General features: G+C 39.5%; 1 long non-coding RNA gene across 5 annotated transcripts; it reads right to left on the bottom strand.

Moving 5' to 3' along the window:
• Window positions 1-31387: 31387 nt before the first annotated feature.
• LOC115605650 lies at window positions 31388-49198 on the bottom strand. 5 transcript variants are annotated; one of them, XR_003990678.1, is made up of 8 exons: window positions 48442-49198; window positions 47946-48038; window positions 46539-46634; window positions 37915-40117; window positions 35804-35912; window positions 35585-35670; window positions 34617-34814; window positions 31388-32041 (listed from the first exon to the last, which is right to left on the bottom strand). It is a non-coding gene; the product is annotated as an uncharacterized LOC115605650 (long non-coding RNA). The 5 variants fall into 5 exon arrangements; XR_003990679.1 differs by having other exon boundaries at window positions 34617-34799; XR_003990677.1 differs by having other exon boundaries at window positions 34617-34726.
• Between the last annotated feature and the right edge of the window lie 22891 nt (window positions 49199-72089).

The following is a 72089-nucleotide window of genomic DNA, read 5'->3' as shown; positions in this document are numbered from 1 at the left end:
GCAGGCCCAGGAGGAGTCAAGCCACAAGGGACGGTTCTGTTCACACAGCTCTAGGTCAGGGTCAGCCAGAACTCAGCTCCTGTCCCACTCAGCTTCCCACGCTTGCTCCATCTCCAGTCTGCTTGGACTATTTCCTCACTCTCAGCTTTTCTGTTCTTGTTTCTCTTGTTTCTTCCTTTATGCAAACAAAAAAGTCTCCAGAGAACAGCCAAACGGGTCATGACTAGTACATCTCTGTACCTTTGTTTTGGATGGTAGAATCTGTCTGTACATGGAGTAGTGAAGTATCAGAGTGTTACAAGAAGCAGCTTCAGTGAATTTTCCCTCATCGGATCCCAAAGCCTTTAATATGAATGACCATCTATGCAATCCCGATTTACTAGTCATAGCAGGTCCAAGAATTACTGCAGCAAAAATGCTGTTTCCTAAATACAGGTACACTGCAAAAATCTTCAACTTCAATTTGTATTATAATGTGATACCAGCACATTATAATTTTTAATTAAAAATTGTATCCCTTCATAACGTCTGCAGCTCTTTCACATGGCTGTCATCCAAAAACAAGGCAATGATGTGAGCTAATCTCCATAGAGAATGGGACATTGCATCCTGCCCTTGGTACACAGGCAGGGGTTTTTTTCAGTCATTGCAGGAAATCATTCCCCAGACAGGTACAGATCAGGAGATCCTTTCTCATTGACCACCAGAAACTCCCTAGGAAAACAGCAAAATATAACAAAGAAATGAATCTAGTTCTTATTCTGGAGCAAGTCCAGTTGTTTTTTTCTCTTCCTCCGTCAAGGGAAAGAAATGCTTTTGTTTTGTGCTTCGTTTCCTACTTGTATGTATCGGAGACAAATGCTAGGGATAATTGTAAAAGCAAAAGGAGACTTCTTTTTTCCTTAAAGCAGAAATATCCAGTATTAACCACATTTTAACTCATAGCAGTGTTGTGAAAAATGACGTGCTTGTATGTCTGAGGAATTTTTAAGGGATTATTTGTTGAGGATGGGACAAAAATATCACCCAGAGTCACTGGTGTCCTCTGCCGTATTACTATGGCATTTTTTACCCCTGACATATATCCTAAGTTTTACTTTCCTTAGTTTAATTGTCTCCTACAAATCTTTGGTATTTGTTTTCTTTTTTCATCCATTGGTATTAAGGTGTTCCTTTTTTATTCCAGATAAAATCAAACTATTAGCAACTAGAAAACAATCTTATTCCTTACCTGGAGAGTCCTTATCTTGAGCAGGTATAGGTAATCATGCATCGTTCTTAGGGGTCCACTAAAGCTTTCTGCTTTATTAACTATCCCTGCAGGGATGATAATTGCTGTTACGCCTGAAGGTATCAAGCACAAAGCGGAGGCACAGCCCCTCCAGCAGCGAACAAGGCAGCACTGGCAGGCTCAGAGAACAGTTCTGTGCAGTCCCCTGGGCTGGGAGAGAAGAGGGAGCTGCCTCCCAGCTCTTTAAAACACTGGAGACCAAAATAGACCCATGAAATACATTGCTGGAAGGACCACAGTTAGATGATCTTCTGTTGTACCCCACTACAGAAATAGGGAAATGAGACTCTTCAAAATTAAATTCATAAGAACAGGAAGGAATTGGTTATATTCTGATTTTACACTGGCTTAAATCAGGAGCTGCTCTAATAATCCCATCGCTATGGGTCTGAGCGTCAGCTGACATAAAAGGCAGCTCAGGCTGATGCGATATGTGCCACCAGGTTTGCTTTTACTTGTTTAATTATTTTTCCACCAATGATGCTTAAATATCAATCACGACAGGTACCAACAGAAGACTTCAAAAGCCTTTCCCAGCTGTTTTAGGCTGCATTCCCCAAAGCTTGCCTCTCATAATTCAGTTTTAGCTTCAGGCACTTTAAGTTAATAGACTCATTTGAGCAAAAGGCTTATTTGAAATCCAAATTGGAAAAAAAGTGAGCATAATTGTGCTAGTGCCAAGCTATAAACACATTTATACAGTGCAGTAAATCACTACCGCTGCCTTTCCTTGGAGAGACTGGGCAGGTCAATTAAGCCGAGGGTACAGGACATAATGATGGAACCTGTTCAGCTTAGTATGGGACTGGTAGCAAAGACTGCAGCCGTACTACCCTGCTGAGCCTCATTTTGACATTCCCCAGACTGGCCAAAATTTAGACCATTTGCTTTCAGCTTATCATGCATTGACTACTGGAAGAGAACAGAAATTTGGGTGTGGGGAGGAAATTTTATGGAAAAAAATGGTGGGAGTCAAATAAAGGATTAAAGGAGTGTGTTAGGTTATTGGTTTGCTGTCCAAAAAAGTTTGTAAAGTTTTTTTGTTGGAAGAGTCATTCACATACAGGCTGGGCTATGAACTCTGCAGCTTTTCCCTGTGGTCACCTGCTTAAATTTAAGCCTGTGAGCGGTCATGTCTATGGAAATGTTTGTGGGTTGGCTGTCTTCTCTGGACTGGGGTTAAAGTTATGAACTTTATGAACCCAAACTGATCTTGATGAACATGCAGTCAGTGGAAGGTAGGAAGAAAGGCAATTATTAAAAAAAAAAAAAAAAAAGATTTGTGGTTATGTAAAATCTGTCGTTGACTATTAAATGTAAAATTACCATTGAAGGAATAGGTGCTCAAATGATAGAAAATGTAGTGTAGTTGGAAGCTGACAGCTGGTGAAGCTCTTATAAAAACTCTCTAAAATACATTAGAATGTGCACAAAAATAATGTTGAATGAGAGAAAAGAGGAAGAAAAAAAGCCTTGTGTCCCATTTAAAAGGGGAGAATTCAGACTTTGAGGGAACTAATAAGGGGAATCTGAGATGTTCTTGTGAAGGTTTTCCTTTCCATATCCAAAGAATTCAAGCACATTTGTTGTTGCCTTAGCTCCTAATGCAACATGGACCTGCGTATATCTTACTTGTGCGACTCTGCTGATAACTATTTAAAGAGGAGGAAGAGATTTCCGAATAAAGTTAAATGCCAAAAAGCAGCCGCTGGGCCACCAGCAGTGCCTGCCCAGGTCCTAAGCCACAGCACTAATTATCCATCTGCCTCGTCAGGTGCCAAACAGGTTCTCCATCCTACAGCAGGACATAGGAGAAGGCTGCCCTTTCCTCTTCTCACACATCTTACTCTGTGGGTGGGTTTTTTGGAATGCTTTTTAAACTTTGTACTGGCTATTTTTCTGTTTGTACCTTCACTCATTACTCATTTCACTGCTCGTTTACTCACCAGGACAAAAATTGATTAAGTTGAGACAGGCAGTAAAGCCGTGTCTGTGACTAGAAACCAAACTAATTCGCCTCTTGAGGTTAGCAACTCACTGCACCATCATAAACTAGAGATATATTTACCCTTAAATCTTGGCTTTTGAAAAGCAAGGAGAGAAACACGTAAGCCCAGAGCACCAAACATAAAACTGAAAATCCACAAATATCTCATACTAGTAGGGCAATATTCTCACAGTGTGGTCCCTGGCGGGGAACAGCCCATATCCCTGAAGATGCATTTGTAAACAGCTCATTACTTGGCAGTCCTTTACAGAGGGAAATGCTGTCACCTGAAAAAATAAAGGAGATACCTTGCCATGGGCTGTGGAAACTTTTCACAAAGGCCAACTGATATCAGTATCATCTAGCAGCAGGGGGGAAAAGCATATAGGCTCAGAGGCAGGAAGAGCAGTGGCCTCTGATTGTGACTTACCTCTCAGAGCACCCTGGCCGTATGCTGCAACATACCTTAATCCATTACTTCATCAGTGAGGCAAGCATGTATTTTATCCTCTTCATGGCTTCTGTACAGAATGAATTAGTGAGGTGGATACACTCTAGTAACATATATCCCAGCTCCCATCCGCTGTCTGCCAAAACTGTCTTTATCTGCAGAGCAAAAAGAGCATAGAGTGAAAGATAAAAATCTCATGTGTGAGCTTTTGATAACTACAAAGTGATTCTCTCTGGCTGCCTCTGTGGGTTATGTCAGCCTGTCTGTTCCCCTCAGCATCATACTTACTGTACATGCTACTACTACTAGTTTCTTAACTAGTAGTACAGCTAATACTCTTAGTTTCTTAATGTTTTGACTGCTTCTTACACTACATTAGTTCCATTTGTTTTATAGCGAGGATCTCTAACCAGCTTGATTTGTCCTCTTCATTATTTTGAAAAAATTTTGAAAGGCAACTCAGAAACTTCTCCATCTGCCTTTTTCCAAGCGTGTTTCACTATTACAGTGGCTATTATATTGAGTTACCATCGTCCTCATTTCTACAAGGTATGAGAGATTTCATTCATTGCAAATCTTTATAATAGTCTGAATTTCTTGAATAGATTGGCAGTACATTTAATTACTAATAAGCCTACATTTCAAAGCTGCCAAAGGCTTCACACAACTACCAGTCCGGTGTGGCTGCAGATTTGCTTTTTCAGACTCACGTTCAGTTTTTGCTGAATACCAACTGTACATGCACATGCAGTAAATAACTTCACAATTACTAGTTTTTTTGTTCTTTCATTCTCCTACCATTTTTCCCCTCCCTTTCTTTCCCTTGACTTCAACCTCTGACCCAGAGAGGAATGATTACTTTGCATCAGTACCTACTAGCATTATAAAAGGTATCCTGTTTACCTCAGGGGGAGGTATATTCAGTTGGTGGGGTTCTGATGCTCTCCTTTACTGACATCAAACTATATTCAGTGTAACTAACCTAAGTTTAACATCATTATTCCTTATTCTCAGCACAACAAATGAAATGAAGATCTACTCTGGTGAATACACACTCAGAATAAGATAGACAGTTGATTATTATCTGCATATGAAACAGCTTAGATTGCCATAGCCTCCTTATTTTCTTCTTCTGTGCTATCGAAGAATGGCATTGGTAGATGATACAGAAGCCTCAGTGGAATTGTCAGATGTGAAATGTTTCAAATAATGCCCCAAAACTTTAAACAATTGACTAATTTGTGGCACATGATATGGTATTAAATATTGGTGTTGTAGTTCACCATCAAGTCCACAAGGAGTTAATAGAGAAGTCTGCTTGCTGTTTGTTTTTCTGTTATAGAAAGTTATTGAAGTGCATTAGTTCCTCATCAATTCGCAGTTTATCTGAATGTTCGCCAGTGGCGTTCCCAGTAGCAATATGGGGAGGAGTGAAGTGGTCACAGGGATTTTGGAACAAATCCTTCACATACAAGATAGTAATTGACAATATGTACATTTATTTGCTTTCACTATAATTGCTACATCTGCTTTATTGACAGTAATTAATTAGCCTCATTTAATTAAATGTTCTCTGAGGAAGGTAGTGTTGACATTTTGCAGCTGGTACTTGAGAGGGCAGCTGTGGAATGCAAAGTTCTTGACAGCAGACCTTGTTTCAAGTCCTCCAGCTCCCAATCTGCCCACCAGTGCCCATGGACTGTGTTGGGCCACACAGCTGAAACACGCTGGACCTGAGCCTTCACTCTTCCCAAAACTGCCAAAAAATCTTCGAATGGAGAGCTAACAATCCAACATCTGAGCTGGGTAAATAAACCCCAAACCCAGAAATAGATGCATAGATAGCATACGTTGAGTTTCCTTTTAGTGCTCTCAGTAAGACCTCCTCCTCTATTTATTTACTCATTTAGAATTATTTAAACTTCCTTGGATCAAACTCGGATGTGACGGACAGATCTGTTGTTCTGGATCAACTTAATATTAGCCCCACATGTGACTTGCGCATCATTCCTGTGTGTGGCTGCACGTCTTATTTTACACAGATGGGCAATCATGCGTACAAATGCTCCTATAATTTAACCTAGAGTTGTTGAACTGTTTATACAGGCAATTTTCCATCTATTCCTAACACTCCACATCCTACAGAGGTGTTTTCTCTTGTTCCTTAAATATTATTCTTCATTAATTAAATTTCGGTAAAACAGCAATATCTTTGAGAGCTGGAGATTCTTCATCTCCTAACAGGGTCTTTGTGGTTAGGGGAAAAAAAAGTCTAGTATTCTCCACAGGGCTATGTTGCCTACAAATGTCTTGTCAAAATGGTGTATGTTTACCACCTCTCATCGACACTCTTACTTCAGTTTGGAAATAAAACTTTTCCAACAGCCATTAAAAAAAAAAAACCCAAAACCAAAACCTGCACATTTCTCCCTGAAAGCTGTTTTTAAAAACACTAAAGAAAATTCTTATAATTTCATAGCTTAGACATTCTGCTCCCAGTCTAGCTTTACTGATTTCAGCAGCATTACACCAAGAATGAATGCAACTTGCTCAATTGTTTTCGGTGGCATGATGTCGCATGCATTTACTATATCCTTGGTAACAGCAGGGCTGCCCTGTGGCCGTTTAAGAAGAAAGAAATGGAGTGAATCAGAATAAGCCATTAGTCCCTGCAAAAATAGGGAAGAAGAAAAGAAAGGAAGAAAGGAACAGCCACTGAGTGGGGTCTGGGAAGATTAGGCACTGGTTTGAAAACAACGCTGCAATGAACTGAGACCCAAAAGATTACTTGTCTACTTTCTAGCTGCATCAGTAGTCATTTCTCTGCTAATTACCTTCCCTTTTGTGGAGTGGGTGCCATTAGCAGTATCATAACAGTAGAGCTGCTGTACCCATGACAGTCCAAGGGTGTACATGAGGCAAAGCTTGCATAATGCCTGTGTTTGGGGTACATGCCATGGGATCAGCCACCAGGGAGATTTCAGGAATGAGTCTCAATGCCTGAGTTTATTTTATTTTGCTTGCAAACATCTGAGCTCTCAGATTTGGCAAAAAAAACCAGCACTGCATGTCATTCTCTTTAAGGCTTCACATAAAAATCCTATCAGTGGTTTATAGACAGCTGCATAGTAGTTATCCCAGCTTCAAATGCTTTCCTGCTACTCATCCAGATGGAAAGGTTCTCCAAACAAAAGCCTAGTACAGTGAAGGCATGTGTAAGTTTGCTTCCAGCCACTTCAGTTCGTAGATATTTGTCTTACCTTTTGCTGTTGGTAAATCTGTCCTTGAAGGGACAGAGGATTATCAGAAATGCAAAATAACTTTTCTTCCTGTCCTCTTTCACTTCATCTTTCCTGCAAAGCAAGTTATCAGCAAACACTTATCAACATTTGATTGCTGTAATGCAGGTGATTACAAGAAATAAGAAATCTTTGCTTTTTCTGAATGTTTTCTGTCTCAGCCTGTTCCCAGGGTGCTGCTTCCACTTGAAATAGTTTTTCCATTGCTGTTATCTGAAGACCACAAATTATAAAAAGGGCTGATTATGTAAAAACAAAGTGACGTTGGGCTGTCAAAGCAAAATATGCTCACCACAAATCCCAGCCGGGGCCTGAGCCAGCAGCTGGATTGCAGAGCAGGAGGAACGCCTTTGTGGACATGGAGTGGAAACGCATGCTGCCAAGCGGGGCAGCCCAGCCAGAGTGCAGCTCCCTTTCAATTCCTTATTCACAGGAATAGGCCAGCCTCTTTCCATGAGTTTTGCAATTGCTTTTGTGCATCACTTGCTTCTAGATAGATGGGCACAGATGATAGGGAGCACTATATGGCAGAATATTTGTGGCTTTAATAGGAACAGGCTGGAGCCAAATATTTCCCTGCAAAAGACTTTTGATGTGTAACAGAAGCCATGCTCCTCTGCCTTGCTGAATAAATTGTAGCCCAGGAAAAACCAAAGAGTTTTGCTAAGGGTTTGAATTTTATACGTTAGCTCTGTCTGATAGGTCATATTTACATATACATATATATATTAAAGAACATATGATTAAGTGGATTCTTTTTCTTTCTGCATTCTCTGAATGCAGGCACGCTGCTGATTGATATCCACAAACTTCGTTTTATACCATGTCAGAGGGAGCTGTCTTCACTCCTTCGCCTTATTCCAGTTTAGGACTTCCATGGTTAATTTCAATAGAAACTATTACTCAAAAAAAATTGGTGACACATAACCACGAACAGGATTCAACTCACCTAAGTTTAGGTGTCTAAAAGTTGAGCATCGAGTCTAAGCTACTTGTTTTAGTTTTCTCTATAGTGAATTTGGAAACCCAGATGTTTCTCCAGGGGGGAAAAGTTCCCTCCAGGGCACAGCTGTCACATGGAGAGGCCACCAGAGGCACCTAATTTTCTACCTCTGCTAGTGTAGGACAAATAGTCAATCGTTGACTCCTAATCAGCTGAAGCTGTGTGAGATGCATTTCCCTTCATTATGTTCTTAACTACTGAATCACTACAGCATTTTAATCTGATGATTTGTTGGGTAATTTTGTGAAACTCATCCCCCCATCTTATTATGAAGTGGTATAAAAATGTGTAAAACTGTTCCCTTTTGCAGGATAAGGCTTTAATTTTAATTTTGAACTCATCAGTAACATAAATTGTAATTTCAGAAAGGCTGCTATTATTGTTAAATTAGAAAGTCAAAAGTCAGTTTGGGATAGAAGAGTTTGGTTTTTAGCACTGGTCATTACTAGGATGAAGATGTGGCTTTGGTAAATTGGGAACACACCCAAACTACAAATGCAAGTTTTTGTTAACTTCCAAAAAATCCTCTCCTTGGCATGCAGTTGCTGAGTTTGATTTTCTGTATTTTTTTGCAGAGATCCTGGCAACTTCTACACAAGCTGTGCTAGTTAATACCAATGGTATCTGTAGGATTACTGCCAGAAGAAAAACCCCCAAAAAATCATTTTAGACCCATGCTTCAGAGAAGCCCTGTTCTGAAAGGGACATAGAGAGATCTTTCCCCTGGAGTAAAGCAACTGACATGAAAAAAGCTGAGAAATGCAGTTCAAAGCCAACAGCATACCCTGGGACAAGATAGGACTCTGAAAGGTTTCTGGATCTTGGAAAACTGGGTTCCTAGGAAAGGTGGCAAACCCACTTCCAATGTAAAGAAGAGATCTCCTAAAAATGGGAAGTGAATATGCTTAGGTAAATACAGAATAATATTAGAAGTGCCTCATAGAAAATTCTAAGGAGAACAACAACAACAACAACAAATTTATATGGGCCCTGGTGTGTAAGCATTTACCATGAGGTTATGGTCGAAGTTAAAAGTTAATCAAACATGCCCATTTGACTGCTCAGAAAGACAGGGATTTGCAGAGAGGCCAGCAAAAAGCTTCTCCTGCTCCCTCCACTGTCAGTCGGCTGTTTCCAGCTGGCGGGTGACGCCTGGCTGTATGACAGCTTCAAGCCAGCCAGGGCACAGTCACACAGGCTCGTGCAACCCATGTTCACTGGTGGTTTCAGTGCCCAGGTTGGAGTAGTTGGTGATGTGCCAGGATCACCTTTTTGGACACCCACATCACACACCCCCCATGGCCTGCCTTCTGCTGGACGATCTCATCTGCATCTCTGAATCAGTAAATATCTAGGAAACAGATATGGGATGGTAGAGACCCCCAGCTGTGGTTCTGTGCAGACCACTTGATCTTGCACATTGCTCTGAATATGCAGCCATAAACTTAAATCTGTATCTTCTGCAGTTAAACTATCAAGGCAGATTTTATGCATGATAATTGTAAACCGAACAAAATGGTTATTTTAAAGTGGAATGGAAATCATCGGTATCTCAAAACCTTTTCTGAAAAAGAAATGTCTTCAAAGAGCAGTAGTTGTTTATAATTATGTAAAGAGGAAAACGCTTTCCAAGGGAAATGCCATGTTAGATTGAGGTTTATGCTCTTTCATTGCCTTTTAGTGAAAGAAGAGTACTGTGACATCTGATAGAAAACAACAAGCCGAATTCAGGTCTGGCACCCTTTCATTCACTAGGGCCAGGAGGAAATATGGCACAGGGGCTTAAGCTGAAGAAGAAAATGAAAAGTATGTGGTACCCACAGGGAGATGCACCATGGGGAGTAAACAGCATGCTGATCGAGGTGAAAGAGCTGCCATCCAGCCAGGTCTTAGCCTGTGCTCACGCAAGTGTGTTGCAAAAAGTGCAATGTCAAAAATGCTCACCAGGTAGCCTGCAGGCCTGGAAATACCCGTTTTTCCATAACTCCTGATGGTAGGTCTGATTGGCAACATCTCAGAAAAAGCAGATCTGAAGTCTCAGCTTCTCAGTTCGTAGAGTCATTCTTTCAGTATGGTAGATCATGGATAGATCAAGGTGGGTAGCCCTTTTTGTGAGCACGTGGTTGTGACCAGCTTCGTATAAAAAAAAGTGATCTTTTCACTGCCAGCTCGCTCTAACCTCTGCAAGACATGGAGATAGCTGTCATCTATGTTCCTGGCCAATATCAACCAAGCTTTTATTTTTGAAATAAATACATCAACAGATCATAGGTCCTATCAAGAGTAGGGTAAATGAATTGTTTTTCTGATACTAAGCTCTTATCAGTGAAGTATATCTTAGCTACAATTATATCTTTGATGTATCTATAAATGTAACTAAGATAAAAGTATAGCTATCTTAGTTACAATTTACAGTTATGACTGTAATTCCTTATTATGGAATGAGAAGTGTGTTTTAACCTCATTGTCATAAAAATTTCCAACTTTCTTCAATCTTGTAGCTTCCTTTTTAACATTTTCCCAATTTAAAAAAGTCAGTGAAAGAAAAACAAATAAGCACTTAAGGATTTGACTGGGAACCAGGGAGAAATACTGACATACTGTAAGCATCAGTCCATGTCCCAAAGCACCTATTCACCAGCTAGCAGGAGAGAAGTTTTCTTCCTCTTGAGGGATTTCCAACACATTTGTTGTTGGCCAAGCTGAAACGGGAGAACTCAGGTTATGATTTTGACTAGCATATATCAACCCAAACTTTTCCTAAGCACATATTTGGTGAAATGAACTGAGCTGCTGATATTCTTCTAAATGTAGAGCTAGAAAAATGTGAAATCCATGAAGCCAAAGCAAATGCTGCTGCTTACTTTAAAATGTCTGCTTGGATCAGCACAAATGATAATACCAATTACTTCTTTGCTGCAAATGAGAGGCATATTTATTTACATTCTGAATTTAAACGCTTTTTTCAGAATTAAGGATAGCAGAACTAGTCAGTTGGTAAGTGGCAATCAAGCACAGGTAGGTTGTACTATGGGCTATGATTACTTTATCTTCTTGGCATTTTGTATCTAAGGAGAGGAGGGCACAGAAATCAATTAAAAAGAGTTTTTAAGATGGGCTGAAGAGCTTTAACTTTACCATGTTGCAGAACAGGAGAAAGTCTGTGAAGGTCACTGGAGTTACAGTAGCTTGACACTAGTTTGAGGTATGTCATCTTTAAACCCTTGAAATTAGACAGTTGCTTCAGGACTCCATTTAATAGGAGACCATTTCTTCTTGCTTAGGATAACATTTAATTTGCTTATAGCCCAGCTGGAGGCTGAAAGATGGGCTAAGAATCATAGAATCATAGAATAGTAAGGGTTGGAAAGGACCTTAAGATCATCTAGTTCCAACCCCCTGCCATGGGCAGGGACACCTCGCCCTAAACCATGTCGCCCAAGGCTCTGTCCAACCTGGCCTTGAACACTGCCAGGGATGGACCATCCGCAACCTCCCTGGGCAACCCATTCCAGTGTTTCACCAGCCTCACTATAAAGAACTTCTTCCATGTATCTAATCTAAACTTCCCCTGTTTAAGTTTGAAGCCATTACCCCTTGTCCTACCACTACAGTCCCTAAGGAAGAGTCCCTCCCCAGCATCCTTGTAGACCCCCATCAGATACTGGAAGGCTGCTCTGAGGTCTCCATGCAGCCTTCTCTTCTCCAGGCTGAACAGCCCCAACTTTCTCAGCCTGTCTTCATATGGGAGGTGCTCCAGCCCTCTTATCATCCTCGTGGCCTCCTCTGGACTCGCTCCAACAGCTCCATGTCCTTTTTATGTTGAGGACACGAGAACTGTACACAGTACTCCCAAGTGAGGTCTCACAAGAGCAGAGCAGAGGGGCAGGATCACCTCCTTCGACCTGCTGGCCACGCTTCTTTTGATGCAGCCCAGGATACGGTTGGCTTTCTGGGCTGCAAGTGCACACTGAAGCCGGCTCATGTTAAGCTTCTCATCAACCAACACCCCCAAGTCCTTTTCTGCAGGGCTGCTCTGAATCTTTTCTCTGCCCAGCCTGTAGCAGTGCCTGGGATTGCCCCGACCCAGGTGTAGGAGCTTACACTTGGCTTGGTTAAACTTCATAAGGTTGGCACTGGCCACCTCACAAGTGTGTCCAGGTTCCTCTGGATGGCATCCCTTCCCTCCAGCGTATCAACCGAACCACACAGCTTGGTGTCATCGGCAAACTTGCTGAGGGCGCACTCAATCCCACTATCCATGTCACTGACAAAGATGTTGAACAGGACCAGTCCCAACACCGATCCCTAAAGAATAAAAGATACTAGGGAAAATGATGGGATAAATTTAGAGTCTGTCCCATCAACCCTTGTCTTTAGAGACAGCCTGTCTGTTCCCACTGTGCTTGCACAAAATATTTAGATGTGAATGGAGAGAATTAACCAAAAATCCTCCTAACAAACAAATCCCTAGCTATTCAAATTGGTATTAGTAAATAAGTTTAAAAAAAGCATTTTCTAGGTAAATAGCACATGATCATGAAAAGGTTTCGCAGCTTCCCGTGTTCGTGACTGAGGACCTCCATGAATCTAGTCAATTGTGAGAGATTTCTTAAAAAAAATCCACACAGTTGTAGCTGCAGCTTTGTGTCTTCAAATGCATGAAGAAGTGAAGCTTTGTGGCCCAGGTTCATTCTGCCTCACCTTACCTTGCAGCTAAGCTCACTAAGGTAAGCATCTTCTACCCCTAGACCTTACCTGTACCCGGGGCAAAGAGCCAGAGCCAGGAGGCAGCTCAGCATAACAAAGCTGTGTCTCTCCAGACACCTCTCCCTCTCACTGACAGTTCAAAGGAGACCTAATCTGGGCACTTCTATTAAATGCTTGAAGTTAGATAAGATGTTTGCAGGGCTTGGGAAGTGCAGGCTGTTGTGGAGTGCAATGGGTTCGCTCCTGAGCTAGTGGAGCTGCTAAGACCAAGGTGGTGAAGAAGAACACAGTACAGTGTCATGCAGGGGTACCTTTGTAGGCACTCCACTGCTTTTTCCAAATCTGGCGCAGAGAGAAGCAGATCGGACTTCTCTTCGCCTCCAGTATGGCTGAGTCAGCTTCCTGTTGAACAGAAAATACACATGAGGTTTTGTTTTTCACAAACAGCTTCATGCTGGTAGAAAACTATTTGTGACATCTCTGGTGCTAGAGAAGTGCCAGGCACGATTAATATTGTTAACACAGCATTTGGCTTGCCTCTGATGAACAAGAAAGGTCAGAGGCTCTGGATCTATGTTGAAAGCTACCTGCTGAAGTTATTTGTCTGGCTTGTGTTAGGTGCTTAGATCCTGCTATACAAGTTAAAAGTGCAGAGTACCCCATGTTCAATATTTTAATTTAAATGCTCACAGTATAAGAGAGAAACAATTCATTGATCATCTCATTAGAGGCTTAGCTATTTGCATCTGGAGAGCTTTTCCTCTTTGATCTTTTAAGAAAAATGAGTGGAAGTTTAGGACATGTTTATTTGCTTTTTTAAAGGCTTGGATCCAAGCAAAACACACTTAGATCTGGGAAATAACAATGAGAGGTTGTGAATGTATTAAATACCTTTGACCAGGGCTAGATACCAAAACAGAGGTTTCCAAGGTTAAAGAATTCGAGTGCTGACTCCTGTTTTCCACTTGACTCTCATTACAAACCTCATTTCTCTTGCTACTGTAGTTATTGCTTGGTTTTATTTTTTTTTTCCCCTTGTAGACTTCAAAAAACTATAGCAAGCGCTGTAGCCTGAAAATTTGATGAGTAGAGAAATCTCTGCTCCCTTCTATCTGTGAGCAAGAGAAGAATGCCCATAAAACTAGTTAATCTGTTTAGCTGTTTTACCCAGATCATGGGGTGGGCAGATAATCCAGAGAGGTAGGGGCTCTCTGATACCATCTCTTTGTTAGTAAAAACTATGGCCCTTCTTTGTCTTTCACTCCTCATTTTTCCAGTGGCACCTTGGGGAGACATCATAGTTACATTTCAGTGACCACAGAGTCCTACAAGTCATCTCAGCATCATGTACTGGGCCAGCTTCTCTGTAGGAGCTCTTGCAGAGGATTTAATGGGTGGACATGGTGGAGTTTTTCATCATGGGAAAGGAAAGGTTTTTCCACACAAACTATAGTAACAGCAGCAAAAGTGAGCCATCTTGGAGGTTGGACTAGATGATCTTTAAAGATCCCTTCCAACCCAAACCATTCTGTGATCTTCAGTAAAAACTCTTTTGCTCAGCTATGAAATAAAATGAAACCTGCAGACTGGTTTTTAGGAAGGAGATTCAGAAAATGAGAGAATGCTGTTTTCCAGGAGGCTGGAAATGAGCCTGACCAGGCCAGAGTCAGACCTCTGGAGCTACAGTGTCCAGAAAGTACTAAACTATAGGGAAATATAGCAAATAGGGAAGGAGAAACAAAGCTCAGAAAGATTATAGCCTACAAGAAATGCACAGCATCAGCTGGCAAGCAAGTCAGTGGACCATTGCCAAAGGTACTGAATGAAATAGGTGGTGTTATTTGTTGGGCATTGTTTTCCCAAAGTTAATGGTATCTTTGCCTTGCCATTAGTGTTTTCAAAGCGTTTCATACTTGTAAGTAAGTGATGAACTATTGCCTGAAGGTGCTTGGAAAACATTCTGGGTGGGAAGGGATGTTTGCTGTATGCTGTAACTGAACAGAATGTTGTACGCTGACTTTGAAGAGGGGTCATTTTTTGAACACGGTCTTGTTGCTAGCAGTAGCTCTGGCTGAGTTCTAGGTATTCAGTGACTAGATGTGGTAGCAAGATCCCAACCAGGTGGAGGAGAAAATAGTCAAAATAGTAAATTATTGGCTTCAATTAGAAGGGTTGAATTCCTGAGCTCATCAGCTTCTTTGCTTCAGTTTTCCCAGCATCCAAATCTTAAATGAAGCCTCATTGCCATTGTTAGGAGCAGCATTCAGTTTTTGCCACACTCTCATCAGTGGTCATTGCTATTCTGAGATTGCTATTAGGAAGAGGTACAAGCATGGTAAGGAATGTAAAAGAGGGTTGGAGGGAAAAGATGCTGCTGAATAAATCCATACAGGGGTGAATACAGTGCTGAGACAGACTATCATTCAGCAGGCTGGCTTATCACTAAAAACTGGCATGTTGCAGTTGAACTGAGATTTTCTAAAGAAAACCACATCCACAGACAGCTGACTGATGAGTTCACATTATAAAGGACTGTTCAGGAGTTCATCCACTGAAAGGCCATTTATAGGCTTTACTTTCTCACGGTCCCACTCTGGAAAGAGTTACTCTGCTTGTAAGAGTTACACAGCCCATGCATCTCCTCCCATTGTTCCAAGTTAAGGGAACATCAGCTGTTTTTTCTATTGTGAACAGGAGCCATGATGGAAGGCTAATTGGTTCTGTTTAGTTAAATGTCTTTTTTATGAGGCCAGGCTATTGCATGCACCAATGCTGGACAATGGGACAGCAATCTGAATCTATGATCTCTGTTAGACAATGAGCATTCAGGCCACTTCTGAGGAATTTGGCAAAAAACCTCCTTGTTTCTTTTTCCACACAATAAAAAAAATCCCAAAAGATAATTAGGTAATTCAGAGTGGATAATGATTTTCTGTGGTTTGGAAGGAATTTCTTTTTTACAAAAACTCCTCAGCATCTATGGTACAAACTGATTTTTATGGGAAACTTGCCAGAGAAGCTTTTTAAGGTGTGAAGCAATTATTAACTTGTTAATGCTAGATACACATAAGGATACATAAAGGTTATTTCTAGCAAGCCGTCTGCATTCTTGCCAAAGAGAATTTGTACATCTCTACCACTTGATGAGATGATGGTGCCCAGGTACAGAAACATATATTTCTAAAAGAATGGGTTTCTTTGGTGTTTGGGGGTTTTGTTTTGAGGTAAGTGATTACATGCCAGGTTCTCTAGGAGGCAGGTCTGCCTATCTGATGTGATAAAAGAGAGTCTGATTGACCAGAGGGAAGGTGGCTCAGCAAAGGAAAACCAGTGACACTCTTTGGATACTGATATAGTTTGGTTCAGCTGCATAAAAACCACGTGAGAGAAGATGGGAGGCAGGCAGCGGCGGGGTGATCTAGGCAATGCAAGGGAACTGCAATCTTGGAAGCAGAGTGAAAGGGGAATGGAAGAGGACTGCAAGGAAGCAAGGACATATTCTCATGAAAGGCCAAAAGTAGCACTAGAAAGCAACACGACAAGCCTCAGCTGTAAGCCTCACACCTGAAACTGTGGTAGGTGAGCAGCAGAGTGCCAGCTGGGAATTGCAGTATGAAATCAAGCAAGCAGCATCCTAGAAGCCTCTTTCATCCAACCCCGACCCAACCCCACACAATAATACACCTGCAGAACGATGAAGCTTACCAGCCCACCGTGGCAAGATATTGTGGGTAATCTCTGGCCTTGGAGGTTCTGCAGACAGAAATACACCAGGAAGAAAATGTGAACCAAACTTAGTAAGACTTGAAAGAACTTAGACTGATGGGTAAAGATGTCTACAGGGCCATGGGGAGTCCAGCCTTTTTGTACATGACTGGGCCACTAGCTACTGCTCTGGTATTTCTCTAGCTCTCTATACAAAAATACAGAATGCCGTTACAAACTAGGATGCTTTTTGTGCTATTACACAATGTATAGAGTATGAAACACATCCTAAAAAGCATGCCACAAAATCCACAGATCACCACATCTCACTTTCCATTTGGGAGAGGCAGAGACTGAGGCAAAACAGAACTTCTTAATGGACTTTGAATAGACAACATTTATTTCTTTGCCCGGTTATTGGCTCAAACATTACTCATCTAATCCAAAGTAATTATGGTTAATGAGACTACAGGTAGTCTAAATTACAGAACTTCCATGAAAGCTATTTCACACTACGCCTTTACCCCATGGCAGAATTTGAAGTATTGCCCACTTACAGACAACGTTAACAAAATCAGTGCAGTATTTAAAGATGTATAGGAAAAGAAAGATTTTTTTTCACTTTTGCAGAACAGTTTCAAAGCTGAAATGGTATTGCTTGTGCCACATTAATTAGCATGCTGTCCAGGTTCTTCACAGAAAGCCAACCTAATGAGGTCTGGATATTTCAGCTGAAGAATGGTTGCTGCCATTGGGTTACAGCCGTATGATGGCTTTGAAACCAATTTCATTCACTACATGAGATACTTCAGAAACACACAGAACAAAATAAGCGAACTCCCTTTTCATCTATTCTTCTCATGGTCTTCTCTGAGCAGAAGCAAGTCCATGCACCAGAGCCTGGGTAGTAGAGAGCCCAGGTGGAGCCTCCAAAACAGAGTTTAGACCTTCACTGGAACACAAACTCAGTCTAATCAGTCTCCAGGAAAAGCTCATGGTCTTTTTGCTACTAGTGAAAAATATTTTTTATATTACTTATTTTTAGCTCCAACTTGGCTTTGGCCTTCCCTGTTTTACTTCCCCATTTCACTAGTAAGTACCCAAGCAATAATTTTCTAAATATATAATATTATTTATATATTCTTATGTATGGCCCTTTACTTGTCTGTCCTTGTTTCTGCTTCTTGTATGGTCTCATTGCCATTTCAGACTACTAGGAAGCTCCTTGCTTAGCCAAGAGGAGCTCTGCCATAATTCCCTGTCCTCCTATGCAAGGGTCAGTTTGGTCCTCAGCTTTCAGTAAGTTCTTTTCAAATCAGCCCTCTCCAGCACCTTTACCCCTCATAACAACTCCTCAGATGATCTTAAATAATTAGCTAGCTGTGCTTCCTACAGCTGGTTTCAATAACTTCTTAAAACACCATTTGATTTATCTGATGGGGAGAACAGGAGTCAGTTTTCCTAGATTTCTGCTATTCCCAGGTAACTTTTTCATTTGAATTCCAAATATTCTTGCCTTTCTTTTTCAAACCAAAATATCTGAACTAGTGAAGGCATTTAGAGAAAAAAGTGCTTTATCTGACTTGTAGTAAAAATTAGTATTTTCAGAAAACAGCATGAATTTTGCAAATTAATCTAAAATGGCAAAATTCAAGCAGAACTCTTCTTCATGTCTAGTTGCTGCCACTGAGTGAGCCCAGTAATAACTAGAAGGAAGAAAACCAAAACCAGCAAAATAGCCAAATGTGTCTTTTGTCCCATATTATGCCTGTGGCTTAATTATACAGCTGCATTGTGTGCTTAACTAAAAAGCAGTAAAATACCATTAATGAGTCAGCATCAGCCCCTGAAGAGCAGCTTAGTTTCTGAATCTTTCTGGTAGAAATGCCTTTTATTTCTTATGTTCAGCTTTGTCTCTAGCAGTCCACATCCAGAAGTCCCCATTTTGTTGGTACTGGTTGTTTGGTAAATAGCTACCAAAGGGTAAAGACTGAGGTAATGAGCAAGATCACAATCAAATCCTATCAGTTCAGCAGTATGTATCTACCAAGCAGAGGGGTAACTTGATGAAAGGATGTTAGCACAGAAGTAACAGTGCAAAGATGCCTTGTCTTAACAGGAGATATTAAAATTGAGAATAGTCTAGCATGGCACTGAATTATGTGTATGATGTCCTGGAGCTTCTTGCTATGAGGGATTTCAGGATATTAGATGTTCTCAAGGTAATTATCATTCTACTGCCTCTTCAAAGACTTAGGACTTGGTCAATTTTAACTTTTGGAAGTTGAAAGCAAGCCTTTCCTGAAGGCGGGGTAATTTGTTAAATACTGCTGCAGGAATGCCCTGCACCTTCTAGTAGACCCCTGTTGAGGAAGCATCCAGCAACATTTAAAAATCACATTTTTACTAATGTGTTTATGGAAAATGGTTGAGTAAGATTGAAGGAAAGTTACAAGTATGTGAGCACAAGAGTGCTGCAGGAAGTAGCACCTTATCAAAGATGTTTATATTGCCTACAGTATCAAATGTAACATTCACAGGGAGACCAGACAAGCAAATTGGCAGGATCTGTCAATAGAGTCTAGACTGAAAAAAGAACCCTGAGAAATCAATTTCCACATCGTTAATCTACCACATTTTATGTATTTGTACTTACAAGAGTGCAGCTTTTTACACATCCCAACTTTAAGAAAAATGTAGCTAAATACTGTTGAAAAAAGAAGGAAAGAAATTAATATGGTTTTTTTTTTATCTAACTGCATGCTTTCCCAAATGCAACTTGAAGCCCCATTCAGCAGAATATTTACACATGTGCCTATGTCATTCAGATTGCCCACACTCTTCCTATACTCATGGAAGCTCATCTGATGCTTTCATCTAGGTGTTGAAATGCTCTCCTGAATCAGGGCCATAACTTAGATTTCTTTAAGGTGGAGAATGAAGAGCTAACTCTTCCTCCTGAAAGCCACAAGAGTTCATAAGAAAGGAGATGATGTGGGAAACCTTGTGCCCCTCTTCTCCTGGGTGATGTCAAGAGCATGGCCAACCTACCATGGCAGAAGTCCATCCTTCCATTATAGTTTAAAAGTAAAGTAAAATGGGGAGAGGCAAAAGATACCAGAGAGGAAGATCTGTAACTGACAAACAAGCAAAAGTACAGGATATCGATTGTATTCTCTAATTATTAAGTGCTAAAATCAGTTATCATAGGGCAGCTGTGTCCACATATATATATGTATGCATGTATAAAATTAGACATATAACTATGTGAACTTCAGTACAGGTTTTTCCCTCTTCAGGTATACTCCCTGTAATGTAGTTGAATAACAATAAAGTGTCTTAACGTGTGTAAGACCCTAAATTTGCTAGGAATATTATTCATACCAAAGAAATATGATTGCCTTGTGTTATTGGTGATAAAGTAATAAAAATACCTTTGCAAAAGGTATCATATAAATGTTTTCTGGTCCTAAGTCTGTGTAGTCTCACCTAGTGATTATTTGCAAAAGCCAAGGAGTGAAAAAACAATGTTTCATTAATCTTCAGAAGTGAAAGAATTCCATTTATATGACTAAGAATGCATGTATAATATCAGAAACGTCTTCACTAACACTATTTATTTAAAAATAATCTTTTCTTTCTAGAAGCCGAAAGACCACACCTGTGTTTGATACACTGCTCAAAATGTCAGGATATGCATGTTGTTACAAGTGAGGAGCCCCTTCGTCCTCTGGGGCTTCGCAGTTTCAGATTTCTTTGTCAAAGACATCTCAAACACCACCAATTTAATATAGGAGCACTTTTCTAAGGGCTTGGACACTTAGGATGTCTCATTCTGCCCAGGTAAGACCAAGATTCATTAAATTTATACTGAGTGTTAGAAATGAATATTGAACTCATTAACAGTGTAAAATTCAGTTGCAATTGCATTTTTTCTAATGTGTCTGTTTACCCTTCCTTTTTTTTACCATTGTTTTAAAAAAAAGTGTAAAATTTTACCCATGTAATTTACTTGTCAATTCATAGATTATATTGTTCACAAAAAATCATTGTGCACATTAAATTATGTTTTACAAAAATTTACATGACATTCATATGTATTTGAAACAAGTGTGTGTTAGACAGTGACACATACCTGCAAATATTCTTCATTTTTCCTGCACGCGTCTGATTTGGGATAAAGGGCTGTTCATAAAATCGAGTTTTATATTCTGAGGAAGTGGAATGTGTTTGCTTTTTGTATTAGGAAATTTAAAATTCTTTCTCATTGTAATCTGTAAATCTGACATGCTTGTAAGTCACCCTGTCACACTTTGCCTTGCACATTCCTAATTTCTGTTGATAGTCATATTGACTTCCATTTACACTGCTTCACTCATGCCCATTCATACTGAATCAGGCTTTGTGCTTTGTTGATCACACTGAATGAAAACCATTCTTTGCCTCTCAGACTTTTATATTCATAATAATTTGTATTTCTTTATTCATATTCTCTGCTTCGCACATCCATTGTGTATTACCTCAAGATATTTTCAGCCTGTGTAGCCTTAAAAATGTAAGACCTGATTTAGGAAAACAAGCATCCATGAAACTGATGATACAAAAAATCCACTTTCTGAATTTTCTTCTTTCTTGAAAAGAAAAATGGAAAACTTTAGCAAACTGGAAAAAGTGTGGAAAAATACTATGGTGGGATATTTTTATGCTGCTCATCTACGGCCAGTTGCCGACACCCTTCTAGCAAATAGTTCACCCTCCTAGTATGTATTGACTGAGTTGATCTATTCAAGGTATACTGCATTACTCAGTCTGGTTAAGGATGGCAAAGACTGCCACCCAAGCCTTTGGAGATTTGTAACTGAAAAATTAGTTTAAGTAAGTATGCCAAGATTATATAGTCTGATTGAATTGGGGAGTGAGGGGGCACTTCTTTTAAATAAAGAGATCACTTCTACTTGAAGGAGTGTTTTGACACCTAGGGGCCATGTGTAAGATGTGCTGTAATACAGAGGAGCTGATATTTTTGGCAGTGTAGAGTTGATATAAAAATGTAAAGACAAATTCCCTCTCCCTTCCTGTCTTAATAGCACTCTCCTGGCACTCTCGGGTATTTGCGATAAACTCAGAGCTGAGTTGTACAGTGCATGACAAAAGGCTTCCAAACATGATACTACATTGCCTTTTTATTATTTGGTTTGCTCTTTTCTAGACTTATACTTCAGTTACAATGCAAGAAGAATATACTGAACATATATGCTATATTATTAATTTATAAACTTCAGTGTATTTGGGAAAAGGTTTATATGGTTTGCAACTTTGCATTTTCAGTAAAAGCATGCTACCATCTATTTATCTTGGCTGTATTATAACTATCCATTTGTCTGTACGACATAACTACGTCATGCAGTTGATTTTCTTCTTATATGTAGGTGAGGTTCAGCTCAAATGATCCTCTTTCCATTATTGGTAAAATATCATAAAAATCTGATATAGAACTTCAAGTGGCCACAAAATTATCCTTTTTATGCAAATGGCACGAAAATACTCTTCAACCCCGAATGTAATGCTCTGGTCTCCCTCTGTCATTTTATTCTTTTAATTTTCTTACAGCATATGTCCCAGTAGATATGTCTTGCCTTTCACATCTGAATGAATCTAAAATACAGCACAACCGACTAAAAAAGGGGGTAGTCTTATTAATGGAGGTAATTTGCAAGCACAGTAGAAATCTGCTCAAGTTTACAGGGTAGAAATTTTATGACACTTCTGCGGCAGAAGCAAGGTATTCTTAGTCATGTGGGGGGAAAACGAAGCAAAGCAGAACAAAACATAGCCCTGCTTTGTTTCCTCATTCAGGTAAAGGATGTGCTCACCATGTCTGAAATTCCTTCCTTTCACAGGGCACCAAGATAGATAGGTACTGACAGAAGGAAATCTGCCAGGAGGGAGTGCCCAGCTGATGTCCCAGAATCTCCTCCATTGGCCCCCAGCAACTCTTTGTGGCCAATGTGAATTAGAAGAAAGTAGAGCAACTTTATCATCTACTGGAGGAAGCAGCTGCCCTGTGAACCTTCTGAACCAGACAGGTTAGTACAGCTCCCATAAATCATAATAAGTTATCGGCCACCTTGTTGATCGTGTATTTTTTGTTACTATGTAAGAATATTGTTCCATATTCAGTAGCCACTGAAGGACAGTAGTAGTGAAATACAGCGTCATTTTGCACATGGTAATTTTAAATGCCCTTTAAAGTCTCTTAAAAATAAAATGCTAGCTGTCAAGAGTCATAGGCAGTGGAAACTCAGCAGGTGTTTCAGGGGAAAAGCAGTGAATGCTCCTGGGGTGGCCCCTCACCTCTACTGAGGCACAGAAAACTCCATGGAGCAGAAGAGGAGTAAGTATTTATATGAATAAATAAGTAAATAATTTGCCAGATCCCTAGCAAGTGTAAATTAAGATGGCTTTATCTGTCCCCTGACAATGTAAAAAAAGTCTGAGGATCTCATATGCTACTGTATTATATGCCCTTTCCTTATGGACTTGGAGTAACAGCAGTTTCATAGTCCCATTTGAAGTCCTCTGCTAATTGCTTGCTTAGAAGCTGAAAAGGGTTCGGGGCTTAGTTTGGCTGGGGAAGAAGGAGTCCGGAGGTGGAGGGAGTATGGTTTTATTGTTTCGAGGGTTTTCTTCTCCCAAAGTAAAGGATGCAAACATGAAACTGTCTATTTCACACTTCACAGCCTGCATGTTTCAAAATCTTTTAACCAAGTGTGTACTGTCAAACAATTTCAGAGGCTCCCAGAAGAGACCAATACACCCAGCTGATATGAATAATGTTTGTAAATGTGGGTAATAGCGCTTCCTGAAAAACAGTGTCTGTTTCTGTATATGTCTTTTTATTACCTGCAGCTCTTTCATCAGCCAACATCTGCTCTTTGGTTCAAGCTCTTTCCTTTTTCCCATGCTAATACCTGGTAACACTGAATCTGCCTGTTTGTCACAGTCAGGCTGTAAACAGCACAGAAATACTCAGCATTGCTGGTGTCAAGAATCTTTAATGTAGTCCCAGACTACAGAGTACATTCAAATAAATAGGAGATCAGCCTTCTGTCATATTTCAGCTTGACATTCCTGAGGCAGCACAAATAACCTGGTTGGTAAAGTGTAAAAAGCATTGAAGCAGCAGATGAAAAGTTTGTTTTCTGTAGTTCTGGTTAGTAAAAATAAAATACATTTTAATGATAAATAGTAACACACCTTCATACAGGTATTGCTCTTCAATCATTAAAGCTCAGCTTCCTATTCAAATCATTGCTCTTCCTGAAAATTTTCCTCCTGAAAAAAACTATTTCTTCCAGCAAAACAGAAGAATGCCTTTAAGATATATCGCCAGTCCAAATCCATCAATCCAAATGTGCCTGTGGTACTTTTCAGGCCCCTGCTTCACCAATTGTACACACTTTCCAAACCCTCTCATCGCAAGATCCACCCTATCTTCTGTTTTTCAAAGCTTAGCACTGCACCCGTCCAAGTGGGCCAGATTATTCACGGTAACTGAGATTATTCACTGTCATCTGGACTATCCATCCTCTGGATATCAACAGTGACACCTGTGGGCCCATATGGCATCCAGAGATGTTTTTGAAGTGATACACGATCAAGGTGAGCTCCCAGCATAGTCTTAAGACAGTGCTATTCTTATTGCTCAAGTTCGGATGCCACATGCTTGTTCTGTCAGATCAGAGTACAAACAGGCTGCAGTTTATTCACAGACAGAAATATAATATTCATGTATTTATGATATTAACAAAAGGTATGTATACATATGAAAAATATCTTTGTACCTATATGTATTTTACCATATATTTTATACATAGGTTTATGTATGGTATGTATTTTGAGTAATATACAACAATATATATATTACATACAGAAATAAGCTCCATATACGTGCATATTATACATATTATATACACGACACATACCTCTATGCAAATGTATATACCTACACATATTCATACGTATGAGTGTCACTTTTCTATCATTGTTAATTGGGATTTATAGTGATAATATTGATAGGCCCTTAACAAATAAAACATGACAGGCACTGCAGTTTTGGGCAATTATATTATACCTCAATGGTGCTAGCTGATACTAAGACGAATGACTATAACCACACTAGAACTCCAGTAACCTCTCTGCAGTGTTTCAGTCTGAGTGCCACGTTGCTATTTTGAAATGCTATATAATACATAAAAATAAGGAAGAGAAATGGTTCTGTCCAAACTTACTGGGGATATGGTCATGCAAAAAGGTTCAAATGTTTTCTGAGATGCAAGGTTTTCATTTAATTTTAGTGGTATTAATAGATGACACTGTAGTTTATCTTTTTTTCAGTGTGAGCTACACAATGGAATAGATTGTCTAAAAAGCACATTATTTTGTTTCTTTACAGGCAAAAGGAAATTCAGACAAGATTTGAAAGAGCTCTTTTTATCAGATCAAAACATCTGCAGTGTTAGTACTAATCAGGTACAATTTTTATACAATTCTTTTTTCTGTTTTTGAATATGATGCTTCTGGACCAAGTGTTTGCACACTACTTGCTTGCAGTTTGATACTGCTTTTTAAAAGTACTTGAAAGTGACTTTGCAAAATTTATGTCAATTTGATATGGGGTTATGTTATTTGCAATTTTTGTAATCATTCTGGGAAAAAAGAAAAGTTTGTGTGTTACACAGATGCAGTTCTACAAAAGGAAACGTAAGGCAAAGTCTGGGCAGAATGGGGATGGCTGCAACCTGACTTAGAGTTTAAGCTTCTAAATCCCTCACAAAGTGTGTTAGTCCTCACTTCCATAGATACTTCACGATCCCGTAAATGCCCAGAAATGTACCAGTATGGCAAGGCAGTATAAGGAAGGTTCAATCTTTCCTTTAGGCTGAGGAAATCCAGGGATATCTGCCATCCCTACTGATGCTGATCTTCCCTCCTGTGAGAAGTAGGTTCAGGTGTTACACTCAACTCCTAGAGCTGAAAGCTATGTTGTTGTTTTTTGAAATAGAAATGACTTCCTTTAAGTCCCAGAGTAGGAGCACTTCCTAGCAAGTAATACCTGTGCTATAGACTGATTGCCAAAGACTGTGCCATGTTAAGTTTATAATCAATCAACCGGCTCTGCCTCCCTCCGAGTGCCCCAATTGCTGGGCTGCAGCCCCAGGATCAGTGGCTGCTGTCATATTCCCATTTGGTGATGTATATCCTCTCCCACAGCATCATTTCTGTATGTATGTTAAACCTCGTCATGCCCATGTTGTTCTTGGTCAGGGATGACAGATCACTGCACTTTCTTGGGGAAACAGCTGTATTCTAAAATCCAGCTGTAATCCTATATATAAAATACACTGATGGAATAGTGGATTAGAACTAGGCCAACAAAGATACCAATCAAAATAGTTATTAAATGCCAATTACTTTGTTTGGTACTTAACTATTTCCTTGTAGCTGTTTCCTTTAAAGCCAATTAAAGGCTTGAATTACTAAGCAGCTGTTCTTATCTCCAGTATTTTTATTAAACCTCAGTAATCAGTTTTAACAATAATTCATTATTTAAATGCACGATGTTGAAAACTTCGTTATATTAATTCGTGATGCTTCTTTTGAATACTTTTATTTTGGTACACACAGTTCATGATTTGAAACACACAGAATTTAATTTTAGTTGCTGGTAATAACTTACTTAGAACTTGAAATTCCATTGTCCTGCAATGTAATTATTTTTGGATACTGCAGATGCCAAAGTGTGTCCTTCATTACACAATTCAGGATATCAAGGATGTTTCTTATTTTATAGGAACTATCCAGTCTTTGTTGGCTAAACTGAGAAGGAAACGTACTCTGTCATGAACCCCATGGCACCTCATCTCCCAGTCAACCAGACTGACGACCTGTACAGACAGGCCCAGCCACCACAGTTCCTTCCATGCCAGGCATAAAAAAGAGTGGGTTTAAGCACAGTCTTGCCTGGGTTTGGAGTTAAAATGCAACAGTAAAGCACTGTCAGAACTGTGTTTCGGTCCTCCAGTTTGGAGCCTAATGTCCGTGACAGTCACTCAGGGGCAGTTCAGAAATATGGGAATGCCAAAAATCATCAGTGCTTCTTGCCTGTTATTAATGATAGGCTGTTATTTCAGGAGCTCAGTGAAGACTGCTCATGGTTTTGTTTCGGTTTTACACACACACACAATGTACATTTTTTAATCTATGTTTTTAAGATTAAAATAAGTGCACTGGAATGAATGAATTTGCAAACCTCAACAATTTGTGTAACAATGGAAGACATAATTTTTTATAAAGTTACTGGACATTTACTAAAACTACCTGATTTTTTTATCATTTTAAATAGCAAAGATCTTTTTCCTCATCATTAAAAAATAATAATCTCGATTGAAAGGATGTCCACAATGATTGCAGTAAAGTTCATCATCATAAGAAACAACAGGTGGAAAGCACACTTGCGCCATAAGAAGAAAAATGGGTTTTGGCCTTTGCACCATTTAACAACTTCTTTTGCTATTTTCTATGGTATGTGTTTAAGTTGAATGTTTTATGACTGCACAGGAGATTTTATAGCACAGAACTTCTGCAAAGCCTTGCAGAGTACAAAGATTAAATGAGTTTGATTTAAGAATATAGAATATGAGACAGTGAAAAATAAATAATTTTCTCCTTATTTAATATTTTTCTTTTGCATCTACCCTAATCACTTAATTTTTCTTTTCTCTTCTGTGTCACAGGTCTGCTTCTCTAAGTATCAAGGCAAATCTGTATGAAGTTGGAGACTCATTTTGTGAAAGAGAGCACAATATCTTTTCTTGTCAAATTCTGCTTTTGCTCATGCCACCAGAATCAAGTGCCCTCTTAATGTCCATGGCTTTGGTTTGTCATCTCTCTGTTTTCGGTCCAGTAAGTGCTCTTTTGCCTGACATCTCCTTTGAGCTACTTTAAGCTTTTACTAAATGAATTATTACAAAATAGTGAGGTTTCCAAGGTTACTGTATGGCATGTCAGCTGTGTGGTGGTTCTAGAGAGACTTGTGGATCCAATGATGTGGTATCAGGGTTGTTTTCAACATCACTGGGACTAGAAAAAAGGATTCAGCTTTGAAACTATGGCTGAAACTATGGCTGAAAAGGCTACTTAATGACACATTTACTGAAAAGGGACAACAGATAGAAAAAATACACTTTTCCTTGTGCTGTGAAAAAGGAAACATCCCACACCATCAGTCTCAGAGCCCATGGGATTAGCCAGCTCTGTGTCTAATGAAAAGGCAGGTCTAGGTTGTTTCTTCCTTTGTTACTTTCCCATCGCTTAGGGGTTTTTAATTTTTCAGGAGAGGAATTCCACCTTTTTCAGACGGTAAGAAATGAAATGAAACTCACTGAACCTGTAGAGAGTGGGGCATAGTTTCTGTGGCAGCGATCCCCGTCTGATAGTTCTCAGGACTTGCCTTTGCCTCCCATGACTTATTTACTGTTTTAGCAGTGCAGGAAGCAGAGGCAAGATCAGCAACATGCACAATGTTCTGATCACTCATGATGTAAAGGACAGAAATACAAGTATCAGAAAAGTTTAGTTACGCAAAAAAGGGGGGGGGGGGGGGGAAAAGATTAAATATCATTCAGCTGATAATATTATTGAGTTATTCCATTGTCATGGTTTGAGCCCAGCCAGTAACTCAGAACCACGCAGCCGCTCGCTCACTCCCCCCCTTCTTCCTCCCCCCGCTCCCGGAGAGACGGGGAGGAGAATCGGAAGAGTGTAACTCCCACGGGTTGAGATAAGAGCAGTCCCGCAACTAAGGTATAATACAAACCACTACTGCTACCACCAGTGATAATAATGATTAGTGAAATAACAAGGGGAGAGGATACAATTGCTCACCACCCGCCGACCGATACCCAGCCCGACCCGAGCAGTGATCTGGGCCTTCTGGGTAACTCCCCCCGGTTTATATACTGGGCATGACGTGCCCTGGTATGGAATACCCCTTTGGCCAGTTTGGGTCAGGTGTCCTGTCTCTGCTTCCTCCCGGCTTCCCCTCCTCCCTGGCAAAGCATGAGACTGAGAAAGTCCTTGGTCGGAGTAAACATTACTGAGCAACAACTAAAACCATCAGTGTTATCAGCGTTGTTCCCAGGCTGAAAGTTAAAAAACACAGCACTCCACCAGCTACTAAGAAGGAGAAAAATGACTGCTGTAGCTGAACCTGGGACATCCATAAAGCACTGCTAAATCAGTGACCAGACTACAATGCATGCTGCTCAAATAACCATTTTTGTGGTTTGAAGCATTGTGTTTAGATTTTAAAAATAATGATGGACAGACTTAATTTCCTGCTTTACTCTCTTAATAATGCTTTCATTCTGTACCTAGGCCAAGCACCTACACAGTTACTTTAATGGTAGGTAAGTTTTCTTTAATCTTATAAGGAAGTATATGCACCATAATTATACGTACTATCTGATTAGAAAGACATAAAGCCTATGCTTCTGTCCATGCTGGAGTAACTGATCCTTCTTTCAGAGGACAAATTGCTGTTTGCAGTGCTGCTGCTAGGATTTTGGTTGGTTGGTTTTTCTTCTTGGGGAGAGGAACACAGAAATCATCAAATTCAGTCTGATAAATCCAGCAATCTGAGCTGAACTTATTCAGACTTAATTTCCTCTGAATTAGTGTTGCTTCCGGTACCTTCTAGAGAAAAAAAAAGTATTTACAGATCATAAATTGTGTTTCATTAGTGCTTTCCAACAAGTAGGAGGTATCTGCTACTAATTAGTGAATTGTAGCATAGCCTAAACCAGTAATGATTATTAATTGTAAAGAACACTCCACATAAGCATGTAGCTTTAGATCATTACAAAGCCACCGTCATTAAATAACAATGATGTTGGTTATTACTGAAATTGTAAAGAAATTATATGCTGAAAAGATATGAAAACCACAGAGGTAATTTCAAAGTACCTCTAGCTTTATTTATTTTGTTTTTTTAGAATTGTAGAGGGGGAATTCTGTGGAGAAGGGCATTTACATCACAGAATGCATCAACAGACCATCAAGTGGCAAATAATGAAGGGTATGAACTTGATGATAACTGGCTGTCTGAGCATCACACTTCCACAGCCTTTTAGCCCAGGCATTCATAGTACACCAGCAGAATCTTCAGTTACTAGAGACATACATTCCAAAAGCTATTAGAAACTCTAACGTAGGCAAAGAAATCTTTACTAGTCATGATAGACCATAAGTAAGGGATCAACTTTTGGCATTGTTAGTATAGTTTTGATAACAAGGGAATATAAAATCCTGTCTGGTGCACTAAACCCAGGATGAATTATGAGTCAAATAACCTAGAAACCCATTTCTACTTTTGTTGAGTATTTAGGTGCCTATGAAGGTGTTTTTATAGGTGTGTAGCTACACAGTGGTATCTATCCGAATGTGCCAGGCTCAGGACTCCTTTAAAAATTGTGTGCTTGGTGTAAAATGGTTATCAATCAGGGATGCTTCATTTTCAAAGGAATCTCAAAATTCACAATAAGGCAATGAATGTGGAGTATGAGCTGCTGGAAGTTTCCATCCTCATTGACTCTAAAGGAAAGTTAGATGTATAGCTAAGTCAAGTCCAGCCCTGGATCCTGAGACAGGTCAGGTATGTGACACTGATGGAAGTCTGTTGTCGCTGGCAGCAGTCTGTGATGTGTTTATAAGTTTAAAAATGGGATCTAGGCTTTTACCTATTAGGAATGCATATTCTTTGCTTGAAATTACAACTAACTACTCATCACTGAACGATAAGGTGTTAGGAATATTCTTTAGCTATTTTCTTTACCTAACATTCTCTTAAGCTAATGAAATATGCTCACTATCCCCTCTTTGGGTCTACTTGATTTGGATAAAGTTATAGGAAAAAGGAATACATGATGTGCATTGCTAAAAATAGAAAAAGACTTTCTGTTAACTAACTCCTCTCATAGATTTAAATGCAGACATATTTTACACATTCATAGACATACAAATAGGTACATCTTTCATTCATGGCCCTTTGAAGTTCATTGCCAAAGAGAACCCGTTACCTGCAGATGTTTCATTCTGATTCCTGATGTTTAATCAACCCTCATTGTCTTTGGAGAGAGAGTTGTGATTTTTTTTTTCCCCAGAAAATTGAATTACAATGACTGTTCCAGACTGGACTGAAAAAAGTAATGACAGGAAAAAAATTATATATTGGTATTTAGTATAATCTTTGATATTTCAAGAGCTGGAGAGAGCCTGCAAAGGATTTGAAAGCTGGTTGAGTAAGTCCCTGGTTGAGCTAGTTCCAGCCCTGAATGACTGCCTTCCATCTTCTACCTATTATCTTTGCGGAATATTCACCTTGCTTTTGGCATTGTGTTTATCTGATTCCTTCAGGCAAAATAAGATTACTGACCTCATCACTTGACGCTTTGTTTTATTCTCAATAGACAGCAGTTTGATAAAACTCATACAAAGGATCAGCAATGAAGTTGGCACTGGGGGAATTTTATTTTTTGTTACTTTTTTATTATCCTTTTATTTCTTTGGTGAAACAGTTTTTTTAGTAAGTTATGGGATATGAGTGAAAATTGAAAGCTCGGTGAAACAGTGATGAATCAGTGCAGCTATTTCCTCAGAAAGAGGAGAGGGAAAACGTGCAGCTATTTCCCTTACTGTATACATTAATCTGGTGTTGAAACTTGTGTCTTTGAAAAGGAGAAATACTGATTACTTTATACGTACAGCAGGGTCTTGCTTTTCAAGTTGAGAGTTTACATATTGTCTGGGAAGCAAGACTTATAGGTACAGCATAAAATGATTAATAGAATTAGATGAATTGTGGATGGAAGAGTTGAAACAATTAGACTACAACAATGCTTCTTTATTCTCTTCTCATGCTTACACTACCGAGCTACTCATATACAAGCATACTAAAAACACAGCTTATTTGGAAGTATTGCCATGGTAAATCAAATCCAGATTTCCTGTTTCTGTAAGTGTCCAGATTGGTTGGTTCAGAAAGATGCATGAGGAAGCAAAAGCAACTGTGTGATGATCTTTACCCATGCAATCTCTTCCTTATACCACTTAGCCCAGAATTGCCTTAGATACTCCATAATATCCTTGTGAGTATGTTAAATGAGTTATTACCAGCAGTACCTATGAGTTGGGTTTTGAGCATAGGCCTAAGCCCGTACTTTAACCCAAATGTGCTTCACATTAACACAGTGTGACAAGTTCCAAGTTCAGATATGGGCATCAGGGCTGAGAAACAAACATGCATCCTTGCTAGTCTTTGGTATAGAGTCAAAAAACAGCTTCCAGAATTTTTCTGTCACTTCATCAATCTGTTCTCACAGCAGCATCCATCCTTGACGGTGACAGAGAAATCGGTCAAAGGATTTTGCTAGGGGAGTCCAAATATCACAGGAGGGATTTGCTGGCATGCTGACACATCTCAGTCTGCCTTTGGCTGTCTGGACAGGAATCTCATATGATGGCATCATATGGCCAGCTCACAGAGGAAAAGCAGAAATCAATGTTAATCCCATTGCGTCACCATTTAGTATAACAGCATGACATAAAATCTTGTTAATAAGCCACATGAAGCTACTGAAGCCAGCCAGAACTGTCAGGGTTAAATAACATTGATAAATAGAATGCTAATACCTGCCTTCTCAGGAAATGCTTCATTTGCTATGTTTCCTCAGTAAGATTCCATCACGTTTGCATAGATTCCTATCCTATGTTTGCCCATTTCTCAGACTTCTGTGCCAACACCGTAAACCTAGCTTGCGAAGCTGATGGCAACTAAAAGGGAGGGAGAATTTTTCAGCTGTAATTCTATGCAAACATCTTCAATGTTACTGGCCACATCAGAAACAAGGCCATATGAACCCTCAGATTTGGAGGTTTTTATGGCTGTTCAAAATTGTAGTTGGTCAAGCCTCTTTATTTTTTTTCTTGTATTTAAATATTAGCTTCCACCTTTAGCATTGGCACTCTGACCTCAACCCTGCTGCTTGCTGTTTATTTCCATTTGCTGTGCTCTTTCCTTTCCTCAAATATTATAAACTGGGGCATTCACTGAATGCATTTGAATTAGATTTCAATGCGTAATGATTTAAAGTCAGGAAAATTCTTTTATAAACTAGTAGTCCTTTTTTTTTTCTGAGAAATGTCACATAAATGGGCAGGAACAGTTTTGCTAAATATCAGAGGAATTTCCTGATTCAGGTTAAGGATAAAAGTCTACCTACAATGTATATGAACAAAAAGTACATAAAAGCAAAAGTAGGGGTTATTTTCAGATTATTTTTTTCCACAAAATTGTGGATTACTAAAGTACAATGAATAAGTATCGCTTCCATGATGTAAAACTCATCACTAACACGGAAGACATCCAAAGTGCTGAAAGTGGATACCAGTGGTGCAAGGACTTCAAGACAGCAGTGGTGGAGACTTCAATGATTGAGGAGTGGGAACTGAATGACAAGGTAGGTCAGAAAAAGAAGTGATGTGCCATAGAAAGAGAAAAGACCATGGGTACAAATACATTCCTGGGTGAGCTCATTGTGTTAATCTTGTAACTGATGCGATTTCAGTATAAATTATTCTCTTAACAGAAAAATTCAGATTGGCTTTTGTACGTTTACCACATACAAAGACCTGGTAGATGCAAATGCTTACTGGTGTCCCTGCAGCATCATAACCATGTCCAGGGCTATCTCATTTCTTAGGTTTTAGTACCAACTGCAAGTGAAAGATAAAAAATGCCCATAAGGTTCATGATGAATAGCATGGAGCCAGTTTGAAATCACTGCTAGCTTCTGTAGGCAGTCTTGTGATGCTGTGTTTATTCTCTTCAGAGCAGAACAAAAGATGAGCTCTCTACACTGTATCTTCATTAGTGCACAGATATTTCTATATGTATGTATGTATATATTTTCCTTTTCAGGAACCAGACACAGTGAAATCCTCACTCAGCGCCCCAAAGCAAGTACTTAAAATCTTAAAATCTGCCAAAGTTAATACAGCTTCTCAAATATTCCACCGTACATGTTTATTTAGTAGTTTTTCTATGTCGCTGGCAAAAGGTCACCGTGTTACTGAGCAGACGATGTTTAAAGTGTTTAGGAATAAAAAAACCAAAACCAAACCCAGAAGTCTCAGTATCCCAGTTCTGGTTTTGGCCAGCTCTTCAGAGCTATAGTCCTCTCTTCACACAGAAGGCTTTGGGGGTGCCTGTTGTCAGCCTTGGGAGCCTAACAACCAGCTCAGGCAAAGGCCAAAAAGCTTCCAGCCCAGCAAATGGCTAAACTGTGCTACAAGACAATTACAGGGATTTTCCTCCTCCTGTTCTTATCAATCACATTTCTCACTGATAGATTTCCTGTGATAGCCTGGTAACAGGAAGATAAAAATGGGAGATTTTTTGCTAGAAGTAAGTTATAGTTTAAAAGTAAAATGGGGAAAGGCAAAAGATACCAGAGAGGAAGATCTGTAACTGACAACTGTGGAAGTTAAAGTTCCTAAGAGTTAGGAAAAAACCCAGTTAATTAGTTGGAAAAGGAGGAGTAAAGTTCCAGTTTTATCCACTTAATCAATTTCCACTGGTCTCCCAGGAGATTAAGTATTAAAATTAGGGGAAAAGAAAAAAAGATATCTATCAGCAACTTCATCTAGACAATTTTGACCTGGATGTGGACAGAAAAAAAATCCATGGTAAGGTGGAGACAGTCTTGTAAGAAAATACATACAAAAATTACATTAGATATCTTTTGAAAATGGCAAGCTTAATGCAAGCGTATATTTCTCCTCTAACAGCTCCATAAATTACATTGCAGGGACTGACTCTGCTCCTCTTCTGCTCACCTGGAACATCAGGAGTGGAACAACAATAGTGTACAGCTACTTCCCTCCCTTCCTCTTTTCCTTCCCTCCCTTCCTCCTTTCCTTCCCTCCCTTCCTTTCTCTCTCCCTCCCTCCCTTCACTCCTTCCCTCCCTCCCTCTCTCTATTCTATCCCTTCCTCCCTTGTCAATATAACCATATGTACACACATATACATAAATAAATACATATACATACCAGTTCAGCTGGTGATGATTGAATCGCGGGGAGCAGTGGACTTCAGCCCAAGTGCCATGTTTCAGTAAGGCTGTGATGGAATGACGAATTATCCCTCCTCTCACTTCCCACTGTAGCCAGGGAACAGGAGTTGTCGTCGGTACGACCCATGCCTCCCCACCCTCCGTAACCTCCTAAGAGTCCCTGGAAAGCAAAGACCTGAGGGAAATTCCCAAGATCATGAAGCAGCCCAGAGGATGTGTGGGGAAGGATACGCCACCACCACACCCACAGTTCAAGAAACAAATCAGAAACCAAATACAATTCTGGAAATGGAAAAACATAGGCCTTCTTTTAGCACATTGCAGGACATGACATGCACACCTACCAAGCCTGCTTAAAAATACTGCAGGAAGTCAGATTTTCAGCTATGCAGCACTTTGCCTGAGGGCAATGACAGGGATAAAAACATGGCTCCTTTCCTTCCTTTCTTCCCAAAACAGGCCTGATCTCAAAGAATTGAACTAACTTATGAAGGAAATCCTAGGTTACAAGATAGTCTTTATTTTAAGGGACTATTTCAGCTTAGCCCATTTCTCATCAAAACCATGGCTTTGCAAGAATTTATGTCCAACTTCTGCAACAGAAGTATTTTCATGAAAAGAAACTCATGTTCCTTTAAAAAACCCATTGCCATGCTGTCCTGTGTGTTTTGTAGCATCACTCCTCATTGTTTCTGTCTGCTAAGCCTGGATAAATAATTTATCCAGAAATAAAAATGAGAAATGACCCCTCACCTCTGCTGCCAAATTAGACAGCCCTTCCTGTGATTCTTGGAAATTTACCTTTATGGTTCTTTTAGGGAACCACAGTACTCTTAGGGACATCTTTAATATGGCCATATCATTTTTTCATTGCAACACAGAATCCTTACTAAAACCCAGCAATGCTATTTAGAACATTATGCAAAGGAAGACACATCAAAATACCTTGAACGAAGCCTTGAAACTCACAGTACTGCTCAGTCCTTGTTTTGGTGATATTTTTGAGTCTTTTTTCTGTAACTGGTGTGCTGCTGAAAGAGAAAGGTAAGATACAAAGACAATAGTTAGTAAGATCCTACCAGCACTCACCAGTTCTGACAGTTTACTGTGATTTTGATGTTACATTTTTGGCCTGTCATTCTACCAACAGCCATCGGTCTTTACCTTCTGTGCTTCAGCTTCCTAATACACCATGTCCATGCCACTGTTCTCTTTGAGCAGAGCTGTTCATGTTTAGTGTTGTGGAAACAAAAGTCGGAATCATCCAGTCTGCCTGAAAGAGTGAAAAGCCATGTTTTTAAATAAGGCGAAATCCTGTGCCTGTTACGGTACTGCAGTTAAGGAGAGGAATTCTTTTGAGAGCTATTTTTGCTGTTCCCGTGAATCTGAAGCAGCGGTGGTGTTTTGCTGACTTCTGTCATGTAATTTCAATATGCAACCACCTCTCCAAGTTGAATAATTTGGAATCCACGCACGCTTTGCAGTTTCAAGATAATTTGATCTGAATAGCAGTTTCATGTAAATGTTTTGGCAGTAACAAAAGTATCCTTTTTGACTGAAACACCAGACTGAAACACCAATAGCTATTTTACATGACGGCAATGAAAAAGGGTGATAGGCAGGATAAAAATCATTAATTCCTCTCTCTGAAACTGATATTTTCTCACTGAAAGGTTTGAAAGCAAATCTGCTTTCAACAGGTTATTTCTGTATTAACGTGATACCATCAACATCTGTGCAGGTACCTCTCTTCTGTGGGCAGGCGCTGTTCAGCGGAGCTTGCAGGGACACAGCTCTTGCTTGCTTCACCCCACAGCTGTGGGGTAAAATGGGATACAGTGTTCGAAGTGTTAAGTAAGGGGAGGAGGTGAATGAAGAATGATAACAAAAGCAATAAGGAAATTTCTCAAGTGATTTGAGAAGGTTGTCTGGTGCAGGCTGGATGTTTGATTATGTATGCACTGGATACCCACTTCTCTCCACTTGAATAATACATGGGAACCGAGAACTGTTTACTTTAAAATATCAAAATGAGAAATGACCATGTTCTGAAAATAAAATCTGGGAGTTTCAACTCTGTCACCTCTAGGAAAGCCCAGTGGGAGGGATAGGATTGCTATAACTAGGGGAGGCCTCCTTTTCCTTATTTGTTATCATTTAACAAAATCTGAAGGCATCTTCCTTTGCAGAAAGCAGGAAGTAATTCCTATGCAGCTCCAGGGCCACGCAGAGGTTATGGTGCCCATTTCGCTTGCGGTGTGAAACAACTGAGGGCTTCAGGATCGTATTGGGGCTGTACTGAGTCACCAAACACGGGATGAGAAAAAATGAAAGAACACAAGTACACGTATAGTGGAGTGTTTCTGACTTAGTAACACATGAAAATATAGTGCTCTTTAGCTGCCTTCTCCCTTCACAGTTCTCAAATACAACTGGCTGTGTTTCACTACTGGGGTGATTTCTTAAGGTTACATTTTGGGGAGCACATGATCAGCAGACAAAAAATTCTAGCCCAAATGTTCCTGTTAATTTGTGATCAATTTCTGTAACCTAATCATTGTGAATCAGTGTTGTATTTTCAGCTCTGAGCCTGCTTGGAATTAGTCACCCGATGTGTTATGGCAAATACTCGAGTGTCCTATTGAGAAGGACTAGTATATGTGTTGTCTACATCCTAACAAACGCAACCATACTTCTGCATGTCACTGAAAAATAAAAAGGATTGTCACACATGGCATATATATAAAACAATGTAAAGATGTCTGCATCTGGGAGACAGACTTTAGCTGCCACTTGAGTCCTGGGATGAGGCAGCCCAAGCAGTGTCAGGAGCTGAGAGGTCCTTGCCTTATATAGAGTGAAATGTGGTGTCACTGACTTCAGTAGCAAAATTCTTAATGACTTTTGTGTTCTGCCCAAGATTCATTGTTATTCCCCATATATAGAAGCAAGTATTCTACCAGAACAAGCATGATTTTTGCTAATCACGGAATATGTAATCACTTAGGTGATTTGTAACAAGATTTATGAAATGTGCATCTCTGATTTCTTTTGCACAGATCTTCTTCGTTGTCTGTCCAATGCTGCTTGTTATGTAAACTCTGAGGACTGTTAAATATTGCTTGATTAACTTGTATGCAATATTATGAATAGTGTGTGTGGAAAGGACTTAGGAATAGATCTGGCTACAGTGCTACAGCAAATCTCCCAGAGTAATACAATTCACTAGGTTTGAATTGATGTGTAAATATGCATTTCTTTACATGTTAGCTTACCTTAATCAATTTGTTCTTCCAGATTAACACCTTCAACTCCTCCTGCGAGGTTTTGTTCTTAGAGCCTCCTCCATTTTCTCCCTGTTTATATAAAAGAAACATCCAGCATATCAAATGGCTAGCAGTGCTCTTTTTGCTTTATCAAGTATAAACTCAGCTAGAGCTCTCAACTAAATACCCTGCTTGTTTCAGTGCCATTATCATTAGACCTGGCGCTTTGCAGGGATCCTGTCTCCCATTTGCAGGTTTGTGAGAGCCTGTCCATGGCAAGTTAGCTCCAGATGTGTGGTCGTAGCATTCCCAGCAGTGTGTGAGAGCTGGGACACCCAGCCAAAGCCTCCAACACCCCTGAGCCCCACCTGTAGCCAGCCTTCTAATGGGCTTTTCACAGTCACCTGTGCTTTAAGGGAGCTTGATCCATGACAGGGGCCATCCTGCTGGGGATTCACAGGAGGGACAGGCTCATCCCTGCACTTGGGGAATACTGAGCAAGAATTGAAATGATTGAAAAAACAGAACTTTCCAAAGCCCATTTCTATTGTGGGGGTTTTTTTGTTTGATTTTTTTGTTTGTTTCTTCCCTTTGGCTTACCTCATTCTGGGTTGATACTTACAATGTAATCCTTTTTTGATCTGTGCTTTTAATACAGCTGTCAGAGCCAACCGAGGAAGATGTTAAGAAATCTTCTCTCCCATTGCTGCACTACCAAGGATGTTCCACTGAAAACACGGTCCTTTTGATTTTAGTTATTTGGGAACTCTTCTTGTGGAGCTTGTATCTCAGCAGAAAACCTAACAATCTGTTTGTGCTTACTGGGAAAAATATATTGTCGCCTTGCCAACATTGGTGAGTTAGGGAATAATGAGTGAGAACAGATGAAATATTTTGATATAAATAGTCTGTTTTCATGTGCTGTGATTGTCGCTAATAAGGCAAAGACGTGTGGTTTGTGGTTCAGGGACAGGATGAGGAAACAGGACATCTGGGTTCCTTTCCCAGCTTTCCCGCAGCTTGAAGAAGTCATCAAGCCTCTTTGTACCCCATCAGTTGGAAGTGGATAATAACGCTTTGGGGACTAATTCTTTAATGCTGTAGTTTTCAGATGTTCAGAAGGGAACAGCAATACAAGTGTGTGATTTTTACGTACTGGAAATGGGTGCAGCTAAAACTTTAAACCTAGATACCTAGAAAGTTTGTAAATTAATTTATCCTAGCTTGACTTTAGGAATCTGGCCCACCTGCGATTTCATAGCAATGACAGAAAGACAAAAGGAAAATTAAAAACCAGTAGAGAAGGTTTGAACAAAATCCTGTCTGAATGTCTGAGATCTTAAGTTTTCTGTGACAAGTTTTTTGGCCTTTACACCCAAGTAACTTGACAGCCATGTTTATGAACATCTAAAGTTGAGTAACAGTGGGAGTGCTACTACCTAACAGGGAGATGGCAATGATTTTCTTAAAGACTGTAATGTGTTCATTTTTTCAAAGCCTATAAACTACTTGGGTCTTAACTCACAAGGCTTGGTAGGATTTAGAAAGGATATACAGCAGCCATCTACAAAGGGAAGTGTTTCTCCTAGCCTGTGTGCATTTTGTTCACTGCAAATCACTAGTAAATCACTAAACCATAGATTAAAAGCATGTAATTAATATGAAAGTAATTAAATCCAAGATTCATTCTACCTAGGAGAAAATAAGCACACTTGGCATGTAAGTCAAAGTGCAAAAGAAATATTTTTTGTTTTGGTTTGTTTTTTTTAGTGTGCATGTGCTATCAGAGTTATCAAAAGCAGAATTGCTGCTTTGGCTTAGGAAGAAATAAAACCTGTGCTAGGGATTTGAAAGCCTTGAGTTTAAATCATGAGAACAGTTCTGGGATGAGCATTATATTATTTTAGGGATTCCAGCACTTAGTTGAAACAATTTTAGTAGTAAAACCAATAGTCTGTAATGCAATAATAATTTCTTACCTGCTGAAGGATGCTGGGTGTTAGATGGCTGTATCTACATTAGAAAGCTAAACAGCCAAATGGGAGCAGAGCTGAAGTCAGAAACAAGGACCCCACATCCATATTGTATACGTGGCTATGTTTTTCAGTCTGGTCCCATGTGCCGTCTGGCTGGAGCACAGGAATTGTCCTCCTGGACAGGAATTGACCTCCAACACTGGTTTCACCCACAAGTCTGGTTCATATGCTCTGAGCTGTGGTGAGACAATCAGATTTGCTTCAGACCAGCACTTCTGATCTGAACTAAAATGCCAACCACTCCTCACCCTATTTGTACCCTTATCACTGAATAAGGGCAGTACCAGGGCTTGATTTGCACACAGAATCTAGCTGGCCAGGCAAGACTGGACACAAATCTCCCCTTGCTTTCATCAAAATGCAGGCAAGGCTTTGCTCTAAATCACTGCAGTTGACAGTGGTAAAAGCAGCAGTTGAAATACTTACCATGTGTAATTTCAGACCTTTTTGAAAGAGGTTTATGGCTACATGTAAGAGAAATCGGCTTCAGTTTGTTGATTTTATCTCATTTGAGAACATTCTTAAGAACTCTTTAGTCCACTGCAATATTGGCACAGGAGGCACAATTTTAAATAGAGAGAATCAGAGAATTAGATCTTTATCACTCTAAGCTAATACCATGTTTTCTGTGATACTGAGGGAAAAATGAATCTCCTGATGCGCAGGAAACACTTCAGGAATCTGCAGCGAGTAATTTATTTCCTAATTGACTTGTACATTAAAGCAGAGAATACAAGCCTGTGGTTAACTAAGCCCTTCCCCTCTCCTATTCCCAGTCCTTGCTTTCACCAGGAAAAACGTGGGCACATGGCCTGTCAGGAAATCTTTAGCACATCCTGTTGGGGTCCCCAATAATGAGATTTAGGGAACAGCATCCCAGGGCTCCCAGTGGAGGTGGAGCAGTTTGTATTCAGAGCGGTAGAAAGTTATGTCAGAGCGGGTGAAAACTGGTGAGCTGCCAGCTGAGGTCCCTCATCCACCTCCAGAGTGTGCTCAGGGATACAGGGAATAGTACCAGGAGGCTCATCGTCTTTTCCATGAAAATTGCATTCATCATAATGACTCACATCATCATGTCTTTAACATGTCAGTAACTTCCCTGAAAAGACACAAACCAACACACACGCCTACCTCTCTAGCTGAATATCTGTCTATGTAAAGTCACGTAAATAATTTTTTTATATTTATGTGGTGAGACAAAGCAGCCTGAACAACCAAAAGATTTAGCAACAAAAATTCCTTTTCCTACGGCATAAATCCCACTAGTAGTAATTTCATCTGGAAATGGAAAGCATTACATTATTTGCGCACAAAGGCCAAATTTCCCTGGTTGCCAGTTAGACCCGAACTCATACAAACGCAGCAGGAGAAACCTAAAATGATTTTGTTTCCTAGTGGCACTAATTCCATTGCTGGAGAAAATGTAATTATATTTATATTGACATTATAATAACAACTTTACAGGCCAGACTCCATTCTGTCTGTTAGGCCAGATATAAATGAAGCACCAGTGGAAACCTAAGGAATTTCTGTTCCTCAGTGACGGTGTGTCTGGCCCAGCTAGTATATTCAGCAGTAAGAGGAAAGTCTGTTCTGTGAAAAAGATAGTTAAGATTTAATTTTGCCTTACATACAAAACCTCTCCATTGTGTATTGATCACAGCATCCTCAAACAAACTCCATGTGGACTGTGCGATACGCAGAGTAGGCTTTTGTCCTATACAGCTGTAAAACTTGGATTCTCAGCGTAAAGCCTTGTAGCAGTTATATGTGTATACATGTACGTACTACAATGTGGGTTTAAGAGAGGAGCAGGGTATTCATCAAGATAATATTGACAAGGTCCAAGTTTTCAGTTGTAATATGTTAGTGAAAACAGCCATTTTTTCATAACAGACCTTGTTACTTTCTCCAACACAGCCCTTTTCATACTCAGCCAACTTGCCACTCCGTATCCATGCTGTTGGGGATAATCAGCAAAACCTCAGCAGAGATGTGCCTCTCAGGTGCCATGAGCAGTCGGTGCATGTTACCATGCTACATGTGTTAGCATTTGTAAAGAACCACAACAAATACATACGTATTTGAATGGAAACTTGTAACATACTGTAAGAATTTCGCATGAGGTTTTTATTAACTTTGTTGTATGACAGAACTAATCTTCCTTGTATTATGTATGTGCTCAGTGCACATTATTACTATGAGAAAATGGCAAAGAAAGACGTGAGCAAGGTTTGTAAAGCTGTGGTGGGGAGTGGGGCCGCTAGCCCCCCGTTACAGGCTGACCTTGCATTTCAGGGAAGCAGAACCAAACACGCATTTCAGTTACAGTGATGAATTTTTCAGCACAGAGCTGATAAATGATCATGGCAGACTGAGCACCCTGGAGACGCCTTGCTGTTGTGAACTGTAATTGCCTGCTGGCTGGCTGAGCCTGCCAGGATCACCTGCATACTGGAGCCTGGCACCCTTTGACTTGTGGTTTTGCTTGCTTATTTATCAATCTCAGTTGCCCCCTATTAAAAGAGCAGCCCTTCAGGAAAATAGAAGTTTTTTCCTGAAATTTAAGGAGGTGGGAATTGCAGTCATTCACTGCTGATACAGTCATTTCATACATAGCGGCATTTTTAGGTATTTATCCTGGCTATATTAATTAAATATGTTATGGTACATGTACCAGCCTATCCTATTGCTTTCTCAAGGGACTTTATCAGTGTGAGATATTGCTAGTTATAAAATCAAGATGATACAAGTATTCATTACTTCTATTCCACGAATGGTGCCACTGCCTGCAAGAGAAGCAGTACCAAGGGAGGGTGTTTAAATGCAGGGCTGAAGGGTTTCTTTTTCCTTATATAATTCATAAAGAAAACAAGTCTAGAGAGGAAATTATTTGCAAGCTGAAACTGAACTAAATTACACAATTAGAAGATAGAACTAAACAACTTATAATTTTCAAAACTGAAGACTTTGGCTGAGAAGAATATTCCAAGACAATCAGAACACGTCAGTTTAACAGGTTAAGAAAACCCCACCAAACACACACAAATAACTTCTTTTATGGGTCAACTAAACTTAAATTTCTTTGGCTTTTTCATCCATACTCACACAACAAGACAAAACTCACCGTTATGGCATCTGTCATTAGCATACCAGCAGATGGACTAGTTAGTCACTGCCCCAGCTAACCATTATGTGCATTGTAGATTCATTTTTCCTAATTTAACCATATAAAAGAGAGGCACCTGCTCTGACCTGCCATTCCATCTCCCTCTGCTTTCAGTGGGGACAGAGAGGAAAAGGAAGAGAAATCTGGGCTGAGGGTGGAATCACTCCTCCAACAACCATGGGGAGGAAAGTGCTGGTGTATTTGAAACTCAGTTTTCCCTGTTAACCTGAATTTTTATCCCTCCCTATACCACACAGAGGAGTTTGGAAGGTGAGTGTGGGACTTTCAGATATGAGGGCAGAAAGAGGCACATAGGAGCCATTAACAGACTGCACATTTCCGCATCTTCCGCAGCTGGACATAGCTGAGACAGTTTGTTGGTGTTCACAGTCCAAGCCTGGAGCACAAATTTGGCTGAGCTTGTTCTTTCCATTTTCGTCAGTATTAAAAATATGTCCTGTGCATGGTACTTCTCCTGGCATTCACCACAGAAAGGCCTTTGCAGGCAGGGGCCAACACCGTCACGTCTTTATAAATGCTTCATAGAAGCCTACAGATTTCACAAGCTTACATTGGCTTCAGCAGGAAGAATTTTATGTGCTTTACCAATGTTACCTGAGGAAATATAGCTCCCAAATGGTGATTATTTTGTTCTTTCCAAAATACAGCTATAATATTATGGGTGGAGGGGAATGTATGTTGGCACTGGGCCAGAGTTTCTTAAAGGACACTTGAACCATTTTAGATAAGGAGCTTTCCCAGCTTGTTAGTTCTTAACTGTAAGTTTGGCTTTTCCTGAACTTTTAAAACTTGATTGATTAAAATTTGATCTAAAAGTAAATTTTAAAAATATTAGATTAAATGCCTCTTCCTTGATTTACCACCACAGTGTCTTCTCTGCAGTCAGCTTGTATGCACAATGCGAAAGTGATTTTTGAATGTTAACTGGTTTATAATCTTGGAAAAAAAATTCAAGAGGGTTGTGCAAATATTGTAGAAAACCTCAGGATAAACACATATGCAAAGTAAATATAAATATTTGGGAAGAATAGCAAAAACCCTTTGCTTATGTACAGGAACTCCCAGAGTACTAACAGTAGTCCATCATCTTCTGAAGTCCTAGGGTACCTGTGTGTTCCTATAAATAACCATTTTGTTCAGTTCTTGGTGCTTTAGAGATGCCTGAATTGGTTAGTGAGAAAGACAGCAGTGATAACAATCCCTTATAGTTCCTTTTTTCTCCCTTTTTCTAAAGGGCAATGATACCACCAAGTGTATAATTCTGAAATCAACAGAATTAAATTGCCACAAACCCACTGCTATTGAAATCACATTTACTTGCTATTTTTTTGTTTTGGTTGGTTTTTACCTGGAAAGGTTTAGGAAGTCAATTTTTAATATATAATGCATGCAGTTGATAACAGATGTAATAGGAACATGACTGAATTTATAACTACTAAAAACGTACCAATGGCAGGAATAACTCTCTAAGAATAAACATGATGGCACTGGCAAAGCTCTAAACTTACTGCATGAAATCTAATAGGAAGCCAGTATATGAAAGTACTGAAGTTTAATATTATGGGTGAGCTCTGTCTAGGTTCGTTTGGAATTACATTTATCTGCTTCCAGATTTAACTAGTTCCATAATATGAAAAAATAACAACATGCGAGTTAGAAATGCATGTATCAATTTGAATAGAATAGCAGGTAATGTAAACTTTACATTCTAATCATGAAATCAAGCCACTTGGAAAAAAAAATATTTTGTGGGCTACTTGAAAACATTTTTCCCCATTTTTTTACTCCTTACTGGAGCTATTTATTACCAACGCTGTAGCAATACTTCAGTGCAAGGGAGAGCATTTTTGTAGGGATCCTGCCCTGTCCAGAGTACTAGAAATGTCACAGCAGTGTGCCTGAAAGAGTCCCACTTCCGTTTCTGGAGGAGGTTTCAATCAACATCTGTGCATTTGGATGATCATCTAAATTAAACTGAATATGGCAGAGACTTCCTTTAGCAGTTTGCCTGTCGCTAAAGGAAATGAGAGTGTAATTTTATAAGTCCAATTACAGGATGACTGTTTCGCAGCCAAATATCAGGTCACATGCAAAGTAAAAGACAAATTAGATGTATGTCTCTATAGATTGTTTTTGTCTATTACACCTCAGTACTTCAGAACTGTACTGTATCGTATATAAAGCCTTGTTCCTGAACTAGAGCATCCATAGTCCATTTATATGACACACCACAGACATGAAGGAAAAAGCAGATATTTTTTCTAAAGCCCATGAATTCTAAAATAGTCATAATCTGAAGCACAAACTGTGGTTTTATTTACTTTTTTTTTTTCCCCATATTATCTGGTGTGCCATCTCACTCATTCAAGTACTGCTACATCACTAGGACATAAACCTTATGATTAAACATGAAAAAATGAATTAGTGTATATAGATGCTTCAGGCTCTTAGCTGGGATGGATCATTCCTTCCTTCTTCCTGAGCAGCGACTTCTCTACAAGGATTTGCTGGGACAAGAACTCATCTTCTCTCAGATCTCTATCACCATCATGCACTTTGTCAGCTACTTACCTCCTCTAAGCTACTATAGGAATATTGAATACCACACATGAAGTGTTTATTGGGATGTTCTTGTGTAAATATACAGGTTTGATATAGTAGGCTGTTAGAAAAGCAAACAGGAAAAATGGAGAATGGCTGCATATAAGCCATCTCACAGCAAACTCACAATATAAAACCTGAGCTGTTCCCAGAATTCCTATGTTTTGACCTCAGCTACCTTAGAAAATTGCTTTGCCAAGACTGAGGGCCAGACAACCAAAAGGCTTGTCACATCTAACCGTCCAGCCTACCCCGGTAGGACACTGCAGAATCAAACTCCGAGTTTTGTCTCTCACTGCTCAGTGCTACGTGTGATCTCTGTGCCTCTGTAAGTGTGCGGAGCAGGCGTGTAAGACATTAAAAGAGTAACATTGTGGTCACTTTGCACAAGTGGACATGACTAGAATAACGCTAAAGGCCAGGGGGATTAGGTCTTTTGAGTATAAATGTTGAGCAAAAAAATTAATTTATGTTTGTTTGAAAGAGCTCAGTGAGGCATAAAGATGTTCAGGAATGTTTAATCCTAAAGGGAGTGAGATTTATCAAAGCAATTTGAAAGGATAATACACTCATTTCTGCTTCTGCAAGCAAAGAAAAGCCAACTGAGTCCAAAGCATTAACACTTTGAAGCTATTTCTCATGTTGCCATCATATAAGCTATTATTCATGCTGCTATTGTTACCTCAAGTTTGATGTCTCAGTGAAAGGCAAATCTGTTTCTGATAAGCAATTATTAACTTGCGATAAGCATTAGGTTTACATTTAAAGATCAAAGCAAACATATATAAACCATTCTGAGTACATACCTATTGCTCTGCTTTATGTCCTTGCTCTTGGTTTTACAACCCGTCATCACTGTGTTTCCCTCTTACCTTCTTAGTGAGTCCAGGAGCAACTGGAATCTATATTGAAAAGAAAATGCAGTTAATTCATAAAGTGTAAATATGTAATGGACAAAAAACTTCAGGCAGAGATCATCTCAGTTAGTATGGACCGGAGGAACTAGAAGATCTGTTACTATCAAACTCATTAGATACAATGAATCACTTTCCTAATTGTGTTGTTTTTCTCCCCTCTGAAAGTACCTGTCACTCAAATGATCAAACCTTTAATAACACACACTTACTTAAACAAAATTCCCATTTATCTGACAAATCCCAACACTAGAGCTCCCCAAACCTAAAATTGCTATTTATTGTGCCATGAGCAGGTGGAAGGTTGGCAATTTTCTTCATTTCAGGGAAAGGATCATTACTGTGATAGATTCCCTCTGCTCTTTCCAGAAGTGAACCTGCTATATCTATACCCAAGCAGTCTGCAGGTCCAAATCCTGAAGTGTTTACTCGCAACTGAACTCCATCTTGTGCAGTTTTTTATGCTTCAGTAAATCTGGCCTTTTGCTTCTGTTTGCCCTCTATTCACTCTAAACTTTCTGACTGGGTGAAAACGAATGCATTGTTTTGAAACCCTTACAGAAAAGTGTATTTTTCCAAGTATTTTATGAAGGATTTAAGAGTACAGATTTCAGGTCATGCTCTAAATAAAACTATTAAGAATTTGGTTTGAATAAAACTCCCTATATCTTCACTATAAGAATAAAAGTATGATTCATTTCTTAGGACAGACTGCTACATACGACTTCTGTACAGTAATTTTAACAGGTTATGAGCTGTTCATCTCTACTTACATGTAACAGGTTCTTCTGACGTTGTATGTTTTTATGTATAAAAAAGCAATTTGATGGCAGATTTACAGTCATTTTGCAAAATGGTATTAAATGTAGCTGTATATGAAGTATCTGAGCCTATTCCAGTAAACTATTGGGGAAAAAAAGAAAAGAGGACACCTGGCAACTTCAAATCAAGTTCATCTCCCTAAATGCTTGAGAACCATGCAATCATTAGAGGAAGCAACCCCTTGCAAGATCACTGGCCGTGTGAGGGTTAGGTATTACGGTCGTATCAGACTATTACACATTCATATGAGACATCAAAGACTACTTCTAGCTACTCATCATTTCTACTCCTACAACACAGCTAAGCTGTGATACTGGAAATGCCTAAAGTTTCCTACTGATCTGTGTGCCCACTTCAGGAACAGTGTCACTCTGTATCACTAATTTACTAATAGGGTATGCTTGCTTTTGTGCTATACCATAACAAATTTAGGCAGGCTAAAAACTGTAGCTGTATCTGGATTTACAAAAGACTTACCTGTAAACCTTCCAGTTAGTTTCAATACACTCTTGCCAGCTCTCCTGGATGCTTGATATCTGGAGAAATCTCATCCTCTGAACTTTGAGTTTCCTTCAAATTGAATAAAAATTTTTTAATTGAAAATCAAAAGGTGAAAGTGTGGAGAATTATTTTTCATTTCAGAGCACCTGTAGAGTTTTAGGTTTAATTTCTCATGCAGGTAAATTAAATTAATTGTTATTTATATAGTCCAGAAGTTTCTTTTTGCATAGTCTGCAGTGCACCATTAGTTTTATGTGGTCTTAAACACTGGCTTAATACCAGTCTGTTTTGTTACAAATGGTTTCAGCTTCCCAGTAAACTAAGTGGCAGAGCAATCAAAACATATTGAATTAATTTAAAATACTAATATCCACAACTGGCTCTAAATCAAAAAGAATTACTCTAGACTTAGTGAGTTTTATTTCTGACAGTTCTTAAAATGTAGTAAAATATACTGCATATGTTCACTTACTTTAAAACAGCAAATCAACAACACAGGGATTGACAAAGTAATTTTTCTCCTCATATCCAGGACATTTCCTTATACAGGAGAAAATGCTCTTTTCCCTTCAATGAAAAAATAATCCTGTAAATGCACTTTTCATGTCCCAATGTGTAGCCACTTTGTTGAACTTTTTGATTCTGCAATTAGACAAATCAGGCTTCCTAGTGAAGATCTAAAGCTGCATGTACGACTTACCTTCAGTTCACTAGTGATGTGGGCAGTTAATGTCTTGGGACCAGATCCTCTAAACCTGTGCAGGAAAAGCTTCACCCGTAACAGCTTGCAAGAGCTCTGGAAATGGCAAAGAGCGGTGGAGCTGCACCATCCTCACATTGCCAGCCATGCCAGAAGTGTGCCAGTGCTGCTTGGCACTGGGTCGTCACGGTCCCATTTTGGTGACCTTACGTTGCAGAGATGGAGAACACTTCCAATGTAGCATCTACATTGCAATTATTTGGCCTAGGAGAGGCCACTGAGGAGTCAGGAGAGGTCAGTAACCTGCAAGCATTTCTGGTTTCAACCGTACTGGTTGCCTGAAGGCTGGCCAGCAAAACTCAGGCATTTCCCGCTGTGCCTTTCCACCCGTAATGCCTCCTGGATTTGACCCACAGGGAGGCTACTCCCACAACCTGTCCAAGAGTGCTAATGATTTAATGTTAATGTTAATGGCTGCCCAGGAAGGGTTGTGGAGACTGGGGCATACAAGGTTATTATTGTTTAAACACGTTCGTTTTGCCTTTCTTACCAGAAACATTAAATCAGAAGATGTTGCCTTACACAGAATACCCAAACTGACAGCTTTAGGATGTGCGAGAAAGACACAGTTAATTTAGGACAAAAGATAAGACATTTCCTTGGGGAAGCACTAATACCAGGCCTATTACTCCTCAAGTGTCATTTCAGATTACTGTACTACAGAGAAGGGGCTTCTAAATCTTTTTAATTGAAAAAGATTTGTCTTTTCCTCAATAAAATAAGTTCCTGCCTAGAGGTTAAACAGTTTTAAACTCATTTCTGAATTACATCCCATTTCTGGACAGTTTATCAAAAAAAGGAGGATGCAGCTTGTCTGTTGCCTTGTTAATTACATCAGACCAGAGAAAGGAGAAAAACATTTCCTCAGTGACACAAATGGAATAGTTACATAAAAAAGATGATCAGAAACAGAAAGCCCAGACATACCTAACTTGCTAAGATTCGCACAGACCCATCTACATGTGTGAATACATGTGCATACATGTTATAATTATGCATGCAAAGTGGAGGGATAATTATCCAAACTTGGTGGGTGAAACAACAGTTGAGAGAACAACTTTACTCTGCTTCTCTCTCCCTTTTTTCTGGCTGAAAGTTGGAAAAGCATCAAACCCACTGATTTTAATCCACATAAGGTTTTGATTCAGAAGCAGTGAAATGACCTCACAGAAAGGAAAAAATGCAAAAATCCTTTTACCTGCACGTTCTGAGTAGGAACACTCAAAAACTGTGAGCCGGACTGGCTCAGTCCTGACCCATCAAGGGAAGAATGGCACCTTGGAGCAGCCCCTGTTTGTCCCTAAACTAAGGAATGGGATTAGAAGCAAAGTCCTTGCTTTGACTGGTGTAGGTACTAACCTCAGGAGCCTCCTGGAAAGCATGGGTCCCTTCAGTATAGATGACATACTGGAAGATGTAAAAAGCATTAAACAGATATAGCTAATTACATATTAGATGTTCTTTTAGGTAAACTGGTGTCTTGTTATCTACTTACAGGTCTAAACACAAAGGCTTAGGTGCACTCTAATTTGTGGGGCAGCATAATTAAAATGGCACTGCAGGCTGATGTTTCTAGAGATATACGGTCATCCGCAGGCTTTGGGTAACCATACGGTGCACAGAACACTTATGAGTTAGGGTGCTTTGGAGGGTTTTGTCCCTCAAACTCTTTCCTACCAACTGCACTTTCTGCTGCTTGTGTTTGCATAATGGTCATATTTCCTGTGATCTTTACTGAAGAAAAAATATTTTCCTTTTCTAATTTAATCCTTAGCTATTGTTTTCCCAACCTCTAGATCTCAAAAAATACGATTTCTTAAAAAAAAAAAAAAAAAAAAAAAAATCTAATTAAGCCATTTATCAAGCTTTTCCAAGTGGGTAGAGTGACAAATTAGCCCTATCTTCCACCAACAATCTGATGGATGGGAAGATAAAGACGCAGAGGCTGTTATTTTAGCTGGAAGCTCTCTACTATATCACTTGTTTGGCCCTAAGCCAAAAGACCCTAAGAGATGACAAGAACTAATGATGGGTCCATGAGGTTTATGCAGCGTGAGGCCTGACATAAAAGGAATCTGCCCTTACTACCACTCTCTCCCTGCCTTCTCCCTGGAAAAAATAATCTTGGTTTTTAACAACTGTTTACTTGATCATCTTACTCCCTCAGTAGATGGAAAGAAAATGCAAACTGTAAATAAATTTGCACACTGATATACTGCTGACCAGTTCTGCTTTTCTCTGCAAACATGAAGTGATCATTATGACATTGCTTTTAAGTCTACCAAGTGAGTCTGAGAGAGGCAGACTACAAATAGGTTTCCCTAGAAGTCTTTATTTTATGCCATTCCTTCAGAAGAGCTGGACTCCCTGAGAGCCTGTATTCCAGACACAGGCACAGAGTCCTGGCCAGGGGAGGTCAGCACCCCCAAAACTGCCCCAAATTGCAATGCACTGAAATCAGGTGTACAGAGGTTGTGGCAAAATCAGGACCAGAATGCCAAGTTTTCTTGGATTCAGAGGGGGAATGGGAAAATTCATGGAAGAAAAATTCTTTAAAGAATTCAATCAAGCCTGTACCACCTCTGGCTCAGAAAGATCCCAAGCCATGTAGCAACGGATGCCAGGAAAGAATTTGGGGGAAATACCACTATTTGCTTTTGTGTGCTTGTGCCCAAGTATTTAGTGCTCTTTTACTTTACTCTTAGTGCTTTTTAGGATACAGGGGTTTGGGTGAGGGGGATCTTGGGTCTGACACTGTTTTTGGTGATGGGATCACCTTCAAAGTCTGTAACTTAAATCTTTCTCCCTTCTCCCTACAGTTTTGTAATACGCATCCATTTTACATATAACGGAGGCTCTATGTACAGGTTGGAATACAGCTGCTACTCTACTGGAAAGCGGGAAGAGAGGATGTAACAGCCGGGATGACTCCTAAGAAAAAAAACCACCACCACCAAAGAACAATCCCACATTTTGATACATTATTTTAAAAATTTGCAAACAAGCCATTTCTGAAGATGATTTATGTTACTGGGAGTTAGAAGTAAAATCCATATATTTTTCAATGGGAAACTATTTAAAGATTATTCTTGATGTCCCATCTTTTATTACTTTTTTTCCTTGCAGAAATAGAAGACACTTCAACTTACTGGCAGAATGAGAAATTGTAGTATTGCTTTATAAAATCTAACTGCACTAATTCTGTGAGGCTGAATATACCTGGTCAGCTCGATTAATCTTTTCAATGGAACATTTTTACAGTATGCAATTAAAAACAATAATGCAATGAAAAGACAACAGCTTTAGCACTCAGTGCAGGGCCACATTCAGCACATCCTACAGCATTTTACCTTTGTTTTCCCATCTGGATTTAATAGTATGTGTAGAAGCAGCACAATGCAAAACTAGGGCATGTGATTTATCTTGAACTTTCCTGTGTCTTGATAAAATGTCCTGTAGTCATCCTTACCCTAGTTACCTTACCCAAAGGGATGCACTTTGCATTCATGGAGTTTTTCTCTCTTGTAACCTTTTAAAAGGGGGCATGCCATTTAACCTGAGACATAAAGGCAATTTACCTTGCTTTATCAACTGTAGCAACGTCCACAAGCTCTGATTTTTTTTTGGGAAATAAAAAAGAGCTGGGAGCACCTGAGGTCCAGCATAATCATGGAAAGAAAAAAAAAACAAACAACAAACTTTTTAATACTAAAAACCTTACTTGGCAACTTCAAAACAAGGAATTAAAATTCTGGTTGAGGATACAATGCAAACGATGCAATACCGTAGTAATTCAGTTTCTTCCTTTAAGTACATAATGTACTTTCCTAACTGTTCAGTGATAATAGGACTGCTTAGGAACCACACTGCAGGTTCTCTATATGCCATTCACTTGCAACGCTTTGGATGAAACTAAAGGCTGTAAATAAAGACAATGCACTGGTTGAAGTTTTCTACTCAGAACTGTATTTTTCCAGTAAGAATGAAGCGTAAGTGTTCTGGCAATATGCAATTAAGTGTTCAAATGTCATTGCTTCTCACTCAGGAAGAGAACGCCTTGAACAAAGAGCCTTAAATGCAATTTGGCTGGAAATAAATTGTTATTCAGCAGAAGATCAGTACTGAAGTTGCCAATGAACCAAACTGCTTGCTTATAATTAGCAACATGGTCATTGTCTGACTACCCTGGCATACTGTCAATATGCCTGGGCAGACTCTGTGATTTAAGATTATTTAGAAGGCAGTTATTCATTGTCTCAAGAGACAGGTAAAACGACTCCTTTCTCAGTCACTCGGCTTGGCTCAGGGGAGCAGTGGCTACAACTCAATCCTATTTAGCTTTTCTTTAGCTAACTAAAGATTTTTCTTCTCTTTTCTTTAAATATGGCTCCAGTTACTGAATATAGCAAGCTCATTCAGAACTGTAAGCATCAGATTTTTCAAAGTCTCCTGAACTTCCCAAACATTTTAGCTAACAAAATTAAGCCATTTTGTTCTACAATTTATGCTTTATGACACGATTCAATGGAAGACTTAAAAAAAAAAGTTTTCTCCAAAATAAATACTAACCAGAAGCTTACTCCACCCTGCACTTGTCTTATTTGCCAGATGACCAGTTTGCTTCATTTCCTTTCCATAACTAGAAAATACAGCAAGTCTGTGCACATACAGTTCCTGCCTGGAAGCACAGTCTTAAGCAGTTAACCCCAAGTTAAAGCATAAGCTCATCTTTCATTTCTATTTTATGATAATATTTAATCAGTTAGGGCTGAAGAATCCAGAGAAAGTTTGCCAGGAAATGTTGCCCAGATTTTGTGGAAAAATGAGTTTGGTAGAACTGAGAAACATAAGGAAACCACCACGCTGCTACTAGAGCTGCACAGAGCAGTGTAAAGACCGGCCTTGCATGAATCAGTGCTTTTCCATTGTGCCTCTGAAACTGAAACAGGAAGGGGGTAAATGAACCAGAGTGCAGAGACACTGCTCAGCTCTGGCAATGGAAATCCAATTTCAGCGACCAAAGGGATCTGGTTTTCCCTTGTCTTGATTGTTCCTTCTTTTAGATCGTGTTAATATTCTGTCTTGTTTTTAACTTAAACTTATTTTAGTCTCTTGTGTTGGGAACAGCTGCTGATTTTAAGATGACTTTCACAAGAGTATTAAGAGAGAGATTTTGCTCACTAAGTGATACATGAAGAGAGTAATGATTTCAGAGCTCTATGTCCTGTTTTAGTTATTTCTACTGTCAGGAAAAAATGGTTGACCTACTTCTATGTTATAAAAATAGTCAAGGATCTTTAAACAAAATCAATCTCATTGAGCTGAACAGAAGTGGAGAGGTGTCACGTGCCCACAGTGCAGCCTGATTAGGTGCCCACCCTGGCAGTGGGAGCTGTAAAACCGTGAGAGCGCACCCAGGGGCTGTTCACCCAACACTACCTGGGGACTACTGAAAATCTCAGAAGTTTGTTTTAAAAAGCGCCATTCAGGTTCTACGCCAAAGAACGTCAGCAAGGATTTGGTGAGCATCACTCTGTGGCCTTGAGGGTACAGACTTGAGGTAGAACATGCAGACCTATAAATGAGACACAGAAACAGATGATCTGGAATGACCAGAGACGTAATTGAAGGGATGGAGTGAACTACAGCTGCTCAAGCTAGAGAAAACCAAGGGGCTGCACGACAACGCTCTGAAAAACATGTGAAAATGAAGGAGAGAGTATTGATTTCTTGATTATGAGCTTGATCTGGGGCAGGGCAATGCCCAAATGAGCTCGGAGGTCCCTTTCAGAGCTCAGTGAAGGGATATGCTGTAGGAGAATAAACTTTCTGTAAGGTTGTGGAATCCTTCAGAAAAAGCAGACAATAACTACATCTAAAGCTTAATGTCTTTTAGCATGGTTCCGAAAACAGAAAACATCTATTTGCCACAAGAGCTACATTTTTTTTTTTTTTAACTTGTATTGGTTTCATCCCTAGGAAACCTGTGTACTTTCTGAATAAAGAGCCTGAATTTAAACCATTCCCCCAGCCTGCAGAGATTTGGTCCTTGCTTTATTTTTGCAGATTTGTGTTTTGAATCTAGGTGTTGCCAATCACTTTTGCTCTTCTGATAACATGTGTAAACCCGTCTGAGTATGTCTATCATCGTAACCATTGTTAGAATTCTAGGATTAAATGTATTATACCTCATTTATTTTGTACTATTTGCTATTACCCTATTAACTACTCTGCATTTGAAGTCTATTTTCTGCACAAAGTCCTGTGTGTTATTAAGATATAGGTAGCTATTACAATGCTCAGCTGAGAGTATCAAAGCCTTTACACAGCATAACAACTTCACTAGATGGCAGTGGAGAGAAACACTACTCTATGTAATCTCCTTTTCTAATAGGACAGGGAACATCCCAGTAAGTACTGCGATTTATTAGTGTTGTCTGGGTTAACTCTAGATCACAAGACAGCAATGTTTTCACCCACATGGAAGTCTGGAGGCTTCTGCCCAGTTCAGTCTCCATGCGTATGTTTGCTAGAGCATGGACACATGTTCTCCCAGCACTACCCCAGAGCAGCGGTGTCACACATACTCACCTTTGAAGTGTCACAATTGCTCTTCCTCTATCTTCATCTATATGAATAAACATCACATTTCTATTGTCACAGTCACTAGAGTAACCCCAGAGGAAGAATTAATCCCGTTGTGCATTAACCACGGCCAGGACCAGAGAGACAGAAGGAGCTGTTCCCTGCCCTGCATTTGCTCGGCAGGTGGTGGAGCGACTGACTGGACATAATCCAGTGTAGATTTTAAGAAAGGAAATGGAAGACTTTGACAAGCAACTGCCGGCACTTTTCTGGAAGCAGCATGGCAACACCTTCGCATCAAGGGCATGAACAGTTTTCTTGTAAGCTCAACCATCCAAAGGTTGTTCCTGAAAGGTAAAGTCAGAGACGCCGCCCCTCAAAGAATCGTAACGCTCATGCCATAAACACGATGAAGAAAAGGAGTGAAGGGTAAGAATGAGCAAGCAAGCAATTTGAAGAGTTTTGTGAAGAACCACTAAAATATTTTTCATTCTCAAGAACTCTTTACAAATACATGTTTGTTGGGAGAACTCAATGTCCCTTACAGGTAACTCAAGAAACAAAGTATAATTTTTCAGACTTGTGACAAAACTCCAAGAAATACTTTAAGCAGCAAGTTCTGTAGCTTCTAAGCTTCAAAACCTTCAACAATTCAATCCTTTGAATACAGAGGACTGATGCCTGCCAGTCCTTAGAAATTAATACACTTGAACCAAAATAAAACACTGGGACAGAGTGGATGATTTCAGCCAAGACCATTACTTCAATTAAAAGATAATCAGTAAAATTCTGCAGAAACTATGGAGTTGTCTGGCTTTATTTATAGTGTTCAGAAAACATTATCACTTTGTACGATAAGGAGATGAAAAAAGCTTGGTTTCTCCTAGCATCAGATGTAAAAAAAGTATTTTCTAAGCTTTCTTTCTTGCTTTTAGAGAAATGTTAAATTAAAAAGTCAATTCACTGTGTAAATCATACTTTTATATACTACATCTTGCCTTTACTTCACCCATAAGTCCAAGACTTTCTCCTTAGAGAGCGATACTTTGTCCTCTGACATCTCATCTGCTTGCTTACCAAACTGTTTGCAAGAGCTAGCAGAGATTCAGGATATTGCTAGCAAGGACAAAAAACAAGCCCAGTTCTGTTGCAAGTGACTTCTTGACTTATGCCTTCTAAGCACAAACCTCCATTCAAAGGCTTGAACTTTTAAAGGCATCATTTTCTGTATTTACTTTTGTGTAAATATGAGCAGATGAGAAACAATTCCTTATGGCATTCATTCTATGAGATTTCCCTTACTCTTCCTCTTTGCTGGCCGTTGAGAAACAGAAATATATGGAAGTGCAAAGCCCCAGGGTTTCGTTAGTGACACAGCGGGTTGGATTCTCTGCTCTGCAACTTGCACATGGCTCCAGTCAAACAAATATACACAATACACAGGGCTGTCAGATATAGTACAACTTGTTGCCTAAACCAACCTGACAAAAAATAAATGACTGCTCCCTAAGCATCAAAAGGTAGGTGAAAGTAAGAAGTGAATTATGTAGATTCCTAGGAAAAAAAATACACTTCAAATGAGCTTGGTGGATTTCCTCACATGGAGATACTGTAAATACATAGCTACAATTTTATATGTTTTGGAACTAAATACACACAGCATAAACACAAAAGACCAACTTGACAGAACAGGGATGCAACTTATGCTCACTCCAAACCATTTCAGGGAAGTAATTTTCTTTTACCATTAACATTCAACAGCTTCACGCTGGATGTTCCGGGGTGACCCTGATGCACAATGAGACAGTTAGGTACCCTGTTAAGAATCCTCAAGTCCCCTCAAACTGCCTAGATACTGACAAACCAGTCCTTTTAGTTCATTTGTTGCCCTCCTTTTAGTTTATTTGTTGCACTCATTCAGCTCCTCTTTTGAGACTCTTAATTAACCTTATGCAAGAAAAATCTCAACTGCAAAATAAGGATAGCTGCTGCACCTTATCCTCACACCTTTCCCCCAAACGTGCTCATAAATCAAAGCACTGTGGCTTTGCCTGGAAGCTGTGCCATCGTATTACTCTTAATTAAGTAGCCTCAAATTAAGTGGCCAATCAATATTGATTCATATGGGTCTCACTGCAATAAGTCATCACAATGGCTTAAGGTGCTACTGATGTGAATATAATATCTAGACTTGGTCTGTCTGCATTCATACCAAATGAAAGTTAAGGGCAAAAAGAAATACTTAGCTGTTTTCTTCTATAGATGTACATCTGACAGTGTAGAAAGCGATTTCCCTTCCTTTCAAAACTGTACAAGTATTTCCTGGTCTACTTAACTTGCATTTAATTTCTCTTCAGAGCACTTGACTTTTGTACCACCACAGAAAATAAAAATGTAGTGACCTGCTTTTCCCTGAGGACTTGCATGATGGACACTGGTTAAATCTGACTATAACCTGCACAATACTCTGCTTGGAATGAGGATTGAAAATTGCTGCATTCTAGTTAAGATAATGCATCATTACAACAAGAAGTTCTCTTCTTTCTTAATTTCAGAATTTAACTGTCTATAATTGACTAAATGCATTCTTATGGCACTTGCATATCAATTCCTAAATTACACTGATTAGAGTAACTTGCTCAGACTTCCTAGGAGTTCAAGCATGTTTCTCTTTTCTCTAAAGAGAAGGAAGGTTTTAATAGTCCTGCATTTACAGGTGATTTTTACCACAGCCTAGTTAGATTATATTCTCCACGGCTCCAGTCCACTACCAGGAGCATTAAGTTTACTTTAATACTGTTTGCTTTCCTATGGTTCTAACGCAACTGAAATGAGAGAAAATTGTCTTTTATAGACCCTCTCTCTGTGCTTACAACATACAAATTTCTACAATTTAACAAACTCCTTGTGCTTCTTTTGTAAGAGTACAGATATATTACTTAGTATAAATAGTATTTAGGTGGAAAAGTTAGAAGAGGAAATAAAAACATGAAAACAAATTGCGTATTCAGTCATGTAACATGTTTTTGGCTCAGTTCAGGTTGCACAGTCATGCAAACTTACTTTCTTAAGTGTTATCCCACAACTGCAGTGCGTATAAAATCTTTACCGGAAACCTCCTAAAGCCAGACATCTGCTCTTACGTGCCAACACATTGGTAGCTACATAGCAAGGAGAGGTTGATGGTTGATGCATGACAATAATTCTCTTCCCCTACCTTGACAGTGAAGTGGCTGGAGGCAGGATTAGTGTGGGTTCCACCCAGCTGCAGACCCAGGACTGTCTGCCACATAGAGCCATTCCCACCAGGCAGCCTTGTAATTTTACAATGGACTGTACTTCCACCTTTGCACTAGCACAGATCAAATACTTGCAAATGAAGCATTCATTACCTCCTTATCTTAGAAATCATCATATTCTTTCTTGTGTCTGTCCTGCCAGCACTATTCAGCCAAAGCACCCAGAGATTCTAGTGATATTTTAAAGCCTCTCAGTTATCAGACAATGGGTGCACGAGGTATTTTTATCACTCACCAGGTCACCCAAAAAGATTTCTGAAGTTTGAAGCTCTAATTGAAAATTACTTCATATTTTTACAGCAATTGTACTATGTCTTGATTGGGCACTGTTAAATAACAGTTGAAATGGAGCTCAAGACAGAGTGCCAATTTACAAACTAAACTAAAGTTTCATACCTCACTAAATCCTTGACCAAAGTGGATTATAACATAAAACCCTGACAGACACTTGGCTACAACGTAAGCACTGGAATAATAAGGCAGTATTTTTATTATCAATCCAAAACCAATTCTTACAAATATATTTCATATCACATCTTCTCATCCCTGCTCAGATTTGTATTATCTTTTCTAGCAAGTGTTTAAAAAGAAATAATTGCATTAGAGATATACCCAGCTTATTTAAATTTCTTGATACCCTTTACTTTCACTAGCAACAAAAATTTGCAGGCCTGTGTTGCTTGCTATGGACCCTAGGTGGAAATTCTTAGCTTGTACACTTGCCCTCTGTTTACTATGCAAAGGAGTTGTAACAGTATGTGGGAATGAAAGGCCATCATTTTTGTGGAATTGAATTATTTGTATAAATTTTGCTTCTGAATTGCTCTGGAAACTTGAAATTGTTACATAATCGAGAAACCCATTCAGATGTCTTTCCAGTCTTTCATTTTCTGCCTTTGATGCATTTGCCACTGGGTGTTTCACAGAATATTAAGATTTCCATATGGTTTCATTTACATTTTTAATGCAGGAGTCCTAGTTTGCCATTGGGTGTAGTTCAGGTCTCAACTGTAGGTCACATCTAACTAGGGGACATCTAGGAAATGAAAAGGTCCTAGCACCTCTGTGATTAGCCCTGCTGAATAATTGCTGCAGTAGCTGATTTTTGCTGTACAGATGTTGGTAATTTTCTATTGAAAACCATCAGTATCAAACTGTCAGAGTCAAGAAATGGCTTTAATTATTTCCTCCCTGGAGCAGTAACAGCCATTACTTGAATATTGCCAAAGCCGGAATGTGCTTGTGCTGGTGATTTCTTAGCACATGCAGTGAAGGCAGCTTACCTGCACTTGCCAGCCTGGCTGCTGTCATGGATTTGCTCCCTTGCTGGGGGAAAAGCAGGACAACGTGATTGCTTCGGTGAGGGCTGCAGCGTCTGGAGACCACCTTGCAAACGTCTGCTATTCTCCCTGGCCACCAAAGACTAACATTGTTTTTCTGCTTCATTGAGTACTGAAAATAGAAAATAAATCAGACAGAAAACTCCTGGAAATAACAACACAAGAAAAAAAAAATCTTCTCTTGAAGGGAATAATTGAATAAAAAAACCAGAAGCTACAGAAAACTGGGTGGAAAATCGAAAGAAGGTGAGGTTGGCAGGGCTACTGCAGAAGTCTCCTTATTGCTCTGCGTAGGCACTGCACAGGCTCTCATCCCTACTTACAGCAATAAGCAGAAATAAAACCATAGCCAAAACCCACAGCTTTAAAAAGAAAAATCCAAGAGCAGGTTGAAACATTTTTAACAGTTTATAGCAACTTTAACATTATTCTCTGTCCTTCAAATAGTTCCAAAACCCAGAAAAATTAAACGTTGATGTTAATGTGAACATTTCCACAGGAGCCTGCCACGGGCTTTGGCTCCTGCTTCAAAAGAAAATAAAAGCCCTTGAAAATAACTCTTCGGCTAGGACGTTTTATTCCTCCTTCCCATGCTGTATCCATTTGGGAAGACAATCTAACCTCTGCACCCAGAAAGTTATCTTGTCTCTGAAGTGGGATAAGGTTTTTCTCCCTAATTGATTGCAGGGCTTGTCCCTCTGACAGAGGATATTAAGCTTTGCTGATGCAAAGGTTTTGTGAAGTCTGTAGGAGTCTGTCTCCTAAAAGAGCAAAGAATCATTAGGATGTTCATGCAATAGCCACACACTTGGCCAGCAATAAACTGCTCTTCCTTTGAAGCGCACACGTCAGATAGTTGTGCATATAGACACCAAGTACGTTTTCCCACATGCAGCAGCAACCTTGTCTTCTGCTGACTGTGCATTACAGACTAGTGCCACATCACTAATGGAGCATTAATGGTCTTGGGTTGCTCAAGAAAAAAGGGTGGAAAGGCTGAGAGAAACAAAACTTTGCTTATAAAAAAGGAGTCAGTCTAAAGAAATATACTGGAGTCCCTTTGGAAGTATTTGCCAGCCCAAAAGTCTTCAACTCGTTAAGAACTCACCTCTAAGTTGTGCAACATGTTTGCTATTAATTTATCTAATGTTTATAAGTACTAGCAAGGAAGAAGTCACTCACGGAATGTTTTAACTACAGCCAAATTGTCCTTGACTTTTTTTTTTTTTTAATTTCCTTTCTTTTTAGGTCAGCAATAAAAATTAAACATCTTGAGAAAGAAATAGAAACAGTTACTACATCAAAACAAGCAGCTCAGAAAAGAGAAGAAAAATGGGTTTTCTTCACGCTGCACTGAAATAAACACCTCCAAGTTCTGCTGAGTCTTTGATCAGGCATTAAGATATTTTTCCAGGCAGGTTTCTGCAGTTAGTAATTCTATGAGGTGTGCACTTCTAACTGCAGAGTTCTATCACAGCAATGATAACAAACATTACATGTCAGTACCATATGCTTTTGAGCATTAATGAAGATGACAATACTGGTTAATAGAGGTTTGTAATCAATAGCTATTAAAGCTCTGCTGCTATCCCTTCACAACAGCTAAGAGCATAAATAATAATGAGTTATGAAAAACATTCAGTATCTCTGGCTGGGCAGAAATTGTTTCAACTGCAAGAGGCGTGTCTTGCATGTGGCATATCCAAACCACAAAACTGATACCTATGTACAGAGTTTGGTGTCATCGGCATCTAACTCAGCTGAAACTATTTTGGAGTTTTGCTAAGAGTAACAAGACTTGATGAATGGAGATTAATGATTAAAATATTTCAGCCTTTCTAAGTCCTCACACAATGTGATGGCAAACAAGTCTTCAAAGAGATTTATTTTTGTTCCTAGCAGCTGGATATCTACGGCCTGCCGTTCCTGAGGGAGTCCCAGAGACCTACTTGATGATGAGAGTGTTTCACAGCTGTAAAAGACTCAGATTGTTAAACAATGACTTGAGCTGTAACATATTTTAGTAACCCTGAGGTTTTCTAACTGCCTACAGCCAGCCTGCTTATCACTGGAAACCTGTGAGCCCCTACGTTGTAATGAGAGGCAGTGAAAGCCTGTCTTAAAGATGCAATTCAATTACAACGAAATTATTCCAGAAAAGACAACACCCTTCCACTCTGTTTTTCTGATGACAGAGGTGCAAGTGGGCCAGGGGCTTGCTGGCACAGGTAAGATGTCACTGCTCCAGATGGACCCTTGCAGGGGTGCCGCTTTTTGAGCGGCGGTTCAGAAGGCACAGATGTGAACAAAACCTGTGATGAGAGTAATGGCTAAATGGTGCATGCTGGTTCCTACAGAATAAAAACCAGCAAATGGCAGAGAAACTGATGAAATCCTTCCCCAAGGTGCCTACAGCAGTGAGATTTATTCTGTTGTCAGTGTCAGGGTGAACTTCTCTTTAACATTGTTATGGTGCCAAAATTACAGCTGTAAGACCAGATCCTGGGTCACCTCTTCAGAGAGGAAGACACCCAAAATGGATATCACAATGCCCTATAATGCCACTAACAGTACTAAAGACCTTTATGGTCTGTAAAAAAATATTCCTTATTATCACTTATGCGCAAAAACAGGTGTGAAAATCATTTTTCCTACCTACAGAGCATATTTATTTACAAGGCAATTACTCAATTACAAACATTTCCATTTTGAATTTGGATCAAAATTCATCTTGGACAATGCCAGAGAAACATTTGTGAAGCCATGATGGCAGAAGTAGAGCTTTTGTAAAGCACTTTTTCTAAGCCACGTGCACATTTAAAAATCACTTTGAAACTCCCATCGAAGATGTAATCACAGACTCTGTAGTGATCTATATTACTAGGCCCTGATTATTTGTGCAAAGTATGCTACATTAACTTACATATGATGGAGCTGTAGATTTAAATAGCTTTAAAGTATTATAATTAAAATTAAATAACCATAAACAAAATTAATGAATAACATTTTCTGGTTCACGTCCCTAGTTTTTATGGACTCCATTCACTAGCTGATTAGTATGCCAAAAGTGGCCATTTTCTATTGTGCAGCCATAATCCTGAACGGCTGCACTTGCGGATGTAATTGTGCTCAAAACCCAGACGATGGGGAATCAAACTACACAAAGTTCCAGTACTGCCTTGAAATAAAAAAAAATTAGATCTTACAATGGGGAGTGCCTTACTGTTCTAGAAGATAAATACATTAATAATTTCTTTTAGGAGGCAAAAAAATCCTCACATCTTTCTAAGATGTACATGTTAAAATATTTAAGAGACTTTTCCAGTCTTCTTGTTGAGCCTGGGTTTTATTCTGTGATGAGACGTTTTGGGGATGTTGTTTGCATTAAATGCATTTGCACTGGAAATATTATTCTGAAAAATCTAATTTTTGTTTGACAAAAATTTATTATTTTTACTCTGTTTTGACATGGTTTAGTGCTATGAATGCTTTTAGCAAGTAATCTTTAGTAAGCGTCAATGCTGTCTTACCCAAGTCTTACACAGCATCTTGTCACAAACCAATTCAAGTTCTACTTTGACTTCTTTTGCTTCATCTTCTTCTTCCCTGGAAATACAGATTATGTGGAATGTCTCATTTCCTGTAAAAAGAATAATTTGCTTATACAGTGCCAGTCAGTTTCCAGGCATCACATTCTAAAGGCCCAAAAATCCCAAAATTTCAGATTAAGAAAAAGCCAATAATGCCAATTTTGAAGCCATTACTTTTCTTCTATCACTGTGCCAGAAATCAAACTGCTGGCACTATACATGTCCATAGGTGAACAGCCTCTGAGGGAACACAGAGAAACTTCAGCTCTGAAGGTGGATTAGATCAACATGTAAAAATTACTTGAACAAAATAATCAAATACACAAAAGTTACTCCTAGGAAAGAGGAGAGATACTTTAAATGAAACCCACACTTTAGAAATGCCACTGCTTGTTTCTGTAGAATGAATACATTGAATACCTCATGACACTCTGTGGCCTTTAAACATTTTTACACTAAAGGGATACTCTAGGAGGAAAAAAACCCAGTTCTGCAGTCTCGCATTTCTTCAGGGACAATGCTGAACCCAGTTTTATTCTAGCAAAGTCTTAAATCCCTCAGAAAAATCAAACTTCCATGTTTTTTGCAGTAGTTTGGCACACTTCTTTCCTGCCTATTTCTTGATAAAATGGAGTTGCTGCCTCAAACCACAGACTGTGCCTATAGCGAGAGGGAACCCCCTGCCTAGGTAGGAGCGAAGCTATTGCCTTCTCAAGAGACTGACTGCAGCAAAAGGCCATGGCAAGGCTGCTCAAAGCTGATCCTCTTTCCTCTGCAAGTCCCTGACAACCATAGCAATGAAAAATAAAAAAAAACAACTCACCTATTTGGGGACAAAGAAGTTGGGGAGCTTTTCTTTGCTGCAGGACACTAGCTACTGCATGTTCCGGCAATTGCTGGCCTTCAGGTGGCTTTTTCCCCCTTAAGTGATTAATTAAAAATAGATGAACTTAATTTCCACCTGAAGCTTTTACAAGATCAGGTCTATAGGGAAGTAGATTGCAGTGTGTCCTCAGCTGTGGAAGGAGAGACAGGTGCAGGCTAAAAAAAAGGCTTGTTATAATCACTCCTCTTCAACACAGCTGGTTTAATAAGAGCACAGAGGTTTATTTGGACCACGCTTGGAAAATGGGAATTTCTATCTTTTTGTTCTTAATGTACCCTGCACAAAGGTCACTTGTTCTGGCAGTGGCTACTATCTGACATCTGAGCAGATCCTTAATGGGGGTAAATTGCCTAGTTCAGCAGTATAAATAACCACAGCAGCACTCACCAGCTAAGGATCCACTTGAAAATGCTTTTGATTAATTTCCTGTTACCGGGTTGATCTTCAAATGCCTCTAGATAACTTCCTGGCAGCGCAGTTAAAACACCATTTGCAGAGTGGCATTTCCATAGTTTTGCCTTTGATTCACAAGCCAGCACTTGATGCTTTCTACTGACCACATGCACCCACCTCCATCAGTGGCCCTGGCTGGGAGCTGACTTGAGAACTTTCCCAGTGCAAGCCATACCAGCACCGCGCAGATGAGCGGTGGCATGAATTCCTCCCGTCCACCACCCGCTGATCTTTCCCTGTGTATTTGCCAGTTTCTGGAGTCCTCACCCTGTGCAGAAGGACTTCGTACTGGATGATTTAACTTCCCGGTACACAATTATGGCTCTGATTCTTAAAGGATTTGTTGTTCAGTAATGATGGCAACTTTTCAATAGCATTTGCATGACCATCAAATACTGACTAAAAAAAATTGGATAGCCATCTCCGCACTTTATGAAATCCTTAAGGATTTTTTTTTTTCATGTGTGGTTATTTGGACTAAAACAGTTCAACGGAAGCATTTTATGGTAATTTGACTTTAAATATGGCTGTAGCACAAGTGGGATTTACAGTCATAAAATTCATTTACTGGAAGCAGGTGAAGAAAGATGTATTCGAGCAGCAGAAACCAAAATTTGGACAGTGAACCTCAAAATTGGGTCTTCTTTTCTACAAGGTTGTAATACCAGGATTATGTGCTCAATTTCTCCGTTACCCCTCCATGAGTTCTGATAAAGTATAACTACACTCAGTGAAGCTCCTCTTGATGGAGAATAAGCACAATCCTCAGGAGAGCCCAGTGCCAGCAAGTAATCTAGTTTTTCTATCCATGCTGTAGAGGTGAGATTTTACTTACAGTCATATGTAAAACTGCACAGACAACACATGGTGGAAAAGGACCATTGCTTCCAAAAATAAGAAAAGCTAGGGAAAATCATAGCAGCTGGAAGGCAGAGGGAAGGAGATGCTCTTATGGCCTCTCTTCAGTCCCAGTGACCACCCACAGGTAGGTCAATGGAGGTGGACCAGAGGCAGGACCCCAAACCAGTGCTATAGGTGCAGTCCTTTCCACTGCTCTTTCCTGGCTGTTACTTCAAACCAATGAACTAGAAAAGTAACTGACAGAGACAGGGGTAAGAGGGCAAAAAAGAAAAGATAGCATTTTACACTAGATTTTGGGCCCCATAATGATAGAGATGAAAAGCGGTCACTTCCTAACCTGCCTGCACTCCATCTGTTTGCAACAAGATACTTCGTCCCCATGTAAGCAGAGGGAAAAGGGATGGGGTTTTTTCTTGCACATTCATGTAGATTTTGAAAGGAGGAAACCAAGCAAGCCAAAATTATATATAATTTTCTCTTTTTCCCCATAGATCCAGTCTGGATGGATGCCAAACCACATTTCAGAAGGGCGAGAAAGGCCCAACATCTGCTTCTAGTGTAACTGTTTGTATCTTCACTCTAGGAAAAATAGGTTTGAAATAATCTCAAATTGTCTGACACCTGTATCCTATTACAAGTGACACATGGAAACACCTTCGGAATACTGAATTTAGCACCATGTCAACAGTTTAAAGTTAACAGGAAAAAAATTGGTAAAAATTATTGCTTCAGCTTTCTGCTGAAACAGAACTTGTGTCATTTCACAGGATCATGCTGCAAGCTTGATCCATAAATGAAATGGGCTTTGAACCAGCAATTATAATATGGTTTGTGTCCCTAGCTATAGCTGGAATTAAATCCAGCATGCACCTCAAGATGATTAGTGCACTGTATTTTGAGCTTAGTGGAGGCACACCTACGGGTTGGGTGCCAGTCAGCACCTAGGACACAGACACGCAGTGGTTTCAGGGACATTCTTCCTGAAGTTTGGCTGTGAATCTGAAGTTTACCAACTTGCAGGTTATGAGAATAGTGAGCAAATTACCTTATTTTTCTCAAAAAAGGGAATCAAATTCCTGTGACAGAAGATAAATCCTGCATGGCACAGAGGTTTGCTAGTTTTTGGGCACAGAAAACTACCAAAAGAATTCGAAGTCGGGCAAATGGTTTTGCTATATTGCCTATGCACTTCCCCCAATGCAGATGCCAAAGTGCATGTAGAGATTTATTTTAAACTCTCTATCCAAACATACATAATCTCCTATTTGCAAATTCTTCTCATTCAGGAAATAATCTGGTGACCTTTTCTCAGATAACACACTAACGGTAAGATTCAAGTTCTGCTGAGGACATTCATTAAAATTCATAAAACTTTATACCACCTAAAAATACATTATCCATTACAAAAACATGTCTTTCCATTCATCTTTAAAGACATGCTCTTTTTAAGAACTGTGAATCAACCTCATTCAAGGGATTAACTGGTTTTTAATGCTAGTCTGAGAGTAAGGGAAACTTTTCTTTTTAGACCGTCTTGTTTTTCAGCAGATCTGCAGCCTTGCCTAGAGTCAAGAAACACGAAAAAAATATGGGTCTTGATTATTTTTGTCTTTTGTTTCTGCCAATTATTTGACACCATGTGAGCTATACCTCTGTGTGCGAGTAAAGTCAGAGCTCATGCAAGAACAGACCAAATAGTTAAAATATGGGCAAACACTGAATTTCTTTGTGAATTATGGCATACTAATGACAAGTATGTGTCCTGGGTTCGCTTAATCCATGACAATATGTTAAAAGTAGAAAAATGGGGCAATAACAGAAAGACTGACCAATAACACTGAACCATTTTCTAGATAGAAGAAAGCATGCAGGAGCCTGTAAGCATCAAGAGCATCAAGTACAAATTCAAGTTTCTTTTAACCCCAGGACCAGCCAGGTGGACTTCCTATACGGTGTGGTACTTATGACACTAAACAAAGCAAAGTACATAATATTTTACATGCACCCATAGCTGAAAAATATTAGGGAAAACCTGGAGCACAAGGAAACCTATTCGAGGCAGAATTTATTCTACGGGAACACCTCCAGTACCACAGCCTGATTTGGGAACAGTTTAATGGAAACTGCTCCCACAGTCTTAGGTTTAAAACTCTCAGCTTAAAACTCCCATCTTAGAAGAAAAAAAATTAAAAAAATTAATAGACCCCTGCAAGACCCCAAGAAATAATATTATAAACTGCTATAAGCAAAATGCGTGTGTACATGGCAAGATCAGCTTTAAAGCAACACGAACGAAGGAAGTTCACAGCTACATATTGCAAACAGCCTTCCAAAAAGTGTGTTACATGGTAGGACAGTTCCCCCAGAAGGATGCTACAAATCACATATTTGAGTTACTAAACAACAGCAACAGTCTGAAGGGAACAGTATAAGACAGGCAGTAATTCTTCATTAGGAACAGCTTATTAGAGAACTTATCTTTCTATTTTTTGCCTATTACTGAAATAGATGGGACAAAATAAGGGTGTCTTGTAAACAGCTGCTCTACCATAGGTCCACAAAAAGAAGCTTCAAACTACAAGGTGCCAATGTGAATTCAGTAAGGCCACAATACTGCTCTCCCTGTATTTCAGTCATGTTACAGCTGAGGTTCAACCAGAATGCGGATGCAGAGCCCTGCTGTTCCAATGTGCAAATACTGATCCCACCCAAATATCAGGATAAGCTAGCCCCTTTCCCCATGGGCAGCCTGGCCTCCAAGGCAGATTCTAGCTGCTGGCAAAGATCCTCCCACATATCCCACAACTTGTTTATTCCAGCTGGGACTTACATTTGTGAACACAGACTGTGAAATGCCAAACTGAAAGGCCAGCACAGCCTCTTCGCATATTCCAGCTCCTATCCTTGAACCTTTAGAAGTCAATTTTTCCTTGGTACTTCTGATTTTAAATGCATGAGGCTTCTTCAAAGTCTTAGCAAGTTTTTGCCCTTTAAAAAAATGGGCAGTCTTAGTTATTCCTGTTTGGACCTTGCTAACCCAACTGGACAAATGCGAAACAAAGTAACAGGTAATAAATCTCGAACACAAATCCCACATTTGACCCTGACCAAGTACACCATTCTTTTAAGGATGGACAGTGTGGTCTTATTCAGCATTTGCGTCTCCCTTTCAGAACAAACACAAAACAAGGATCTGCTTATCCTTTCCTTTTTGGTTCATACAAATGTTAACTTCCTGCAAGAGTGTCATTAGTGGCTGAAAACATCACCTAAACACGAGCCTGGGGACTCATGAAAACCTAGTGGAGAAAGGCAGATTTTGCTCCTTATTTAACTGCTACTTACCTTAAAGCCAGGATGCACTTACATCAGATGGGCTTTGGGGAAAAAGATCCACTTTCTGGCCTCTATACAGCCCAAATCGTGAGGTGATGCTGGCAAGGGCACCTCAAGGTGTGTGCTGTGATGTTACTCTGCCCACCTTGGGAACCAAAGAAAACCAGAACAAAAGTACACACAAAAGGTCAGTGCACCCTCCTGCAAGAATGTCTGCATCCCAGCTGGGACTTTGGCACTATTCTTTGTCTTTCTTCAGGAACCTAACCTTCCTGTGGGACCTATCCAGAAGTTACCATGCCTTTTACAATATAACTTAGCAACAACAGGCTAGGACAGATCATTTTCCATTTTGAAACTTCTGTGAAGGTCAGTGTGATTCTATTAAATGCAATTACATTTAAAAATCCATAATGCTTTTCCCAAGATTAATTTCTCTGTCATATTTCTAAAGACTTGCACTTCTGTATCATTAGCTATAGGTGTTTGGCAAATGCAATCATTCAAGAAGAGAGGAACACAGTGACAAACAAGAAACAATGAGCTTAAAGGTAGCGAGGAATCACAGACCAGTATAGATAAAATCAATGAGCAGTAAGCACATGTAGCTAATTATGATGCAGAATTCAAGACACTAACATCTGAGTGAGAGGATGCCAAAATAATCTTTTCAGCCAGAAACAAAACTGCAAAATCAGGAAGACTTCCTGAAGAAAAGGAATCCATTTTGTTTGGAAATATTTGTTAATAGTAAGTCTAATAAAGGTGTATGTATCTATAGAGCCTATGGTAATGCATTACAAGCAGGTTAACGATTTTGGTTTTTCCACTCTTGGGTATCTACAGAAGAACACTGTGATTTTTTTGTTGATTTGCTGTGTAAGAGTCTTGCATTTATTTCCCAGCTCTGGGAATTACTTAGGAAGCAATATTGATGAGTGAGGGATTTGATAACCTTCACTTCACTTCCCAGAAGGCTCACGATAAAGCATGACAATGGGAGGTGAGGGAAAAACTTTTCTGTATCAAAAATGGAACAGGAGATCAAAACCAAAATTAAATGCAAATATTAATGTTATAGTGATGCAAGGTGAAGATCTAACTGCCTTGGAATTCTCTATCAAACCCCATGTTACTTAAGATACTTACTAATGATTCAGTGTAAGCAGTGAAGAAGCCCAACCTGCAGGAGGACCTGCTCACCCTGTTTGCAAGTATCCCTGAGGACTATAAGGAATTTCACAAAGACTTAATGTGTGTCCACAAAAGAAAGGGTCTTCTGTCAAACCAAAACAAGTTGCCTCCTCTTGGGTATCATTAACACTTTCTGATTTATGGAAATGTTATTCAGTTCATCTTCCTCAAAATTCATTGCATTGCAAAAATAAAAGGGTTGTTCACTTTATGCTTTCAATGGCGAATGTTTATGACAACATGATTATGGAGAAAAACGCAAGCAGACCAAGGTATAATGATATAAAAATGGGCATTTTCAATGTTATTAATCAGACTGTTTTTTTTCTAGTTTGCTTTCTGAAAGGCTCATATTAAAATAACTGATCCTATTCATCAACAGTAAACTCTTTTGTTGCTCAGAGCAATGCAAGTTTGAACTCACTGATTTGGAATTCCAAGCCTCGTTCCCCGAGTTCATTTGCAGAACAAGCATGTCTGAGCAGGGCTGTACTTTACCAGCCAAGTGCATGCTTAGTTTTCACAGAATGAAATATATTCAATGCATATTTGTCTCGCAGAACTTACCAGAAATTTTGAGAAACTTGACCACAATGTGTTATCACCAGTGGAGATTTTTCTCCACTGAATGTGCAAATTCAACTTCTTTGGAGAAAATGTGGTTTTGTTGCTTTCCAACACAATTTGAGGACGGATTGCTCATACACTGACAATATGACTAAATATTGATGTTCGTGTTATTTGGATAGCGATCCCATAACATATTGCATCTATCAACCGATTACCTTGTCACTAGCTCTTTAAAGTCTATAAATACGTATATGCACAAGCAGCTTTGGTGATGCAATTCCCCACAACAGTAACTTGTAGCTGGGAAACTAACAACCTAATCTGTATCTTGTTGAGCAACAAGATATTCTGAGAATTCATTGTGCAGAAGAAATCCAGACTTCTGAAAGCACTTTTTTTTTTTATTCTCTGGGCTTCCAGTAGATTTTTATTGCACTCTAAACCAGGAACTGAATCTCTTAAACTACAATTTTGGAGTTATTCTGACTTTTGTTATTGAAACAGGAATGAACTTCAATTCAGCACGTAACTGGCTGCTTAGTTAAGGCTCCAGCCCCACCTGGTTGAAACTTTACGTATGTGTAGGTGAAGTCCTGTCTTTTCTCTGGCCCTGGCATTCCTGAACTGCATACATTATCATAATATTCATAAAGAACTAAGGAAAAAGGCTTACACGATTTAAAACAGGCAAATAGTTTTCTTTAGTTTCTAAGGAAATTTGGGGGTGGTGGGAAGGCACCCTATTTTTGCCCTCTCCCTCTTTTTCTGGCACACATTTTGATCAAACCTTTCTGTATATATTCTGGTTATTAGTTTTCCCATGCATACCTGCACAGTCTATAATCAGAACTCTCACGCGATTTCTTAACAGGACAGATATCTTAAATATGAATGAAAAGAAATTACCCGCTGAGGAGCTAAAACCCACAAATTTCTCACTCAAAGTCAGTCAAAACCATTAATCTAAGTGATTAATATGTCCAAATAGAACTCCAAAGCTGTGTCATGGCAGGCAGCAAACGCTCTTCAAGGTTTTAGGCCACCCTGAGGACTGCAGTCAAGCCATGGTGCCACGGGCACACCTCAGCAGCACCGCAGACACAATTACAATTACGTCTTTTTCATTAACAAACACCTTGGTTCTGACCCACAGTGCTTAACCGCATGCTTATATCTAAGCATGCTCATAGATCTTGTGGAGACAATGCAATTACTGAAGAAATATTTTACTGTGACACTCATCCTG

Source organism: Strigops habroptila, chromosome 3 (genome assembly GCF_004027225.2).
Source record: "Strigops habroptila isolate Jane chromosome 3, bStrHab1.2.pri, whole genome shotgun sequence".
Classification (NCBI taxonomy): domain Eukaryota; kingdom Metazoa; phylum Chordata; class Aves; order Psittaciformes; family Psittacidae; genus Strigops; species Strigops habroptila.
This window is presented reverse-complemented; position numbering and strand designations above follow the sequence as displayed.